General features: G+C 33.0%; 4 protein-coding genes across 21 annotated transcripts; 1 reads left to right on the top strand and 3 right to left on the bottom strand.

The window, feature by feature from the left end:
* The first annotated feature begins 5,316 nt into the window (after positions 1-5,316).
* On the top strand, positions 5,317-7,136 carry LOC123896760 (alkane hydroxylase MAH1-like). Its single transcript, XM_045947128.1, has one exon. The coding sequence runs from the start codon at positions 5,393-5,395 to the stop codon at positions 6,908-6,910; it is 1,518 nt and encodes a 505-aa protein (XP_045803084.1). The 5' UTR covers positions 5,317-5,392; the 3' UTR covers positions 6,911-7,136.
* A 32,322-nt stretch (positions 7,137-39,458) lies between these two features.
* On the bottom strand, positions 39,459-45,992 carry LOC123902527 (protein S-acyltransferase 11-like). 3 transcript variants are annotated; one of them, XM_045952285.1, is made up of 4 exons: positions 45,835-45,986; positions 44,173-44,443; positions 41,875-42,173; positions 39,459-40,367 (listed from the first exon to the last, which is right to left on the bottom strand). In XM_045952285.1, exons 2-4 carry the CDS (start codon positions 44,327-44,329, stop codon positions 39,867-39,869), a joined length of 957 nt encoding a protein of 318 aa, XP_045808241.1. In that variant the 5' UTR covers positions 44,330-44,443; positions 45,835-45,986; the 3' UTR covers positions 39,459-39,866. The 3 variants fall into 3 exon arrangements, with proteins under 3 accessions (XP_045808241.1, XP_045808240.1, XP_045808242.1); XM_045952284.1 differs by having other exon boundaries at positions 39,460-40,367; positions 44,173-44,395; positions 45,835-45,992; XM_045952286.1 differs by having other exon boundaries at positions 39,545-40,367; positions 44,173-44,405.
* A 3,403-nt stretch (positions 45,993-49,395) lies between these two features.
* Positions 49,396-52,895, bottom strand: LOC123892531 (ammonium transporter 2 member 5). The gene is made up of 3 exons (XM_045942343.1): positions 52,326-52,895; positions 50,925-51,210; positions 49,396-50,079 (listed from the first exon to the last, which is right to left on the bottom strand). Exons 1-3 carry the CDS (start codon positions 52,893-52,895, stop codon positions 49,517-49,519), a joined length of 1,419 nt encoding a protein of 472 aa, XP_045798299.1. The 3' UTR covers positions 49,396-49,516.
* Positions 52,896-54,700: 1,805 nt separating this feature from the next.
* LOC123902319 (nucleolin 2-like) lies at positions 54,701-71,136 on the bottom strand. Of its 16 annotated transcripts, none has more exons than XM_045952007.1 (22): positions 70,755-70,926; positions 70,612-70,645; positions 69,967-70,481; positions 69,727-69,885; positions 69,500-69,604; positions 68,131-68,205; positions 67,815-67,906; positions 67,625-67,742; positions 66,925-67,013; positions 66,428-66,512; positions 66,094-66,185; positions 65,895-66,012; positions 65,242-65,330; positions 64,655-64,751; positions 64,402-64,470; positions 64,231-64,322; positions 64,070-64,157; positions 63,353-63,441; positions 56,825-56,912; positions 56,618-56,709; positions 55,581-55,844; positions 54,701-54,970 (listed from the first exon to the last, which is right to left on the bottom strand). In XM_045952007.1, exons 1-21 carry the CDS (start codon positions 70,776-70,778, stop codon positions 55,589-55,591), a joined length of 2,466 nt encoding a protein of 821 aa, XP_045807963.1. In that variant the 5' UTR covers positions 70,779-70,926; the 3' UTR covers positions 54,701-54,970; positions 55,581-55,588. The 16 variants fall into 16 exon arrangements, 7 of the variants coding, with proteins under 7 accessions (XP_045807963.1, XP_045807965.1, XP_045807964.1 ...); XM_045952009.1 differs by having other exon boundaries at positions 69,727-69,795; XM_045952008.1 differs by having other exon boundaries at positions 69,727-69,966; positions 70,048-70,481.
* Between the last annotated feature and the right edge of the window lie 953 nt (positions 71,137-72,089).

The following is a 72,089-nucleotide window of genomic DNA, read 5'->3' as shown; positions in this document are numbered from 1 at the left end:
TGTTCCTCAAATTATTAACAAAAGGTTATTCGAAGAAGGAAAGAAATATTATTTTCTTGAAAGAAAGTGATATAGCAAACGCTCTATTTAACACCATTTTTCGTCCATGTATGCATTGTTTTTATTGGTTAGGGACCAAATTATATACTTCTTAAATGTAATGGACCAAAAGGTTATCATATTTTTGTAACATAGCAATCTGACTTGAATTAGATGTTGAATTCACAAAAGAGTGTAATTGGCTTGTTCAACTTTTCTTCTTGAATAATAAAAAAATTATCTGGACAATATATATGATAAAATAATCATTATTTTTCTTAAAATTAAATAATTACCCTTAAATTCATCATAAAACCTTATTATTTTATACTCTAGTAGCTTAGTTTATTAATTTTTGAATGTTACACACCCAATTCATACCTAATTTTTTATTTTTTTAATGACAAATATATTATACAATATTATATATAAATATAAAAACAAAAGGAAAAAAATGTAAAGACAAAATTCAGTAAAAGAAAGACAAATATATTACATTATTTAACTCAATTAATATGCGAGCCCTTGGATTGATCTGAAGGCTTCATTGATGCGGTTCAACTATTGTGATGTTTTATTCACCATTATAGTATCTCATAACCATTCATCTTATATTGGCAACACATGTGATGTGACTCTACATTCCACTATTCATGCGGTTTCACGCCGTAATAATTTGGGTTGTTGATATGAGATCGGACTGTCTAAATCACTTACATAGAATTATCTGAATGGTCTATTTAGATCGGACGGTTAAGAACCGTAACTGTGTAATACAGTTACATTAGAAAATCCAATTCCGACTATATGTTTAGGTTCACATTCATAATACAAAATTGTTTTAAAACATAGGATGTATTGGATTGAGATTTCAAAGAATTTTACAAAACTTTTTTATGACAAAATAATCTTGTGATATTCAATTAAGACAAATATGATTTTTTTAATGGCAACAAAATTCGCTGGTATTCAATTAAGATTTCTTATGACTTATAAAATATCTCTTGGTATTAAAAAGTCTATCGATTTGAATGGATTCTTTCAAAGAGTTGATTTTGAAAGACTTTATAGTTAAAAATACACATACTGCACTCATCTAACAATTATAAGACAACTCAATGATAGTCTAAATGAAAGACTCATGCAACTGCTATACGTAATTAAATTCACTTTGCAATGTGAAAATTAAGGTGTAGCGGTGTCCATAATTATACTATTTGTGTAGGAATCGATGTTCTAAGAGAAGGACATATCCATAAAATGTAATGTCATCATATAAATGTGTAGGAATCAATGTTCTAAAAGAAAAGGTAATGTCATCATATAAATGTGTAGCAATCGATGTTCTAAGAGAAGGACATATACATGAAAGGTAATGTCATCATATAAATGTTGATGTTGCTTATATAGTTAGTTGGAACATATTTTTCATTCAAAAAAAAGAAAAATGGTTGAAAAAATACAATGGTAAAATTGAAAATTTCATATATAAGATATAGGAGTTTTTTTTTTTACAATGTTGTTAATGAAGATCGAACCTAAAATTTCATGCATACTATTCAATTTTTTCACCGCTAAATCAAATATAGGAGTTGGGAATTTGGTACGAGATATACAAAAAAAAATATATATAAAGCCCTATGAATTTTTAAAAGCTTACCAAAAGATTAAAAATAAAAGATTACTAAAGAAACTGGGCTTATAGAAACGATGTAATCTTTTATAATAGAATATTTTCTATCGATTAATTATATGATGGATAGGGTGAAATTTACATCTTAGAAATGGTTTATTCATAAAAATTTTGGCACCCTCCGTTACTTCTATGAGTGGGGGTTATTGGATTGAGATTTTAAATTATTTTAAGAGACTTTTATGATAAAATAATTTTGTAGCATTCAATCAAGATTTTATAAAGTTTAAATAAATCTTGTAGTATTCAATTAAGACAATTTTGAACGGCAAATTTTATTATTAATAAAAATCTAATTTCTCCACAAGATGAACATAGAACGATTAAAGAGGGGCTACAAAAAAAAATGTTGTATATAAACGGAACACCAATGAAAATACCAAAACAGACACCACCTAAAAAATGTCGACTTCTAATCACATTCTTAAAAAGACACTCCTCAGCTTCAAGATCACCGAAGAATACATCAACCCAACTCATACAGATGCCACTAGACACTAATTTCCGATGTCGAATTAAAAGTGATCCGCCCATCAGTGTCCGAAAAGTAACTCTGTGACGCAAAAGTTGATGAATGAAAGAAATATTAATTCTTGAAATAAATGATATGGCAAAGGCTCTATTTAACACCATATTTGGTCCATGCATGTTTTGTTCCTATCGGTTAGGTAAAATCATTATCATAATATCATATTTTTATAACATAGCAATCTTACTTGAATTAGATGTTGGACTCGCAAAAGAGTGTAATTGGCTTGTTCAACTTTTCTTCTTGAATAATAAGAAATTTATCCGCACAATATATGATAAAATAATTATTATTTTTCTTAACTTTAAATAATTACCCTTAAATTTTCATCATTAGACCTTATTATTCAATACTCTAGTAGCTTAGTTTAGTAATTTGAGAATGTTAAACACCTAATTTATAGATTATTTTTTATTTTTTTTAATGACAACTAGATTATACAGTATTACATATAGGTTTTCGTGTTTGTAGTGTTTTATAGGTTTTCAATGAGCAAATGCAAAATTTTATAATTAGGAAGTAAGCAAGTCATATGTATGATTATAAAGAATGATTTCCTGAATTTTACCCTTACAATTTTGTTTGATTTTCCACAATAACAACAATTTCTATATATGTATTTTTTTTTCCTATTGATAATTGCATTTCTTTTTTTGTGTTATCTTCTACTTAGTAAATTCTAGATTAAGTCGAAACAAAGGATGATGAAGTGGTTTGTCATTTTTTCTTCAAACTATCATGTTACTTTATTGATGCGGTTCTTGTGATGTTTCATTCACCATTAAGATCTTACCTAATAAGAGAGGACGATCGCGTCGGCGTTTGCTCGTGTAAGCCCATGTTGAAACTAAATAGGGTTGTGTACCTGCAGGCACTCCGACGCTCAAGTCAGTAAGGTGGAGTGAAGGTTTTCATATGCTAAATGATACGTACTTTGAGAATGGCAAGGAGTCTTGTATATATAGCCCCCAGTGCTGGGCCAAGGCCCTTGATGCCATTAATGACCATCAGTGTCTGCCGGAAAATGGCTGGAAAGCCTTAATGAGCAGTTAATGCTCATCATTCCGGTGAACGGCCGTTACAACGCGTCGAGCGTTGTGACCGTTGGTTCATGAGAGATTAGACTCGTGGGCTGTTCGCAATTTGGGCTTATGCTCGTTGATCCATGGATTTTCCTCCGCTAATGTGCCCAAGGCCCAGTCCGTAACACATTAGTATATCATAATCATTCCACTATTCATGCAGTTTCCTGTGGTAATAATTTTGCTGTTGATTTGAGATCGAAAGGTCTAAATCAATTACATCTAATTATCTCAATGGTTTATTTAGATCGTACGGTTGAGAAATGTAGCTGTGTGACCAGTTACATTAGAAAATCCAATTCCGACTATGCGTTAAGGTTCACATTCCTAATTCATAATTGTTTTAAAACAGGGGTGTGTATTAGATTGAGATTTCAAAGGATTTTAAGAGATTGTTTTATTTATAAAATAATCTTGTGGTATTCAATCAAGACTCTTATAAAATCTAAATAAATTAATTTTGTGGTATTCAATTAAGACAATTATGATTTTTTTTCTTGACAATGAAATCCACTTGTATTCAATTGAGATTTCTTATGACTTATAAAATGTCTACCTCTTAGTATTAAAAAAGTTTATAAATGGATTTTTTCGAAGAGTCAATTTTATAAGACTTTTAGTCATCCAACAAACTCAGTTAAATCCTTAAGACTTTCTTAACCTTTCAAAGACTTTTTTTGTTGTCGGCAGTTGTTATTTTTTTCCACCAAAACTTGCTATTGTTCGAGGATCAGATCTTGTGTTCAATACTACTGTTTTCTGCTCATCTTTCCAAGTACAGTAGAAACTCTACTATTATGCTACAGTTTTTTTTTTTTGCGTCAGTCTTCATATATACTTGCTTGCTACTGTTCTTTTGTTTTCCTGCCGTCAGTCTTTGTTCCTGCACTGTTCTATACTATTGGTTTCTTCTCATCCCTCTAAGTACTATTATGCTACAGTTTCACCCAGGAATCATATTATTGTTCACATGAATAGTTTTCTTTATGCTAAGAATTTTAGTTTTCTTTAACATATATATACACAAATATGCAACAATCGTAAAAGGCAAATTTTAATCCTTTCAAAGCAAAGGATATGGGTTCTACCCCCATCTTTGACCATTTTTAATAAAATAGATAAATATATAATTAATAATAATAATTTATCCAAAATTTAATTAATTAATTAATTAAAAAATATTAAAATTGGGACAAAACTTACATGTATTTCCATACATGCATTTCTTACTTTTCCACTCACAAAGAGGTGGTTATTTGTGTTTTTTCATTTTGAAAAATAAAATAAAATTATTTTTTAATAAAAAAAACTATCTTTTTGTGAGAGGAAAAGTAAGAAATGCATGTATGAAAATGCATATAAGTTTTCTCCTTAAAATTATTACCGCCGGAGCTCCGTAAAAGAGTCACCACCTCGCCGCCAAACCACCGCCAGCCACCGGAAAATGGCTGGTCGCCGCCGTGACCCACCGGAGATTCGCCGTGGCACCGCCGATCGCAGATGGCGGCAGCCACCACCTTTTCTTTTAATTATTTTATTACTTATTAAACTAATTAATTTTAAACTAATAAATAATTTAGAAAAAAATTTAAAAAATTGAAAATATATAATTAAAAAAATAAATTATGGACATATAAAAAAATATAAAAATGACGATCAGTTTGTAATTATGATTGGTTTCAAACTGGTTATAAACTGAACTGATTTAGAAAAATTAACTAATTTTTATACAAAGTGATTTTATGACCTGAACTGAACCATAAATATGATTCAGTTCAACACAGTTCATGAACCGCAAACGCACTCTTTTTCTTATGATATCATTCTAGACAAAATTGGATTCACATGCACTTGACTCTAGCATGCAGTAGTGTTAAAACTCTAAAAAAATACATATAGTTAAAATAAAATAAAAAGTTAAAATTAATATTTCATTATAAAACAGTATTTCATTAAAATTAATATCTCACACTCATTGTTGTACGATGGAGAGAGTATTTATGCATCCTCTTTTTCTTATGATATCATTCAAGGCAAAAATTGATTCATATGCACTTTACTCTATATACCATGACTTTTAAGTATATTACATTAATTGTAGCCACTCTCTTCATCATTTCCTACTATATATGGAGACGAAACAAAAATGTATTTGTACTAAATTGGCCAATAATTGGTGTGCTACCATCAGTTTTGCATAATCAATCCAATATTCATGATTTTACAACCTTGGGATTGAAACATTATGGAGGAACTTTTCATTTTAAAGGACCTTGGTTCACAAACATTGCCAATTTTATAGTCACAAGTGATCCCATGAACGTGCACCACATCACAAGCAAGAATTTCAGCAACTATGGGAAAGGGTCTGATTTCCATGAGATTTTTGATGTTCTTGGTGTTGGTATTTTCAATTTGGATTCCAATGAATGGAAACAAGAAAGGAAAATGCTTCATTCACTATTCAAAAGGAAAAGCTTTGAGATATCCATTCAACAAAACATTCAAAAGAAGCTAGAGAATTGTCTCATACCATTTCTTGAGCATGCATCCAAAGGTGTGCAAGTATTTGATTTACAAGATATTCTTGAGAGATTCACCTTTGATATTACTTGTACTTTTTTATTTGGATTTGATCCTGATTCCCTTCCTTACAAGTTCGACGAGTTCTCCGATATGGCTTGTATAAAAGCCATTTCTGTGATTGAGGATACTATACTTTCCAGACACTATATTCCAAAATGTATTTGGAAGCTACAAAAGTGGTTACAAATTTGTCAAGAGAAGAAAAACATGGTAGCTCAAAAAAATATTTACCAATTCTTGCACCATTGTATAAGAAGAAACAAAGATGTGGATGAAAGTCATTCTTCCTTGCTAAAAGAGATAATAAAGAAATGCGCCGAAAAGGGGGAAATTGTTGAGAAGTATATTAGAGACACTACATTCAATCTCTTGAGTGCAGGAAACGGAACAATTAGTTCAGGTCTCAGTTGGTTCTTTTGGCTTGTTTCAACTCATCCTATCGTGGAAGCTAAAATTATTCAAGAGATTAAAGATAATTGTTCAAGACAAGATGAGAATTTTATCATTAACTTAAGTGTGGAAGAGGTTGATAAACTAGTATACCTTCATGGAGCTATATGTGAAGCTTTGAGGCTTTATCCTCCTGTACCATTTCAGCACAAGTGTGCACTCAAATCTGATGTTCTACCTAGTGGACACAATGTTGGTCCAAATACAAAGTTAATATATTCATTGTATGCGATGGGAAGGATGGAACAAATATGGGGAAAAGACTGCTTGGAATTTAAGCCGGAGAGATGGATATCAGATAAAGGGCAAATTATACAAGTGCCATCTTATAAGTTCATTGCATTCAATGCAGGTCCAAGAAGTTGTATTGGGAAAGATATTACCTTTGTTCAAATGAGAATGGTTGCAGCTTCTATATTATGGAAGTTTCACATACAAGCAGTGGAAGGTCATTATGTAACTCCAAGGGTTTCTATAGTTCTTCGTATGAAACATGGATTTAAGGTCAAAGTCAATAAAAGATGTATTTGATATAAGAATGAAAGTTCTGTGAATTTAAGATTAATTAGTGTGATGCTTGTTGAGTGTTTCCTTGAATGTATTTATTTATATGTCCTAGTTGAATAACGTTATGGTTGGATTATACTATTTTTCTACTTGTTTTTGTTGTTAGGAAATGGATGCATATTTCCTTAATGGTTGGGTTTCTGAACTTGTGATATGTTATATTTTATCAATTATTAAGTTTTTGTTTATGTGTTAACTATTTTCTGAATCATATTATGTTATTAATGGAGGTATGTTGACTTTAAAAGTGACTGTAAGATAATTGTTCAAGACAAGATGAGAATTTTATCATTAACTTAAGTGTGGAAGAGGTTGATAAACTAGTATACCTTCATGGAGCTATATGTGAAGCTTTGAGGCTTTATCCTCCTGTACCATTTCAGCACAAGTGTGCACTCAAATCTGATGTTCTACCTAGTGGACACAATGTTGGTCCAAATACAAAGTTAATATATTCATTGTATGCAATGGGAAGGATGGAACAAATATGGGGAGAAGATTGCTTGAAATTTAAGAATTTTACATGTACCATCTTACAAATTCATAACATTCAATGCTGGTCCAAGAAGTTGTCTTGGAAAAGATATTAGCTTTGTTCAAATAAAAATGGTTGCAGCTTCTATATTATCAAAGTTTCACATTCAGGTTGTAGAAGGTCATTATGTAACTCCAAGGAATTCTGTTGTTTTTCGAATGGAACATGGCCTTAAGGTCAAAGTCAATAAAAGATGTAATTGATATAAGCATAAGTGTATATTTTTTTATTTTTTATATATTTGATTGAGGGTTGAATTTCGTAATGTCGCAGTGATATTGTAATCTTATTGAAGTTTTGCATAGTTTTTACCAAAATTATGATAATTCACCATCATTTCGTCAAACTCTCATAATACAAACATGCACTTGTAAGCTATGTGAAGTTGAGATCGAAGAGTAATGCATGTTGAGTGTTTTCTTGAACCAATATTTGCATGTGTCTATCTGTCTTAGATTAATATTGGTGTGGTCATATGATATATTTTTTATTATAATTTATTTCCACATATAATTTTGACAAACTGATAATTAATACTAGATTTCCATACTTCTTTGAACTTTGAAAAGAATAGGATCAACCGAGATAAAAGATGAAGAGTGAGAGCATCACCAAGATAAAAAGGTTCAAATTATAAAGAATGGATCAACCGCCAATATGGAACCAGATCCATGTGCCAAAAACCTCCTGACCAAGCAGCAAGCATAAAAGCTCTTCGAGCAAAGCAATCCGAGAACAGTCACCGGGACATAGACTGATAAGAATCTGGTACCATAGTAGAGGCAGTCTTGGCGCCTTGAGATCTGTATATCTTAATAGACTTGGAACATCATAGAATCGAATAGCGCAGGAACACCAACACAACCAGTTATACAAGACGTGTTTGAATCTATATCGTGGGATGAGTCCAATACGTTAGTAATGAAACAACCCTTTAGGGTTAATAGGACCAAACCCTTTCGGGTTAACAACACTGTATACCACCCGATCTCTGAACCAGAACACAAACGAAAACAAACAGTACATTACGAACACAAAACAATATGAAGGCAAACAGTACCAACAAATGAACAACCGGCAACGAGCACGAAGAATACTAAAACAGAACGAAATCACCGTTGGCGAACAAACGAGCCAAAGGAAACCGATGTCGGTAGGAACGAAGAACACAAAGATCCAGGTAACGAAACCCACCAAAATAGATCTGTGTACCCAAAACAACCAGAACCTAACGGAGAAAAAGAAATCTGACGCCGGCGAGGGATGGTGGTGACGCGATGCTGTTGCTCCGACCGCACCACCTGACCGTGTGGCTACATCGTGGTGGAACGGTTTTGGTTGAATGGGGAGGAAGGCGACGAATCTTCTTTTTTTCCTAGAGAGAAGTCAAAGGATGTGTTTTTTAGAGAGATTAGCCAAAATATATAATTAGAAGTACGTAAATATAAATCATGGCACGATAGTGGAAATCTCGTAGTAGATGATTTAACGGATTTTGGAGAAGACTCTAATACCATCTTAAAATTTTATGTTAGACCTAACTCAACTTTACAAAAAATTGAAGCCCTAAGTTTGATCTGTGACCTATCATATGTTTGTTTTTTAACATTTTGAAAGCTTGACATGTCATATTAACTTGTTTAAAAGCCTATTTCACATGAACATATTGAAATAAATAATTATATTTAGTTTTAAATATACCGATGAACTAATAAACCATTGAAATTAAACTTTCTTTTGATATTTAAGATGATATTTTAGAGAATTTGACTATATATAACATCATATTTCAATTTTAGTTTATAATAATACATTTATATATGTGAAAAATTAATGTAAATTAATAAACTTAAACTACTGAAAAATTTAATAGATTTACAACTTAATCAAAGTACAAATTTTAATATATAATAATAATAAATGTAAAAATATTATTCATTTTTACTTAAATAGGCTGACATATAATAGGCCTAAAAGGCTTTTTTTTTAGTGGCCTAGAGTCTGACCTTTTCAGGTAAATAGGCTTATAAAAAAAATTTAATCTACTTTATTTACAAAAATAGGCTGATCTGACCTGAGTCAATATAGTCTAGATCATAGGTCCCTGTAGGCCGACCTGACCAATTCCTAACCCTACTCATACGTATGGAAAAAAATTAGTTAAAAGTAGATAACGTAACTTGTGTGCCCCACAGATCTTGAACAAAAAAAATTATAATGTTGACATTAACTGAACATAAACTAGTTATTGCTTGTTATATCACAATGTTTTACTAATTTATAGAAACTAAAATTAAAACTCAGTTATATTTTTTCGGTGTTTTGTCTATATATGACAGCTTTATTATATAGTTCTTTTTTACTGATTGACAATATATTGGCCGTTTAAAACAAAAAACTCAGTTATATTTTTAGGGACCAAGCATTTATTTAATCCAAAAATTAGTAGAAGAATGAATTGTCTCAATTTTTCTCTCATATTTTCTCAAATGTACAAACCAACGCGGTTGAATTATGTCCATACAGAATCTTCTCATTACTTGTGATACATGCAAACAATGGCATTGTTGATATACAGGAAGAGATGCTGATACACTATAAATAATCATTCAATTGAACAGTGACAATTTCTAAACTCTCATTAATACATGTCACGTGATCATTGTCAAATGCATTTCTCATTATCTTCTGATAGAAATATTTGCCGTGCCTTGATTTGCTTTCATCATTCATATATATACAACAACTGTCTCCTAATATTTCTCCTAATGATTCTCATATAATGATGAGTAATCTTTCATAATAAAGTCTAATAATATACATTTTAAATATAGAGATATGTATCATATAATTCTAATACACCCCCGTAGTCGAAACTGGAGGTAGGCGTATGTTGAGACTATCGCGAAAATCATAAAAAAGTTGCAACGGAAGTCCCTTTGTGAAGATGTCGGCAATTTGATAACGCGACGGAACATGTAGAACTCGTACTTCACCGCGAGCAACTTTTTCACGTACGAAGTGTATATCCATCTCAATGTGTTTAGTGCGTTGATGTTGAACTGGATTGTCTGATAGGTACACTGCACTTACATTGTCACAATATACGAATGTAGCTTTCGTAACAGGACAATGTAGTTCAAGAAGCAAGTTTCTAATCCAACAAGACTCGGACACCACATTAGCAACTCCACGGTATTCAGCCTCCGCACTAGACCGGGATAATGTATGTTGTCTTTTCGCAGACCAAGAGATCAAATTATCACCAAGATACACACAATAGCCAGAAGTAGACCTTCTTGTGTCTGGGCATCCTCCCCAGTCTGCATCAGTGTAAGAGATGAGTTTATTAACGGAAGAGGGATAAAGGTGTAGGCCGAGATTAATAGTTCCCTGAATATAGCGAATAATCCGCTTCAATGCAGACATATGTTGTGTTTTAGGATCATGCATGAATAAACATACTTGTTGAACGGCATATGAAATATCTGGTCTTGTGAATGTTAAGTATTGTAATGCTCCTGCTAGGCTGCGATATTCAGTGGGATTGTGATAAGGGTTGCCGGAAGACCCACTGAGTTTCGCTTTGGTGTCCACTGGTGTAGAGGATGGCTTGCATGAAGACATACCTGCTCGCTCAACAATCTCCTCTGCATATTTCTTTTGAGAGAGAAAAAGTCCTCTTGAATGTCTTGTGACTGAAATTCCCAAAAAATAACTGAGTGGGCCCAAATCTTTCATTGCAAATTCAGAGCCAAGTTTAGACATGATGGAATCGCGCAGAGCATTAGAAGAAGCTGTGAGAATGATATCATCCACATAAAGAAGAATATAAGCGAGATCGTTGCCATGATGATAAATAAATAAAGAATGATCAGAAATACTGTGACAGAAACCCATCTTGGCAACATAGTCGGTGAACCTTTGGTACCAAGCGCGAGGTGCTTGTTTAAGACCATACAGAGATTTCTTTAGCAGGCACACATAATCAGGGTGTTCAGGATGTCGAAAACCAGGAGGTTGATGCATGTACACAGTTTCATCAAGATTTCCATGCAAAAATGCATTTTTGACATCTAGTTGATGAAGACACCAAGATTTAGATATGGCAATGCTCAATACAGTTCGAATTGTAGCCGGCTTGACAACAGGACTAAAGGTTGCACCACAATCCACACCAGTTTGTTGGTTTGCACCGTTACCAACAAGACGAGCTTTATACCGCTCAAATGATCCATCAGATTTCTTCTTATGCCTGAAAATCCACAAACTTCGAATAACATTAGCATTAGACGGCCGAGGAACTAAGTCCCACGTCTTATTTTCAATAAGAGCATCATATTCATCTTTCATGGCCATTTTCCAGTTATGATCTTTTAATGCATCAATAGGATTTGTAGGTAATGGAGATATGGAGGTATGGGCTGATGTATGAAGATCAAATATTTGACGAGGTTTGAAAATTCCATGTTGTGCTCGGGTTGTCATTTGAGGGGAAAGATGTGGGGTTATGGTTGAGGGGGATTGGGTTAATGGGGAAATATGTGAGGTATTGGATTGGTTTAAGGGAGGGGACGTGTTTGGTGGTGTAGAGGTGTGTGTAGGTTGATTTTTGGGAGGAGTTTGGAATTCAGTTTCATTGTTATGAGGTAGTACATGAGTTGTTTGTTGGGTACTGTTGAGAGGAGTTTGTAATGTAGTTTTATTGGTAGGAGGTAGTGCAATTTGTGTAGGGGTAGGTTGGATATATGATGGGAGGAAAGGTGCCGTGTCGTCATCCAAAAAATTATAGCTAAACCTTGAAGGAGCATTTAAATTAGAAAAAGGAAAAGTATTTTCATCAAAAGTTACATGTCTAGAAATAAAAATTTTACGACTCGATAACTCATAACATTTATATCCCCTATGATTGGATGGATATCCCAAGAATACACAAGGTGTTGATCGAGCTTGTAATTTATTTCTAGAAGTAGATGGAATGAGAGGGTAACAAAGACACCCAAAGACTCTAAGATGAGAGTAGGAAGGATCTTTTTGGTAGAGTATTTTTGTAGGTGTTTGAAGAGCAAGCTTTTTGTTGGGTAGGATATTATGGAGGTAGGTGGCCATTTGCAGAGCATGATGCCAAAATGATGGCGGTATAGAGGCGTGGGCTAGAAGTGTTCGAATAATATTGTTAATGGTTCGAATTTTTCTTTCGGCTTTTCCATTTTGAGGGGATGTGTGAGGACAAGAAAATCTAAAATACATTCCATTTAGTTCACAAAATTTATGAAAAAGAGAATTGTCATATTCCTTTCCATTGTCACATTGAAAACATTTTATTTTTCTTTCAAATTGTGTTTGAACATGAGCCTGAAATTTGAGAAAAATAGAATGCATTTGAGATTTATTATGAAGAGGAAAAGTCCACAAAAAATTTGTAAAATCATCAAGAAACAACGTATAATAACGATGTCCACCTGAACTTAGAACAGGTGAAGTCCAAAGATCACTATGCACAATATCAAACGGGAGAAAGGTATTAGATAATGAATCATAAAAAGGTAGCTTTATTTGTTTTCCAAGAGTGCAAGAATGACAAAAAAAATTGTTCCGAAACTTATTACATATAAGAAAATTGTTTCGGTGAAGAGAGCTTAAAACAGGAGCTCCCGGATGTCCTAAACGATTATGCCATAATTCATTGGATAACGCGGCATAGGTGGATGGTGGTGAAGCTGTAGTTTGTTGTCTTGTAGTAATTGGATAAAGGTCACCCAAACTGTTACATCTCATTAACATCATTCCTGTCTGAAAATCCTTCACAGAAAAACCAAATGGATCAAATTCAACAGAAACATCATTATCAATCGTAAATTTTCTTACAGAGACAAGATTTTTTATTAGTTTGGGTGCATGCAAAACATTCTTTAAGGTTAATTGATTATGAGGGTTAGGTAATGATGCATGTCCGGTACCAATAACGGGAATATTATGACCACTACCGACAATAATATTAGTGCTCGTATTTGAATAAGACGTGAGATTACCTCCGTTTGCCGTCATATGAGAGGTGGCTCCAGTGTCCATGTACCATTGATCGTCAGGAGGAGAAATTGATAATGTGTGCATAGCGGCTTGAATGTCAGTCGGAGCATATGAGTATGATGCATTCTGACTTGCAGGATTTGTTGGTGTAGCTGCTACATGAGCCTGTTGAGGTTTTTGACCAAGAATTCCAGGCTGTTTATGAAAATTACCTGCCGTTGGATATGGACACGGTGGAGTGGCACATGGCTGCCACGGACCAACCCATTGTTGATGTGGATGAGGATACGGGTATGATGGCCACTGCTGCTGATATGGGTATGATGGCCACTGCGCTTGACGATGTTGTGTTCGGCCTCCACCTCGACCGCTGCCTCTGCCTCTGCCTCTGCCGCGTCCATCGCGACCCTCGTTTCTGCCGCCGCGAGTGTTGTTGTTATGGTTGTTGTTGCTGCGGCTATTGCGGTTATTGTTATTTCCAGCTGAAGGTGCATCATCGTGGGAGGCAATAAAAGTAGTATTTGCGGCGGAGTTTTTCGCCCTTTGCGCTATTGCGGTTTCCTCCAAAATAATCATTGAACGAGCCTTATGAAAAAGGGGAAGAGAATTTCCATGACGGATTTGAGATCCTACCGCGGCATAAGCATCAGTTAAACCAGAAATAAGTTGGAGAACCAACCTGTCATTTGAGACATCGGCGCCAACATTAGCGAGTTGATCCGAGAGGGACTTAAGATGTTGGCAATATGAAGAAGCATCAGGAAACTGCTCCATGTGAACCCGTGAAAACTCTTGTTCTAGGTAGAGAGCCCTAGAATTTTTGTTGTCATAGAAGATGTCAAATAATTTGTTCCATGCGAGTTCTGCCGTTGAATCACGTTCAATGATGGTGTTGAGAAGATCATCTGAGATTGTGCCATAAATCCACTGTAATACGACAGCATCGAGACGGGACCAAAGGTTGGGATCAGTTACTTTGAGAGAGGGAGTTGTATCAGTGGAGGATGAAGGAATGATATGATCCAGTACTTGAAAAACTCTTGCATGAATTTTGAAGAGTTCTGACCATGTAATGTATTGATCTTTTTCAATACTTAATTTGATCTTGATGAAGTTGGTAATATTAGGGACTGTTAGAGCAGGATGAATTGGAGAGGCATTAGCTGTAACCGATGAGTTTTTAGTAGGAGAAGTGTTTGGACTGGAAGAATTGATAGGTGATTTTTCAGACTCCATGAGCCTCTCCTTTCTATCATGGTATCAGAGCCTCTCCACGATCCGTTGGGCCACCTGTTATCAGGTTTCCGCTATCGGTCCACCTACCGTTTATATCCACGCACCAAGCCCAATAGTGCTGGGCGTGAGGGGGTGTGTTAAGAGTCCCACATCGGTTGAGAGATGGCCTGACTAAGTGTTTATATACTAGAGGCAATCCTCACCTTACAAGCCGGTTTTGTAGGGTTGAGTTAGGCCCAATACTCATTTCTAAGATCTTCCTTTAACATCTGACTCTTTACCCAACTACTCAAACTATAGAATTCATTATTGTATCTTAATTTTCTTCTTGCAGCATGTTGTCCACGTGGCTTTGGATTCTGTCGTTATTAAATACTTCATCTGTTCTAAATTATTAGGAAAAAAATAAAAATCACACTTATTAAAAAAAAAAACATGAAAATTGAATTACTCTCTTCGATCACAAATATAAGCAAAAATGCATTTTTTAGATTCATTGAATAATAAATATATCTAGTCTGTATTATAGTCCAGATACATCTGTTATTCAATGAATCTAAAAAGTATATTTTTGCTTATATTTATGGCCGGATGGAGTATATTTTTATGGGTTTTCCTTGAAATAAGTTGCATGAAAAGATGTAAAAACAATTTTTATTGGTTGTTATTTATTGAGAAAATGGGAGAGATTAAAAAAGTCCATGAAGATAAAAAGTTATTTTAAACAAAGATTAAAAAAAAAAACTTATTATAATCATAAATGTAGCTCAAATGGTAGATACCAGAAACATTATTGAAGTGGCCGAGATTCGAACCTCATATTCCACATTTCGCCAAATTTATTAGTGTAAGAGTCTAAGAAAAAAAAAAGGATTAATTAGTAAAATAGTCCCTTAAAGACATTTTTGGTTTCAGATTGGTCCCTTAAAAAAAAAAAAGGTCTGAATAAGTCCCTTAAAGACATCTCCGTTAATCAGTTTGGTCCCTAAAAAAAATCCGAATTGGACCAAACTGATTAACGGATATATCTTTAAGGTACCTATTCGGACCTTTTTTTTAAGGGATTTATTCAAACCTTTTTTTCTTTAAGGGACCAATATGAAACCAAAAATATCTTTAAGTAATCATTTTACTAATAAGCCTTTAATTTATTATTAGAAAGATATCGTAAAAATAACTTATATACATGGTGCATATAATTAAATCGGGTCACTTGGCAAGGAGGGAGCAATGAACAAGAAGTCAAGAACACATTCCCATTTTTGTCCCTCAAATTGGTAATTACAGTAATAAACAAATAAAAAATAACATTTGTACATTTTAGTAAAAAAAAAAAAAACACCTAAAAAAATGTGAATATACGAATTTTTTTAAGGGTTATGCTAAACAGTGTCTGTAACACGCAAACCCATTATTTAAATAAAATTCTACCTTTAGAAAATCTTTTTCAAAGTACACAACGAAAAATTGAAAGTTATTTATAAACATTGGATTAATTAGTAAAACTGCTTGTTTATACAAATTTTTGAATCAAATAGTGTATTAATTAATAATACAAAACAACCTAGACAAGAAGACTTTATATATAAAATTTTTGTCCCCATGAGCTTAGCTCAATTGGTTGGGACATCAGCATTTTATATGCAGGAGCCAGGGTTCGAACCCTGGACACTCCACTTATCCATCTTTAAAGGTGGAATTTCAAGCCACTAGGCTACCTGACCAAAAAAAAAAAAAAAAACTCTTTTTCCCGTGTCACAATTAGAGCAAAGTTTCGCCGACCACTCGACATAGGTAATCACATAACCTGTGAACCTGGACCCCAGAGGTCCAGCACATAAAAACATAATCAATAAAATACAAGTGCAAGAACGTACTTATAGCACTCAAGGCATCGCTACCAAAAGTCTAACTCATACATAAGCATGCATCATCATCATCATCTTAACTCATTATAAGATTCGCAAGGCATTAACACATTGAAGCAACATTTAGAATCAAGTATCGTTGGGAAAAATAGGCATAGAGAAAATAAAAGAATGTAATCAACAACACAAGAATATGACGTGGAAACTCCAAACCGGAGAAAAAATCACGGCCATTGTCTAAACCGACAACCAGAGAATAAATACTATGTGAAAATTGCTACAACACATAGCCTTCACTTCAACCACCCCATGACCCCAGTACACCCACACTCTCCAAAGTAAATATTTGAACTACATCTCAAATACTCTAAAACAAGAGCATAAGAGAAAAATAAACGACAGAAATATAAACTTAAAGTGTTTACAAGTGCTACTAATTGGTGTGTTGAAACAAGGAACTTGAGGTCTCTTTATATAGCATTGAGCTCCTCCACACTTCACTTTTCTAAGCAATGTGAGACTTCTCAAATATAATTTCCTTGACATTTTTTCCTTCATTAGCAATGTGGAACTTACATTGCAATCAACCCCAACAAGTATACATCTAAACACTTCAATAAATCATAAGCATACATTCTCAAATCTTAATTCAATTTATAAGATTATGATGCATCAACACATAGAAGTATCATTTAGAGTTAATAAACATTTAACACTTCAATTAATCATCAACATACACACAAATAATTCATCAACAATTCCGATTAATGTCACATATCAATTATCACACAATATGCACATAATCCTAATGCATCTAATGCCACAACTCATGTTATGTCACCCTAGACATATCTAATGCATGTGGTACTGATGAAATACAAAAGCAAGTATTTTCGTTATATCGTATCCACAGGGACTAGTGTGATATCAAACGTTGATTTGCAATTTCCATGATTTTAAGTGCGGGTTTTTGTAAGATTTGTTTTGAAAACATAAAAGTGCGATTGGTTAAAAGGATTTTTAAACTTTCGGATAACAAAAAGTTGTCGGAACTAGATTCATTATCTCGTTAGCATGTATCAATCAACCTCACTATATATATTTCATTTACCAATCATTATTATCACATATCACACATCAAACGTATCCGTGTCCGGATTACGCCGTGAAATCTATTATATCTATTAACGTTCGATGTCTCGAATCATTAATCGACATAATAACATTAAGATCTGATATTTGACGTGATTATTAAACTCGACATCTATGTCTAAACATTGAAGTTTAATAAGTGATTATCTTTACTCTTGATTCAAACAATATATGTCTATGCCATTCAAATCTTTTAGAAATAGACGATTAAAACAAGATAACACTTATAATGATTGATAAAGAAAACATATATATTAAGATCGAATTGACTACATGATCACAAAATAACTACATCTAATCCCAACAACAAAGGAATTTAGCTAGACATGATAAAAGTAAACTTACAAGAACAATGATGAAAAGGGATGAAGAACATCTCTTGATTTCTCAAGTACAATGATGAATCCACCTTCAAGAACTCTAAAACTAATGTTACTTATGTTTCTGAACTATTACAAAACTATATATCTAAGAGAATGGCTTCTGAGTGCTATTTATAGATTTTTAGGACAGTGGAGTTCGCTAAGCGAAATGATGTTCGCTGAGCGAACTAGTTACTTAAGCAAGGGGTTTCTTGACACGTAGCAAAAAGCCTGACTCATCATTTGTTCGCTGAAGCTCGCTATCTCTCGCCATCAGATCATCACTCCCTGGTTTTGTTCGCCATCTCTCGCTATCTTTCGCTAAGCGAATGTTGATTTTGTTGTTCAGCTCGCAGAAGCTCGCTGAAGCTCGCCATGGACCCTTGACCCACTGGTTTTGTTCGCCATATCTCGCTATGGATTCGCTGAGCGAAGGCTTTAAAATCTTGCTTTTCTAGCCATTCCTAACAAAATGTCTTGGGATTAATTTCAATGCTATATTTACATCAAAAGAGGTTTTTAATCATGATTTCTTTATGAATGTACTGCTAAGTGCCCACAATTCATGATATATTTTAGGCTTAACTATACATTTGGTCCCTTACGTTTATTTTAGGTTTCAATTTGGTCCCTTACGTTTAAAAAGTATCAATTTGGTCCCTTACGTTTATTTTAGGTTTCAAGTTAGTCCTTTCCGTCAATTTTGTCACATGTGGCAGTCAATTTGCATACGTGGACTGACACGTGGCACTTTGACATGCTGACACGTGTACTGTTCAAACGGTGTTAGTGACAAAACTAACGGAAAGGACTAACTTGAAACCTAAAATAAACGTAAGGGACCAAATTAATACTTTTTAAACGTAAGGGACCAAATTGAAACCTAAAATAAACGTAAGGGACCAAATGTGTAGTTAAACCTATATTTTAACTAAAATTGGGCACTTATCAGGTACCATCTTCTTTATTATAGTATCTCACCTCTAATATCCTTCTTTATCGGATAAATATAATCCGATATACGTTTTTATTGGAATATCTAATATCATACTCAATTCATGAATGCATGTATGTTTTCATGAATTCACTCACACAAATATAATTAGCATTAACCTCTTCCTTTAATAATGCGGAACATTATCCAACATTACTTCTTTATTAACATAACACATACCTTAATATACTTCATTATTAGAATAACATAATTTTAATATTCTTCTTTATTAGGAGAATACGATTCCTAATATTCTACATTCATAAGCTTCATCATAACTTATAGGGAATGCAATTACATCACATTATAATCCCAAAAGGACATCAATTATACATTTAACAATTAATGACATCAAATTCACTTTACATTTAAAGTATAGTAGAAACTCTTTAAATTAATACTCGGTAAATTAATAAACTCTCTAAAATAATAAATTTGTCCGGTCCCGACTTGGGCCAATGTAAAAAAATGAAAAACTCGATAAAATAATAAGATGATAATTTTTCGAGAGATCGCTTTATAATTTTTGGTCCCAAGAAAATCATAAATTAATAATTCAGAGAAACTGGAAAAAAAAATATATTACACTCTATTGAAATATGATTCAATAGTTTAAGAATACATTGAACACATTTGTTCCTCTTGTTTACATTTACTGTACTTCAAAAGTCATTATTCATTTCCAATACATATGAACACAGTAGTTACTAATTTACGTTGAGTCTCAAGGTTCGCTGCAATGTAATTCTAAGAGGCATAGACTAATTTGTCTTTTTGTTTGGTATATACAGTATAATTACTTAAAAACTCTTTAAATTAATAATTATTAATTTATCGATAAATTAATAACTCTCTAAATTAATAAATTTCTCCGGGTCTTGACATTATTAATTTAATGAGTTTCTACTGTAATGCCAAAAATTGAACAAACATTATTAACCCAACCAAATCTAAGAAAACTAACTCCGAAATTGGAATCTACACGAAAAACTGAGCTAAATAGGTCCCGGGTGCATAAACCGTTAAAAAGTCAACGAAGAATGGCTGAAGGGCTGCAATCTGCGCATGATGCGCCAGAACCTGCGCCTGATGCGCCAAAGGCAGCGCTCCCATACCATTTTTGTGCATGAGGCGCCGAAACCTGCGCATGATGCGACTGTCGCAGCCCCCATATGCAGAAAACACGATTTTCGACCCAAAAGTGCTTATTGAGTTCGAAAATGACTTATTTGACTTCAAAAAATCATACCAATCATGGGTTATACATGTTCTAAAACACTTAAGAACAACTTATTAACTTCAATAATCTCTTATTTTCATGGATTTAGACTCAAATTAACAAACCCATTTACAATCAGCAAACAACAACAAGTACACATTTTTCATGAATCAAATGATCTACTGAATATGAATTTTACGAAATTCACTGTTAGATTGAAAGTTTATATCGTATAGATCATCCATAAATTTTTTAAAATTTTTGGAAAATCATTTGATATGTTATTGAGACCCATCAAGATTTACGTTATTTAATAAACCGTTAATCTTGATGTGTCTCAATAACATATCAAATGATTTTCAATTTTTCTAAATTTTTCTATGGATGATCTATATGATATAAACTTTCAATCCAACGGTGGATTTTGTAAAATTCGTATTCGTTATAATGTTATTCATGACTGGTCCACCATAGACCACTTGATCAAGTGGTCCATATTAGAATTTACCAACATATAGATTCACATATCATCATGTAAAGATTCAAGGAAACACATTCCCAAATCCCACAAATAAATCCCCAAATCCAAAAGAAAAGAAAATGAGTGTAGAGAGTTTGGGAATGGAGGAATCGACATCCTCCCATCTCCATAATCACTCAAGAATATGTAATCTAACTCTCTTATCTTAGATCCGACGAAATCTCGAGTCCTCCTCTTTGAATCTCTTAGCTAAGTTTTACCCTAGCTCCCCTCTTCTCTTCCTTCTCTCTATTTTTCCACAAGAATAAGGAAAATGATATGTTTTCTCTCTCTAAAGGGCTTAAGTAGCTCCCCCCATGTGTGTCCAAGGCCCATTGGGCCGCAAGCCCAATTGCTCGGTCCAACTCGCGTTAAAACTCATAAATCCGCGCGTTAACTTAAGTTATCGTTAAATAATTATTCGCCACTAATTTAATTAAAAGTCATCGCAACAATTAATTAAACCCTTAAATAGTGAATAATAAAATCAGGTCGTTACAATGTCTTCGGGACACTTGTTAAGTATACTAAAAAAATAAATAAAAGATAAAATTAATGTTGTTAGGATAACTTTTTATATTTTTATGGCATTGAATACACAAGTTTTAAACAGAATTTTTTTATTAATAACTAATACGGCAGGGGCACTGTTAAAGACTTAGGAGATATCACATTGTTATGCATGACTCTTTAAAATCTTTTCAAATATATACGGCCTCAATGTTGGGAAAACCAAAAGTATCAAATGCAAATGGTATAAATGTATTTTGATTGCCAAAACATATTTTTTCATGTTTGGCCACTTTGTTTGAAGTAGTGATTGACTATTTGCAAGTGTACAATTTCGTCAATTAAGTAATAAAAAGATATCGATCCTCAGGGATTGCGTGATTCTATCAAAGTCATCGTGTCTATGAACATACTAAAATTAACACACATTTTGGGGGTTTGTTTGAGTAGTTTGGTTTGTAAGAAAACGTTTGGAATTCAAATGGTAGACGAGTGAGGTTGGATCATCGGAACTACCTAAGCTATAGTAATCACATGCAATCAATTATATCGTATTGAATCACTCAAGCGTTACAACTAGATCAACAATATGGTGAATCTCAATCTCTTGATAAATTCACCCTATCATTTGTCGATACTTCTCCGATCTCTCGGATGGAAGCTACCGACAACGGAGTAATTGAAAATGCGTTGATCATGTGCTACACTCTATGTTTCAATCTCTCGACCGGAAACACTCAAATGCTTCATGAATTCATGTCGGATTCTAACTCATATTCTCATACATAATTAGAATCTAAAATCATTGCAAAGTTGATCAGAATTTGAATGCATTAAGAAAAGTAATTCATGAAATAACACTATGAAGAGAGATTCAATACAATAATTAAGATTACATCATATTACAAGCTTAGTTCATTCCTAGATCTAACCTCTGTGAGGGATTTAGCTCCTCATGGTCTCTTGAGTAAATCCAAGCTCCAACTTCGTGAGGAAAGCTCCCATGCTGCTGAATCCCTTGAATCTATCCACTGGAATGCAGGATTGGACCTTAATTGTTGCCCAAGATCTCTGAAAAGTAGTGATGAACTCCAAAATTTCGAACCCATTTCCAGAAAATGGCTTTTCAATATATACAGATTGCAACCACGCCGCGCGTCAGATCCATCACATCGCGCGTGGTTGCTTTTTCCTCATCACGCCGCGCGTGTAACTGCCCTACGCCGCGCGTGATTAAGTCAGATGAGAACTTGATCTTCAGCTATGTTATTATGCCGCGCGTGATTGGTTCCACGCCCCCGACGTAGTTCACTTCTCCTCTCACGCCGCGTGTGGCTCTTCCCACGCCGCGCGTGATGTTGACAGAGGCAAACCATCGCTGGTGCAGGTATTACGCCAAGCGTGGACAGGTCCCACACCCCGCGTAGTGTAAATATATGAAATCCTGCATAATTTTTCTGCTTTCTTGTAATCCAAGTCATCTTGCTTCTGAGTTGATTTCTCTTGGTTTATTACTTAAAAACCTCTAAAACAAGTCTAATGCTCCTTAAATAAGCATGGATTATGAGAGTGTGACGATACGTCATCAAGTAGCTTTGAGGGCATTCTAGCAATACCCCCTTAAAATCGAGTGAAATGTTGAATACCCCTGAAATTTCAAAATTCGTCAAATACTCCTTTGATGCATTTTGACTAAATACGTTTCGACTTTTACTTATATTTTAAATTGAAATGAGTATATCTAATTGATGAATTAGTTGTCCAATTTAAGAACTTACTTATCCACATTAATTATTGATGCGGATTACCAACAACAATATTAATAAGGGTGTTGTTAACATGTGCATATAGGACACATGTTAAGGTATCTTAATATAGAAATTTAACATTTAATGATACAAAAATTTAATGCTTAAAAAAGTTAAAATTTAATGCTTTAACATTTAATACTTTCTATTTTTGTTTCTTTACAATGTGTCATTGGTGCACATGTTAATATTCTCCTATTAATAATTATCGCATAGATTTGCTATACTTCTCCCATAAGATACATTAAAGATTTTTGTGGATTCCCTATTCTCATTTTATAAGTCACAATGGTTATGCGTGTTTCCTATTTATTTTTTTTTTATTTTCATCCTCTGGTTCCTAGGGAAAGGGGGCCCTAGTAGTCCAGAGTTTGGGGCGAGTTCTGACATTAAATAGTTTCAGTCCCCTTCCAAATACAGTTGCGAGGAATCGAACCCTGGCATAATGATATCAAAGAGCCTAGAAAGCATCCAACGGTTGGCATCCTTTGTAGACCCTAATTAAGCATGGCAAAAAAAAATCCATACCCCCATGTATTTGCGGACACGAGACGGATAGCTTAATGGATATCAGCGGTCAGCGGATAAAATATATGGATATTTCGATTACCCACATTTAATGGATATGGATGCGGGTTTTAACAAGACATATGTCCGTGGATATCCGTGCCCGTAAATAATTAGTAACATTACTTAAAAATCTCTACATAATAAATATAAACATTATACTTCCTCCGGTCCTTAATATAAGAAGAATATCACTTTTTAGATACATTGAGATATTAATGTATCTAGACAATAATATAGTCTAGATACATCAATATTTCAATGTATCTAAAAAGTGAATTTCTTCTTATATTAAGGACCGGAGGGAGTATTTAGCAAAAATGTACGAATATTATCTATTACTATTTTTAATGTCTTTAACCGAAGCTAAAATCTTTGTCAAAAAAAAAACCTAAAAAACATTATTATTTTCAATAATCAGTTTTATTAAAAAAAAAAAAAAACATCATTCATTGATATCTCTAAATATCTTCGGATACCTGCACGGATTTGGAGCAGATATAGAACATTTATGTGTTGGTAGGCTTTCAACATATCGTACTATCCACCCCAAGGTTATCGATTTACACTAGTGTTTTAAAAACTGGACCGGTCATCGAATCGGTGAGGGCACTGGGTCACTGGTTCATTGATAAGACTATAAAGTTATTAAACCATTTGAATCGGATAACTCAGTCCTTAAAAAAGTATAAAAAATATGAAAATTTGAAAATTTCATAAAACGAATGTCATAAATTCTATAAAACAAGGACATATACCACTAATAATAATAAATAAATTTTTATATAAAGAATGTCATATACAAATAAATTATGTTTATAGGGTTTAAAAGAATAAATAATACTAATTGTATATCTTACCAACAAAAAAAATTGTATGTCAAATATACTTGATTTTTTTATATGGTTAAAAAGAAAAGTAGCATTTTTATAATACTTTGGGCTATTAATTTACCTAGTTTTGTTGACCCAAAAGCCGAAATAAAAGTTATAAACCCTAAAATCGAAATTTCATTACTCTTGTTACACAACCTACTTGCACAGCTCTATCTTCTCTCTTCCTCCATCTGTTACGCTATTTTCTTTCTTTTTTCTCTCTTTTCTTTGATTCTTTTCTCCTCACTATATATTTAGCCAGATCTTTGTTCTTTCTTCTTCTTGTCTCTCTCTCTCTCTCTCTCTCTCTCTCTCTCTCTCATCTTACTGATTTTTTTTTTCTTCTTTCAAACATGCCTAATATTGATTTTGTTAGCTAAGATTAGACCTTTTCGGTGATTGATCTATAGATTCCAGTTCATGGGATGAAATTGTTACTTTCTTCTTGGAATATTCAAATGGGTTAATAATTTTGAGCAAGCATTTGTTTCTTTTCTATTGTTATTAGTTTTGCCCTATCCAATGTTACTTCTTGTTGTGCTTTGGATATCAAGTGAAATTTGTTTCTTCAAAACAATTTCATCCGTTCTGCGTATGTTGTCTACTTCAACAAAAAAGAAATAAAAAGCGTAAAAAAAAAGGAAAAATAAGCTTAAAAGAAATTAAACGTAAAATAAAAAATTTAAAAATCTGCCTGCAAATAAGCCGACCGGTTCAAAAAACTGTCGGTTCGCCAGTTTCTCCGGTTCATTCCGATTTCCACCGGTTGATTAACATGTCCGGTCCAAGAACCAGACCAGACCGATTTACCTTCGATTCCTGATTCAACCGACCGGTCTGGTCCGGTTTTTAAAACACTATTTACACATAGAGAAATTGGAATAAAAGAAAAATTTGATGATATGAATAATGTTTTAATTAAGTGTACAGTGTCGCAACATTAGTGACTTTGACACACCATTGAAATTGAATATAAAATGGGAGGGGAACCAAAACTGCAAAAAGGTTAAATTAGGGGACTAGAACTTAAAAAAAATTATAATAGAAAGACCAACACTTAAGCCAATTTAAATTTTTCATTCTTTCATTTTTTAAGCAAAAGATAAAAGTGCAACAACCATTTCTCATTTAAAAAATATGTCAAAAAATAATTGTCAATTAAAAAAATAAATTTATTTTTGACTAAAAAAATTATATATAGACGTTATGTCTTATATCAAGATATAAATTTCCTTTTTGACTAAGATTCCTTTTTGACTAAGATTATTATACATATGGGTCAGGATCAAATGATATCAATTAGTTTGACACCAAACATTACACCTCTCAATAACATTTTTTTTACCGTAAACCTCTCAATAATGTTTTAACCGGACAAATCCAAAATCATTGGACATGTTATTGAGATACATCAAAATTAACGGTTTGCGTCTTTTTTTATACGTCGTTAATCTTTAGGCGTCGCAATAGCATATCAAATGATTTTGGATTTGTCTGAAATTTTACACAAATAATTTATATGATATAAACTTTCAATCCAACGGTGGATTTTATAAAATTTATATCGGTTAAAACATTATTGAGTCAAAAAATTATTCTATATAAATTTCGTTATGTGTATCCATGATATTTAATATTGTTTAATTTTTTTTTTTTTAATCAATACATTCAATATGAAAAACAATTTAATATTTTAAAAGCAAGCTTTTTATCAAAAAACAAAGCAAACTTGGGACTTGAATTAGCTTATTTTTGAGCTCATGCAATATAAATTGGGTTTTATGCTATTTTATAAGTTTCCACTAGTGAAAATTTTATTTATATAATTTATTTATTTTCATAAGTTGTTTTGTATAAACTCAAAAATAAGTTAATCCAAACGGATCCTTGTTCCTCAGTCTATGATTGTCCTAAACAAACTGAAAATTTTTAATAAAATAATTTCAATGTACATAAAAAATACTTAACAATGTTTAAGATATTAGAAAGAGAAAAAACATTTAAGGACATAAACGAAATCGAAGAAAAATAAAAAGAAAACGGAAATAAAATAAAAAGGAAAAATAAACTACATAGTATTATGAATCACCTCTAAATAGGATATTATTACTATAACAATTGTACGTTCTAATTTTGGGGTGGAGAGAAAATTTTCAATAATCAATGTAAAGTTCATTGAATTAGAGATGTTCAATGAACTTCAAAAAATTAGAGATGTTCACGTTTATCAAATATTAATTTAATTTGACTTGAGATATATGAAACAGATATAAAACCAAAACGTAGTAACTATTTCATGATGATAATAGCATAAATTAATATTATAATAATAATAAAAATAAATTAATTAATTTCGTCAAAAACCAAAAAGTAAATTAATAATAAGTATAATTATAATAACTTTGAAACATGATAATTATAATAATAACTTGTTTTGACTGGATTCAGAATAATAACTTACTTCCTCCGGTCCTTTTTATTTGAGAAAAAAAATTGGTCATTTTTATAAGAAACTTTGACCAATTTTCAAATATTTTAAATGTTTAATTTCACATATGCCCTTATTTATTTATTTATTATGAGAGAGAATATTAAAAATATGTAAGTTAGTTAAATTAAGAGTAATTAAATAAGGGTATACATGGAATACATTTAAATTTATAAGAGTGTTAAATGAAAATAACTATGTAAAATGTGTTTCCTTGGTCTGTGTAATTTTTTCAAAGTGTTCCTTATAAAAAAGATCGGAGTGGGAGTAAAAAATTAAAATAACATATTAGAGCTCCAGAATTCTAATTCCAACTCTAATTTTCTTTCTGATCTCACTTTTTTTTGTTAAGTAGCTTATTGGTTTTGTAATCTCACTTTACCGTATGTTTTCTTGTTTTTTTTAACGGACAAATATATTATTAAATAGATTTCTGCACGAGATGAACAGAGACCGATAAATCCCAAAATAAACACCACCACCTAATCGAAGTCTACTCCAAATTTCATAAAAATTAAACCTCAAAATCAACTCCCTACCACTAACTCCAAATTGACCTCCAAAAAAGTCTTAAACCAACCTCATTTAAGTTCTACCACCGCTTTACTCTTAGTAACTCCAAAACAAACCCTAAATCAGACTTGAGGTCAAAAACCGACTCCCAATCTCGAATAAAAAATTATCGGCCCTCCGGACTCCAAACACAAAAAGCAAGAACGTGTTTTTTCTTCTCAATCCCTCCTCAACTTCTAGGCCACCACACCAACCCCTCACCTGGTATGTCTTCTTGCTATGTGTTATTTTCCTTTCATTTTTATTAGATTCAAATTAAATGTGGTTTTTCATCTCAATCCCTCTTCCTCTTCAGATCATTTCTAATCATTCACTCTCCCATTATTCACTTTATTACAACAATGAAAGAAATTAAATCAGAGTTCTTGAATTTTCAGGATTGATCTGCTGAAAAATGGCTCCTCGGATGATGAGAACTCCAAGAATATCATTGAGGAACAATCATCGTCTTCTAATACAAGAGATTTTCCGTGCTGAAATAACCTCTGATCAGGTGTGCTATATAAATTATATATTTTTATTGTAACCAAAAAAAATTATATATTTTTATTAAATTTAATATCATTTCATAGCAGCTGCTACTACTACTATTACAGTCTTTTGTGAATGTTTAGATCTAATTTGGTTGGTATTGTGATTGTATTTTTTTTCCTTCTCCTTAGGTATTTCTTGTATCTAAGATTGAGATTTGTTTATATATATTGCAGCTGAAAATAAAATTGGTTGAACTTAATTTTCTTTGCTTTGTCTTAGGCTGCTGACATGAATATGAGAAGAACTCGGAGAAGGATCGCAGCCGGTGGAGATTTAGGTATAATATTTCTAGAGTTAGTAAAGTTTATATATATATATATATATATATATATATATATATATATATATATATATATATATATATATATATATATAATTTCACACTAGTATTGAATTTTTGTATGCAAATTATCCTCAATTCCTTTTTGTTAGTTGTTGTTGTTGTTGTTTTTTAAGTCATCGACAAGATTTTACATGTCTAAGGCTTGCAAAAAGAGATTTTTAATCGCTCAATCATGTTGTTGGTGCATTCGGATCATCTGATAATGCTAATCAGACGATCCACATTTTAATTGTGTTTTCAACTCAATTGGCAAGTTAGACCTTCTTTTTTTTTGTTGACAATTTAGATCTTATGATAGGTTATCTTACTATTTGGTATTCATATTTGAGGCATTAGGTTGACCCCTACATTAGTAGTCATGAAATAAACCAGCAACTGCTGATAGTCACTAAGAAATATTACATATTCATCCAATGAGTTTGATGTATTGAATAGTAACTGAATATCTTTTTGCAGATTTTTTTAATTTAGAAGAATGAATTCCAATTCTCTGCAATCAAAAAGTTTGTGGATTTCAGTTGTTAGTTGAAGATTAGACGACTCCTATTAATTATGATATTTGTTTTTAAAAAAATTTATTAGATTAGTATAAAAAATTTCTTAGATATGTAATGAAGATTTTTTAGTATGTGATTGTGTGCTTTAATTCTTATTATAGGCTATTTGAACAAAAAAAAAAAAAACTGTGTTTGCTTGATGTAAGTAAATTATGTGAAGATTTTGTAATGTTCTTTGTACTATAGATACCTCCTCTTACGTCTTACATTTGAAAAATTCAAGGCATTCAATGGAGTAAATTTGTTGACAAGCGATAAAAGATGTAAACTTAATGAGTAAATAGATCAATAAAAACAGTAAGATTTACGCAAAATTCTCATAGATCTTGCGTAATTCTAACTTCTTTTTTTTTATTAAAATTGTCCATTACTAATATAGTCTTTAGTATTATTTTTTTTGACAATATAGTCTTTAGTATTATTATTATTATTTAATATATTTGTATCTACAATTCATCATGATTATTGCAGATGATACAGTTGAGGCAACTGCTTCTGATTTGAAAGGAAAAATGAGTGTCGAGGTAATAAAATTCCCACCTTGATGTCTCATTACTTTATGTTATGGTGTATATATTAGAGTTGATCACAAAATGCACAATTTAATCATGTGAACTTTAAAATGTTTCTATATATTCTTTTAAACAAATTTTAATTGTTAATTTAGATTTATCTCATCAATGAAATATTAAAAAAAATCTCCATTATCTCATTACCATTAAAAACATTCAGCTGTATGTAGTAGTTTTATTGGGGAGCATATATTACAATTGTAATGTAAATTTTGTCAATTAGTCACTACTATCAAAATGAGAGTCGGTCGACCAACTTTTTAGTTTTGCGATCGATTTTTTCTGATTTGGTATTGTACGTATTACTAGGTGGTTAAGGAATGAGTATGTGTCCCTGAATAGAATTATGCAAGATTTTGAGAGCGTCTTTGGGATGGGTGTGGGGCATCGATCGGGTACGGTTAGGTATGGTTATAATGTGGCATGTTGTTGTATAGTCTATCTGGACCTCCCGGAATCATATTATCTTTGCCAGTGGGTCTTCAACAATTGATAACCTTGTGGATAGGGTGAAACTCTCCTCGTGAAAATAGTTTCTAGGTAAAATCCCTAATAGCCCTTGCTCTTCATGTGAACTTTATGGTGCAAACTCTGTTGTGCTGGTCCAATAAGGCGATGTGAGGATGCGGTGCCTCGATGTTTCCGGGTCCTGTTGAGTGGTATCTATTGGGGTTTCCGCTCTTAGTGGGCTTTTCTCCTTCCTCTATTTTGGTGGGGTGGCTGTGTTTTGAGAGGTTTTGGTGGTTTGTTGCTTCATGAAGTCCTTTTTGAGGTTTCTTATATAAATCTTTTTTTATTTTGTTTCACTGTATATGCTAACCTTTTTATCCGTTATATATATTTATCTATTTTCCATTAATGGTGGAGGTTTACTAATGTTTAAATTGATAACCTAACAAATATTTTCTTTTGTAGAGTGAAAACAATTCAGTTGAGCCTAAGAACAAAGCAGCTGAGCCTCCGAAAGAGCGCGTCTTTATTTGCTCAATATGCATGGATCCTTTAGTAGAGGAAATGTCAACAATGTGTGGTCACATTTTCTGCAAGAAGTGCATCACAACTGCAATAGCTTCAAAGAGTACATGCCCTACTTGTAGAAAATATGTTTCTATGAAACAACTAATAAGGGTGCACCTTTCATCATCCACTTGAAGGTACATGCCCTCATTATTATGTAGTTCTAGAAAAATTCATCATTAATATACTCTTAAATGTTGTATATTATTATATTCTAATGTTTTTTCTCTTTTGCCATACTACAGAATTTCCTTTCTTGTTGAGGAGATTTTGTGACTGGAGTTGTACTACTTTGAAGATTGTGGAGTGATTATGTCTCACATGCTTAATTGTTGTCTCATCATTTTTCATATCAAAACATTGAGGTGTTTGGTAGGTTCAATTGGATGCTCATTTCATTTGAGGTAGTCTTTTGTTTTTTACTTATTGCTGAAAAAGTAGTTAAAATATGACTTTTAAATCTTGACAAGATTTAATATTCATGAGTATTCATTTTATGTATGATTTACTATTAGTTTGGATTTAATTTCTTATTGAGTGTTGCTTTTAATGGATCTTGGCGGCATTAATGCATGCACTTTTATCCAAAGATGCATGTTTACACCTTTTCATAATATTTTTTATATTATTTTCAAATAAGTATCATAAGCAGGTTATATTTTCGATCTTTAATTTGGACACACGTGATAAGCGTACTTTGACTCCATGATCCAACTCTTCTTCTTTCAAAACTTGTCACCACTATAGTGCATTCCTTCTTAGGACAATCCTTGAAGTTTATGGTTTTATGACGAATGTAGTATTTATACTTTGATTTAGAATTTTAGATTTATAGGTCAAGATTTATTTTATTTTTCATTTCCTCTGCTCTTGCTTCTTCCTCTTGAGACATTCAAGTCTACACTGTTAGAGAATGTAATTGGGCTTTCTGGATGTATTTGGGCTAAGGGTAGTTTTGTCAATTATGTTTTACTATATATTCATAAGATAACTTATTGTATTGCAACTTGATTTTATCCTAATGTAAAAACCCTAGCCTCCGCTTCTCTTTCTCTATGAATAATCTCTTCTCTTAACATGGTATCAGAGCTTGGTTGATTTCTTTAGGGTGTTGGAAGTTTGATGGCAATTGCTCCTTCATCTATGCAGTAAGTTTCGGTTCCGTTTGTTCTCTCTCAATTTTCTTTTATTTTGGATCGGTGTTGTTCACGTCACTCTCATCCCTATGTGTTTGGTTGGTTTCCTATCCCCTTTGTTACTTGCCTATTTCTAATTATTAGTCAATATTTGGATTTTGTGGGTAGATTTTTTGTCCTCTTGTTGTGTTGGGTTGTTTTAGAATTGGTTTGGTTCTCTTGTTTGTTTGCACTAGTTCTCGACAAAATTAAAGGTGTGTTAACTTTGAAGTTTGGGGCTACTTATTTGATTTCATTTCGGTTATAAGTGTTATTGTAGTGTTTTGGCTCTTGTTTGTTTGCAATGGCTAGTGATAAAGATGATTCTCTTCAATCTATAAGTGTCCAATTGAATGGAGAAAATTATCCTTATTGGAGTTATGTAATGAAAAATTTTCTCATAGGAAAAGATATGTGGAGTTATATTGATGGAACTTATGTTAAGCCAACAGATAAAAAGGATGTTGATAAATATGCAGAAGCTTTGAAAACATGGAATAAAAATAATTCAAAGGTTATTACTTGGATAAACAATTCAGTGTCTCAGTCAATAGGTATGCAATTGGCAAAATTTGATACTGCTCAAGAGGTTTGGGAGCATTTGAAACGTTTGTATGAGCAATCCAATTTTGCAAAACGATATAAGCTTGAGAGTGATATTAGGGAGCTTAAGCAGAATAATATGACAATTCATGAATTCTATTCGGCCATGACTAATTTATGGGATCAGTTAGCTCTTATGGAATCACCTGAATTGAAAGTTGTCAAAGCATACACTGATCATAGAGAAGAACAACGTTTGGTTCAACTTCTGATGGCTCTTCGTGATGATTTCGAGGGACTTCGTGGAAGTATTCTGCATCGCACTCCTCTTCCAAAAGTTGATTCTGTAGTAAGTGAGTTATTGGCAGAAGAAACTAGACTTAAGTCTCATTCAAATTTGCATCCAGGAAAAGGAATTCTCTCAAATCCTCCATCTGTTTTTGCTGCTCCTTTTCACAAAGGTAAACCTCGAGGTAGGGCTGAGATTGGTATTGATGAGTGTGCATTTTGCAAGGAGAAAGGTCATTGGAAGGCACAATGTCCAAAATTGTTGAGGGCAAGTAGAACAAATTTTATGGCTCCATCATCCAATGTTGCTGCTCATTCTCCTGATCAGACTACTTCACAAGCATCTGACCTTATCGAGCAATTCCAAAAGTTTCTTTCCACTCAGCCACATGCTATGTCTGCCTCCTCTGTAAAAGGTTTGACTCTATCTAATTCCTCAGTGACCGAAATTCAGGAGTCTGATTGGGACATGCCGTAGATGGGGGACTTTATGTTTTAGTTGTGCCGAAGAGTTCTGTTCATTGCATTTTGGATTTCTTGTTGGTATGTTGGTTCCTCTCTTTGATTGTCTCTTCTTTAGTCCATCCCCTCTTTGTTGTTGGTTTGATTTTGTAGTTTGGTTGTGTTTGAATTTGTTTGATTTGATTCTGTTTAGTTCCATTTAGATTGGTCTATTTGGTTCTGTTGATTGACTCTCTCTTTGTCAATTCTCCTATTTGATTACTTCTCCCTGTTAATTTCTTTTGTCTGATTGTTTTTCTTCTGTTTGCTTCTCCCTGATGATTCTCGTCTTAATTCTGTCTGATTGCTTCTCTCTGCTGATTTTCTTTCTCTGTGTTGATTTTCTTATGTTTGATTGCTTCTCCCTATTAATTTCTTTTGTTTGATTGCTCCTCTCTATGTTGACATCTTCTGTTTGATTTGGTTCTTCTCTATGCTAATTTGATTATTCTCCCTGATGATTTCTCTTATGTTTGGAAGTTTCTCTCTGATGATTTCTCTTTGGTTTGCTTCCTCCCCTCCGTTTGTTCTTCTATTTCGGTTGCTCTTCTCTCCATTGACTGATTCTTCTGTTTGGTGGTATGATTCTTCTTTCTGATAGTTTGGATTATGTTTGATTTGGTTTGGTTTGTATTGGTACAATTTGGTCCGGCTTAGCTTGGAGTTGTTCGATTGGTTCGGTTTCAGATGCTTTGGATTGGATATTGGATCAATTTGATTTAGTTCCGCTCTCTGATGGTTGTGGTATTAGTTGATTTGGTTAATTTTGGTTTGATTTCTTAAATTTTCGTATTTGTTTCTTGTTTTGACAAACTCTCAATGCTACATGTTAATGCATTGTGAGTTTGAGAGGAGATGTTAGAGAATGTAATTGGGCTTTCTGGATGTATTTGGGCTAAGGGTAGTTTTGTCAATTATGTTTTACTATATATTCATAAGATAACTTATTGTATTGCAACTTGATTTTATCCTAATGTAAAAACCCTAGCCTCCGCTTCTCTTTCTCTATGAATAATCTCTTCTCTTAACATACACCACTATCTTCAATTTTCAAGTCTTTAAACTTGGTAAACTTTTTAGTTCTATTTCCATTGTGGTCTCTCCTTCGTGATCCTTCCCTCAATACTATGTCTCCAAAACACCTGTCCCCCCGGATAAATCACATAGCCAAGAGAAACCATGAACTAGAATAGAATAACTTGCTCCACCCATTATCTATCATCTCAGACTTCTCCACTTATTTTATATATTGTAGTTGATATCAATGTCTCACACTTCAATGCTTCAACACAATTTTATTGAATATTGCTTACGTCTTCAGTTTCCACAACCAAAAATTATTGTCTCTAGAAAATTTCTCAATATATCTCATTTAGTACCTATGGTGCACACTTCGTGAATTCGAACAAATTACACCAAGAACAAAGGTGAGTGGGACAAACTCAATGACAACCAAACTAAACAGCCTAAGCAATAATAATATAGTAACCTAAGTGTAAGCAAACTCAATCAAGACAAAAACAACAAGATAAAGAGAGAAGACGAACAAACCCATAAATTATTTATCCAGTTCGGTCCAAAATTGCTTTGTATATGAGGAAAACAAGAAATTATCTTCAAGAATTCTCACAAGAGCAATCCCTAATTTCTAGAATTTTATCCCAATCTCTCAACCACAAACCTCCCAAAGGGTTTATAATGTGTTTTTCAATCCTAAAATTTAACATAAGAAGCTCTCAAAATACATGATCCAAAGCATGTGCGGAGCCCAAGCCCAGCAAACCTAAGCTAAAATTTTTAATATTTTAAGAGTTAGTTTATGCCAAAATTGAAATTGATAGGGTTTAATTTAGTGCAAAACTAAAATTTTTAAAAGTTAGTTTAAGACAATCCTAAAATTTTTATGAATGATTTCTATCCAGACTCTATAATTTTTCTGGCTCCTCACCTCCGCCACTAATTCAAAGTCAAAACTACAAATCCACTTATGGAACCTAGCACTGCTGAGGTTTTTCCCGAAACCGAAGGTAGACAACAAATTCTTCACTAATTCAGACGTTCAGTCCAATACACATGCCATGATAACTACATTCTGACATGTGGGAGATTAGAATTAATTAAATAATTTAGATATTTTAATTAGAAGTAGAATTTACTTTATATATAGCCTTTGAGACTTTCAATCTTTTCAATGAAGAATTAGTGAATTTATCTTTTATTTCTTAGTTAGTTGATCTCATTCTTTCATAGTTTTAGCTTAATTTTATATAGTTTTTTTTTAAGAAGCTAAATTAACTCACTCAAATTGGCATCAGAGCGAATTGAACCTGAGACTTAAACCCTCCTAAATTTCAAGCCAATACGACCAGGCCAACCCAAGTGAATTCTTAATTTTATATAGTTGCTTAGGATTTTAGCTTTTGGAGCGTAAAATTTTGTGCTTGCATTCCTTGAACATCAAACTCTTCCATGGATTATTCCAACTTTATTTCTCCATTTGATCATCTTCACATAAACACCACTCCCATCTCCATTGTATCTCACATTCCTCCATTTTATTCTACCAACAACCCTCTTATAACTTCATCACCAAGTATGTGTTAATTACTTCTGTATCTTTTAATGTCATATTCCAAAAAATAACTCAAATGTTGCTCAAGTCAGAGATCAAACTTGAATGTCTTCTGGACAACTTTTGGGGTTGGGTTGGTGTTTTCTGGTGGCCTGAAATTTGAGGGGTGCCTTTGTGATTTTGGAATTAGGAAGTGGACCTAGTCTTTTAGGTGGTGTTTGTTTTGGTATTTATTTTTGGCATTCCGCATATATACGGCGCCCTGTTATATAGTTACTTTTATATCGGTCTCTGTTCGTCTTGTGCAGGGACCTGGTTAATAATATATTTGCTGTTAAAAAAACACTTGAATGTACTCTTGTTTGAGAATTTAATTTGAATTTAATCTAAAATCTAAAATTGAGGATGTTACTTTTAATTTAGAAATTTAAATGTTGCACGCAAATTTAAATAATATACCATCAAATTTTAATTTTTAATATTAGATAAATATTGCACAATTTGCTTTCCCTCATTTACATGTGTTAAATATGACTTTTAAAGTTACATTATCACCAAGAACACCACCAACCAATTACATTTATGATACTATCAACAACTTATGAAGTTTAATTTAAAAAGTTAAAATTTTAGTATTAATAAATCATACATAATTCTCTCATTTTCATGTATTAAATATGATTTTTTGAGTCATGTGTACCAATCACAAAAAACAACCACGACCTACATGCATAACACCATAAATATATTAGAATTCATTCTCCTTAATTTTTCATGTAATCATACATGCATTCGTTCATTGATCTCTTATTTATTTTCACATTTTCTTTGGTATTTTTTCTCTTTTCTTTCCTTTCATATTTTTTAAATACATTTGTAAAAATAAAAGACAATTGTGCTGACTTTGCAACTACAAAAAAACAAACATATATATCCTCTAACTATTTGCAATACTATTAAAATAAATTTATGTTCATCCAATATGTATACATATTATATGTACGTGTACATTACTGAAAAATATAGTGCCTCTCCAAATATAGGGCCCTGGACTTCTTCCATCTCAAACCGTGTTCAGAGCCGCCATTATTTACGGATATTTACTATATATGTTTATTTTATCTCTATGTATCGGTTAATTAAGCTATTTGTCTCATGCTTATATGGGTTTTATCCACACAACCGCAACTACCGTGCGTATGAATATTGCGTTATCCCTAAATTATTTATTTTAATCAATTTTATATATGTATAATGAAATAATTTATATACTTATATGTACTCATTTTATGCATTCTAGACACATACTCTTAATTTCTATTTTCACTTCAACAAGTAAAACTTATTCATTTTATATTTTATGCATATATTAATAAATAACTTTCTAAATATTGGATTATAATATTATAATATTTTTCTTTATTATTCTGTCTATCAATGGGGCAGCTAGATTACTTGTGAAACAATTGCCAAGCCTTAAATATATACAATACTCCGATAATATTTAACTAATTAGGAAATATTTATTTTAAACAAAATTTGTAGTATTTAATTATTTTATGAGAAAATTTGCAATATATTATTAACATTCAATTTTAACAAAAATAAAATGATATATCTTTTTTCTTTTAGTACGTAAACTTAAAAATGGAGTTTTTCTTTATTTTTATTTTTTTAAAATTTACTAGATTGATAGTCATGCGGTCTGACCGGTGACCCAGGAAACTAGTACCTTGACCGGGTCAATCACCGATCCAGGTTTTAAAACTATGTTTTATTACCAAAAAAAAAGATTTTACGATAGTAGTGAAAACTCGATGTTTTTTAATTATGTTATTCAAAAACAAAAGGTAAAAAAACAATGAAAAATATTTCCTCATAACTTTTTTTTATATTTAAAAAATATTTATTGGAATAAAAGAAAATTTTGATGAGATGGATAATGTTTTGATCAAATGTATGTGATTTTGACAAATCATTGAAATTGACTATAAAATGGGAAGGTGCCACATCATTAGTGATTTTGACAAATCATTAAAATAAAAGGTTTATTACACTTAATCTTAATTTGATTCTTTTTATATTTTTATATTGAGAACAAATTAGTCATTGATTCGTTATAAGAGATAGACTAATTTGTCCACAATATAATAATATCATGAACCAATTTAAATTTTATTTTTGGAAAGGGAAGACCCGACATATACCTTGCATCACCATCTTCCTCCTCTATAGGTGGTAAAGATGTGAAACCAATTGAAGCAAAAATGCATCTAGTTAGTTGTGGTTGGAGGATAAATCAAGACGACAATGGAGTTTTCTACCTATTTCGACCAAAACTTCAAAAATTATAAGGTTTATGTGTAAACAGACAAACATATAAACTATACAGGAAAATATTTTCTAATTAAATTGAGTTGTACGGGTACCTACCACTTATAATTCTTGGAAAAGGAATTTGGCTACGGTAGATTTATGTCTCGTCATGAGTTCATACAATAAGGTCATATATTATAATAACAAAATGTGTGGGGAAGATGTAAACTAATAACTACCTTAAAAGATGTTGCGGCAATATGCAGCTATGTCAAATTTCGGAAGTTGAATATAGTAAAAAAAAACTTCATTTCAAGTTATTCCAAAACATATCTGATATAAAACAAAGACTTATCTCGTAAGTCACATAAGTTGTGCTAAAAAGAAATAGCATACCTACAAGTGTAATTATACTTTATACTATATAAAATTTATATATGACTTTCAAAACATGAAACTAATCTAAAATGAATTAAAACATTGACCAAAATGATTGTAATTTCCGATAGAAATTGATAAAAAAAAAAAAAGGAATTATTTTCTCCTTTTTCCCTACTTGGCAATTAAAACAATTCATGTAATTATACGAAAATATATATATATTAAATTTATTGGTTCCTTTTTGTTGTTGTTATTGTTGTTTTCTTTTTAAGTGGACAAGATTTTACATGTCTAAAGAGATTATTAGTCACTCAATCATATTGTCGGTGCATCCAGATTGTTTGATAATGTTAATTAGACGATATCCACATTTTGATTGCGGTTTCAACTCAAATGGCAATTTAAATTGCGTGAAAACTGTGTTGTTTTCAACAACAGGAAATATCAATTTGTCACTATCGATCCGGATTTCCTACTGTTACAGCTAGAGCTGTCAAAAATGGGCTAGCTCGAATGGGCCGGCCCGCCAAGCACAATTTTTTTCCAGGCTCGGGTCTTGAAAATCTTAGCCCAAATTATTTCCGGACTTTTTAGTCCGGCCCGATAAAGCCCGATTAAAATATGGGCTAGCCCGAATGGGCCACGAGCTGTCCTTTTTTTTCTTTAAGGGACCAATGTGAAACAAAAAATGTCTTTAAGGACCATTTTACTAATTAAGCATATTAATATGTACGAAACTAAAAATAAGTACCTTAAAAAAATGAGAAAAATATAATTGGAGATGCTTGGTTTTGAACTAATAGCATATAGTCAGGATATATGCACAATCTCAGACATAAATAATTTCAATATAAATATCATATTGCATTCACCAATCACCACTTAGATGCCTGACTTTCAGTACCCTTCAAGTGTATGATAGTGGTTCATAACATAATGCATATGGAACACTAAAATCAAACTTAACAACAATGTAGTCAAGGTTATTAGAATTGGGATTATTAAGCAAATATATAACAAGGTATCTATATAATATATATCATGTAGTTACCACAGAGGAATGAGTGAAATTTTTACTCTTTTCTAATATATCATAGATCCGCATAATCACATCTAATGGTATTTCTCCCCCTCTCTCTCTCTCTCTCTACCTAAAACAAACAAACCTAAAAGTCTCATAAGAGGCTAATCTATCAGCAGACATAATGCACTAGACTTCTATCTCCTCTTGTAAACAAGTACATTTATGCTTAACAAGTATATATTTTTTGCAGTGGTATTTTCTTAAAATTTCTGGATTATACCTATATAAAGATACAAATATTTTGATACAATTGTGAAAAAAAGTAAGACATCATTGACTACAAAACATAACAGTTTCCTCTTATGTGTCGTGCCTCTTCCGAGTAACATGGAAAATTGACAAAAATCTTGATACAGAATATTGAAGACCGAAAAATCTAACAAGATTTTGACAATCTTTCTTTTCTTCTTCTTCTTCTTCTTCTTCTTCATTATCTTCCTGTGAACTTAAGTTACTCAAATAAGTTTTCCCTTCATATATCAAAGAGAGCTGCTGCCATAAAAGAACACTCAATCCTATCTGCAATGAAAAACTCGCGATAAACAGATACAAAAGAAGAAGTCCTCTAGACGATAGAAACAGTGCAGATCTCAGGAAGGCGATAAAAATTTCATTCATAATTCTCCATGCTACGTCTCGGCCAGTAATCCCCTTTAAGCGTCCGAGGGTGTGTGACAATGGTGGCCACATATGCCAGCTAGAATACACAGCCATTATAGAGACATAGTTTGTGCTCAAAACTGCAGAAATGATGAAGCAAATGAAGCTGTAGTGATTAGCTGCACCAACACAGTTCCCAATCTGCCAAAGAATTACAAAAGCTATGAACAAACTAACATTTAGACAGGGCACATTAGAAACTATAGTCTATCAGTATAGCTACCAACAAAAGTATCCATTTTAACACAGTTCATATCGGAGTCATCAAGTTCAAGTCACAATCCACCAAGAATGCTTATAAAAATAAAATGAAAAAATCCGCCAAAAATATTTTTCTTTCCTCATATCCAAAGGACATCCATTATCATGTGTTATACGTTTGTAACAGAGAAGACAAGGTATAATAAGGTTTTATCGAAGCAATAAATACATTAAATTCCACAATAGTTTTATCAAAAACAAAAGATTACCTGAAATTAATTCATTATCCAATGTTAACTTTTACATTAGCTAAAGTATTGATCTTTTTTTAAGTTACACTTGACTAATCTTAAAAAATGTGTATTCTACTAAAAGTGTGGGCCCCGACCTCGGTGAAACAAACTCCAATGCACTAGAGTTATTTGCATTGACTGCAGCTATTGCACACCACATGTTTCTTGCCCCATAAGATCACAAAGCATTGAAAATTCAATTTTAGAAGAAAATACCATAAAGATTTTCTAGATAAAGCCCTGCAAAACATGGGAGTGCAGCTAACTGCTGCATCCAAAATATACTTCCAACCAACCAAATTGTCCTTGTTATCTCCGTCCCCTTATAAAGTCAATTTTTCATAAGCTTCTCTATTCTGTCACTACTAAACCAGTAGAGGGGAAAACTATAACGTCTGGAAAAGAATAATAAAGACTTCAAAAAAGAAAGAAACGCATTCCCAACCATTCAATTCAACATCATAATAATGGAATGTTTGAGCCCCTTAAGGACCATAACCTACCTCATTAACTATATAGCAAAACAAAAGTTAAACTAGGAATGCTCCTGAAAATCTTCTACAGTAGCAGCTAACAAATAACTTCATTTTGTTTTGTTTAGCATATAAAATATGGTTATCCCTACCAAATGAGCTAAGCTGGGACTTCTTATTAACCAAAGAAATACGACTTTGCGCTATAGTTAGATCAGCACCAATAAAGAATCCCCAAGGAGTGCCGAGAATTCTTGTTATACTCTCTTTCCAATCAATTCTTTTTTCTAGATTCATCAAATATTGAATCAATCGAATGTATTTCTAATATCTGTTCCACTTTTGGAAGATCTTGTGTTATATCACCGGATCTCAATTTTTCATATAGGAATGTAACTAAATTATCTCCTTGATAAAGGATCTCCCCATAATGGCCATGAATGGTTGCTTCTGGAGTCGCCAAATAGGGGTTAGCCGATCTTATTATTACAGAATCCATTTGAACAGTTAGAACTTGAAAGGTATAGTTTTATTATTGAAAAATAAGGCACAAAAATCAAAACTTTGATCATGAGATTACAAGGAAACAACAGATTTGTGATGCATTTTAAGTACAGTAAAGTATGCTATGCGTCTATACAAGTCAAAATTCAAGTGGAGATTGCAAAAATGAGAACTTACAAATGGGCAGTGATGATCCATATCCAGTATACATTTTCCACATGAACGACAATGATGTGCTCTAGGTGACTTTGGCTTCAAGCAATAGTGACAGAATCTATAATTGTCAAGGTCACCTTTCCCTACCGTCGGGTAGCTTCCCCATAATATATTTGGGGGTGTTCCAGCACACCTAAATGCTGCAAGGCTAAAAAAGGAAATTGTAGCTATGGACAATATTGTTGTAATGATTGAGTGAAAAATTCCCCAAAGAAGACTGACAGAGAAGACTACAGGGTAGATTGCCCACACCCCACCAACTGCACAAACAAATAAATAAAATGCATGAGAAAAATATAGAATAATCCAGTTCTTCATTTTTGGAATGTATATCACAAAAATAAATCTAATAAAGAACCTTGATAACAGGGACACTGAATCACAAACTAATATTTTAAAATTTGACATAAAAAAAGTAGAAAATGCAAGCACCAATCAGCCAAAGATATGACTTAATGAGTGATGAGCATTTGAAATTAAAAACATTTGATTCATGCCCTCTATACATTCATAGCCAGTGTAGACTTTATCGGTGCTAAATCCATAAAGTAATGACCATGCACGTGTTTTGAATCGCCCATCAAAGTCACAAAACAAAAGTCCCTCAATTTTATTAAGCCGCAAGAATGGAGACCTGAAAGATGTCAAGATACTAAGAGTGCACGGTAAAGTGATGCACTATATGATGTCCAAATTAAATTGACAGAAAATAGAATGTTTTAAAACGGAGTTATCAAAAGAAAAGAGACCTGACACAATGTGCTCAACTGCTCATTGTAACTGAAGATGACTTTGGTTGCAATGTATTAAGGTTAATAGCCAGTGTTTTTTAAGGGTTCTTTTGGGATTTCAAAACTCCCAAAAGACAATGGCATTAGGTAGCAGTAGAGCTATGGAAATAAGCTTTGGAAACGTAAGGTTTTTGTCTATGTAAAAGTAAAACACATATTATGAAGTGTAGGTCTGGCTGAAAGCATATAACTCTAGCTAAGAGGTGAAAATTGGAGACCATACCGTACAACAAGTCTCATTGTTTAAATGATGGGGAAATAGAGGGAGATACAAACCATAGGATATCAGGGCGGATGAAAATAAATACTTTGAGCACCCAGGTTTAAAGGCAAATTTATCACAAGACAAAAGTTTTCAATGGTGTACGAGACAGAAAGCAATATAAAGAGTAAACAAGAAACCCTAGTAAGGAGGACAGATCATAATAATGAGAGGTAGAGGGAGAGCAATGATGACCAAAATAAGGAACATTAAGAAGGATTTAAATTTTAAACTTAAATGAGTTGTAATTAGACATAACTTACTATCGAACATTATGCCATTGTTTGATGCATGTAGCTAAACCTCACTCCTCACCTAGTGTGGTGTTCTTATACCAGCTTTCCCTTCAGGCCGAATCAAAGACTGACCTAGATACGGAATGGAACATGGTCAAAATACCTGACTGCGAAGAAGTCTAGGCAAAGGAAATGTGAACTTAAACTGTAACATAAATAGACAGCTAGGACAATTTCATGACTTGGCAGCCTTCCTGCCGGACTCTGGCTATTCTTATCGCATAGAGACAGTACTGAGTCCAAGTTCCCTAGTATAAGACTCAGTCTGGCCTCTTATGTTGTATTTATACTCATAGCAGATAATGATTATCACAACAGTGATATTTGTATTGGAAAGATGAAGAAAAAGGCAAAAGTAACTTGATGACAGAATGTTAGCTCTTCTACTACAAGTTTTTGCTATTGGATCTTATATGGGATGAAGTGATCCTCGTGCCTAATGCCTACTTTAAGTACTCATCCAATTTTCATTGTTACGGGATTTCTTTAGTAGCAGTGTTAAAAGACTGGTTACATTAGTTTAGCTGATGCCTCTTACTTATTTGCTCTTGCCTTTCTGAATTATGTTACTTGTGTTTTTTTTTTCAATTTGCATAGGTCTTACTCATAAGTCATAACCTTCTGATTGAAAGCATTACATATATTTATAAGGGAAATCACCTAAACTTCTATTTCCAAAGCATTATTTAGCAACTGAAGTATTTCACCCCATGAAGTCAAAATTTCAATGAATAAATTCAACCTCAGATACCAGACAGACATTAAATAAAAATGAAGTGTCAAGAAGATGGAAAAATTGAAACAGGGGAAAACTTGAAAATGGGACTAAACCTAGAGGAAAATAAAAGCAAGTCTGGTCAAGAACGATGCCAATGAATAAAAGCAGGAATAGAAGGAACAAGAGACTTACGTATTACAAAGAACATAAATACCATGACAACAGAAAGAAAGCATCGGTCACGCAGTACTCTCCACCCAAAGCACTTTTCATCATGTTTCTTTTTGTTATGATCTGTAATGGCCCCGCACCAACCACATTTGAAAACAGATGCACACGATGGAAGCATAACGCGAAGTCCACAACCCCAGCAGGTTGTCTCATAATTATCAGTAGCCTCATTTCCATATTGCTCCTATATGTGACTTACATGAGCAACCAAGGAAGCTACAAAATTTTCAAACTGTCGAAAAAAAAGGCAAGCAATAACAGCCATGAAGTAATGACTGAGACTAAGGGGAAAAAAAACATTACAAAGATGAAGTATAGAAGAAAAAAAACTAACATGCATTACTCTTTTTCCCTAGGTTTAATGAACTATACAATGGTGACACAAATTTCTATAATTTCAGATATTTTCTTCACATTTATATCAAATTATAGTGTACTCTTCATTTAAGCGATTGATTACAAGTGTGACATAGTATTTTAAATCAAAGGGTTAAATTTGTCTCTCATCTCCCCCCATCCATATAATTTTAGGAAACTTCTAAGAATCAACATGAAAGTAGTATGGGAATAGTAATTGCCAATCAGGTGGAAAATTATCGTGTAACACGCCATTGTCTTTTAGGCTACAAAACACTGACACAGACACTGCCAAACACAAAACTCCCAATGGAACATCGACATCGTCACACCCATAATAATTTGAGGAAAAAAATTATGTGTCAGTGTTGTGACAAATTCCGGACACCGAATTCATCTTCAATCTAATGTGTCGAAGCATGCTACAAAGCTTTTTGGTTTGAAAGGTAAACAACATTCATATTTTTACTACACGGAATTTATTTATTTCAAATTATGAAAAACCAACAAACACTGGCATGTCAGTTCATCCTTTCTAGGTAAATAATCATTTTTTTTTCCAAAAAGCTCTTCCTATTAAAGATGCCAAAGAAAAACGTATCTTTCCACCAACAGCATGTGACACAAATGGTAGATACTTGAGTCCCTTAACCATTTGGTTCAGGGTTCAATCCCTTACCGGTGCGCATGAAAAAACATTTGTTAGAAGAAATCAACCCCTTAAATGGATATCAGTTACCTCAAGGTATTAGTCTCTGCAGTTGTGCATAGCCGTAGAGATACCTTGGTTTACCAAACAAAAAACAAAAAAAAAACATATCTTTCCACCAAATGAAGAAGCTTACAATAGTTTTCCCCTATACAAATTAATTTCATAACTAAGGATCCTTTAAATTCTAGCATCTTCATTCTCAATTACTACTTTTTATTATTATTTTAATAGAACTAGTTTAATAGAAGCCAACCTTATATCTCACAATTCAGAATAAAAAATTTGCAACAAACTATTGGATATTACCATGATGAAACAAATAACGATTAACGGTTGAATCTTTGAAAAGAAAGCATTATTCAATAATTATATACATTTTTCCTAACTGAAACATAGATTTTCCCCTAATAAATAAACGAATAAATGGAACCACAAATTGATGAGAAAAACAATAATGATCGAGGAAAATAATAAGAGAATCTAAGGCCTAAAAAATTGAAAGATGAATGAAAAAAATTATGAGAAAAGAAAAGTGATTGATAGATAGAACAAACCTCGGGCGAAGAAGAAGAAGAAGCCATGAAATTCAAACTTGTAAGAGAATAAGCTGGGTTTATAAATTTGTTCGTCTCTTTTTCATGTTTTATTTATTTTCTTTGTTTTTCATTTTTTTTTTTTTGACAATCATTTTTTTTTTTTCCTTTCTTTTAGAAACTGGAAAATACCATTAAATTTAACAATATTCATGCACGACTGTTTTTTTTTTTTTTTTGTTCGTTATGCACGACTGTTATTTAGTTGAATAAAGACTATTTTTATCTTTTTGTCTATTTATATTTATTTATTTATTTTGAATTATTTTATATATTAATACGTGTGAGTTGGAGGCTTATGTGAGTTGGTCCGTTACAAAATAAAATTTACTTTTCTCTAAAGTAGAAATCATTCTATAAATAGGATATTATACTATTCATCCTCGTATCGGCAATTTAAAAAAATACCCATACTTTGAATACTTAAGTATTCATACGGTTATTTGTTACCCGTATTTTTATCAAAAATAAATTGATTATTTAGAAGATATTGTATTATAATAACAGAAATTTGTTTTTGAACATTTAAAGATGAGAGTATATATATATATATATATATATATATATATATATATATATATATATATATATATATATATATATATATATATATGGGGTTTTCTAACTTTGACCCTAGTTAGGTCTAAGTTAGCAAGGTGCACCTTTTGAGTTGGACAAAAATACCCATTTTTTTTTTTTTTGAAACAATAGAGCAACTGGGGCATGTATGTAATTTGCATCATAAAAATACCCTTTTTTTTTTTTGAAACAATAGAACAACTATTACATTTTTTAAATTTCTTCCAAATTTCGACCTCATTTTACGTGCGAATCGAACGCCGATTTCAAAAACTAATACCGGAAACCTTTGTAAAATTGAAAAACGATCAAAATTCATATAAGGAACGTCGAGTTTCGTTGAGTATTGAGGGAGATCGAACCGGGTCAAAAACCGGGTCGCACGACCCGTTTCTGCATAAAACGGGTGGGAGGGACGATGAACAGTGCGCGTCGCCCACGCCCACTCTCACCGGCGGCGCGTGGGGGCGCGTGCGGCCTCATGGTGGCTCTATTTTTTTTATTTTTTCATAATAAAATAGTAGATAATATTCTGGAAATTTTGATATATTGTATGAAATTTTTGGAGACCCGAAACTATTTTTAGTTAATTAAATGAGTAAAAAGGTAATTAAAAATATTATAATTCCATAAAACATTTCCAAAATTTTATGTAAAGTACTATGAATTATTTAGAACCCTCTTGTGTACCTCACTCTCCCTAGTTCAAGTCATGAAATTATTTTCACAAATTCCGCTGATTATTTAAAACCATTTAACAAATAATAATAATAATTTCATAGATTTGTACTCTGAAACCAATTGTTTTTTTATTTGTTTCTAATAAAATATTAGATAATATTCTGGAACTTTTGGTATATTTTATGAAATTTTTTGAGACCTGAAACTATTTTTCGTTAAATAAATGAGATAAAACGGTAATTAAAAACTATTGTTTGCTTCTGAAACCATTTAGCTGGAAGAATGGTTTCAGAGAGTTATACTGTGAAACCATTCTAGCAGTAAAATGGTTTCAGAAGCAAACAATTAAAAATCAACTCCCCTGAAACCATTCTATCAGTGAAATGGTTTCAAAGTACAACGCTCTGAAACCATTGTACCAGCTAAATGGTTTCAGAATGGTTTCAGAAGCAAACAATTAAGAAATTACTCACTGAAACCATTCTACTAGTAAAATGGTTTCAGAGAGTTATACTGTGAAACCATTCTATCAGCTAAATGGTTTCACAGTATTATATAAAGATAATTAAAGGTAGTGAAAAATTGAGTTTTTTTTTTTGTGTCCAAATCAAACGAACCAAGTCTCTATTTGTAGACAAAAAAAAATTATGAATTTTGGTATAAAAATAAAAAAATAAAAAATTAATTTACAACGAAATAATTGAGTTTAAAGTATTAAATGAAAAAAAAACACGCCAACCACCCAGCAGTTGACACGTGTCCTGCTTTTTTAAAATGAAATTTTCTCTCTCCAGGCGCAGATCTAGTGTGGTGCACGCGCTGGCTTATCATGGAGATGGATGATCTGGACTGTCTGATTGATCCGACAGCCATGATGAGATCATCTCTTGGCCGTCTGATGGAAATCAACGGTCTGTAACGGTGGTCCTGCGGTAGGCGCGCGACACTGGCAACAAGTTACGACGTTATACATTTTTGTATAACAAAACTCAATCTTTGAAAAATTACATTCATAGACCCAGTCAACACAACATTCTTATGCATGCTCTTTTGAACCCTTTTCAAAAGGTTTACAGTCTCCGGTGCTAGAAAGCTAAAAGTGTCGAATGGAAACGGTATAAAAAGTGTTGATTAGCATATTTTCTCATGTTTGTCCATTTTGCTTGAAGCAGCTTTGAGGGTTGGCTGTCCCACAGTAAAATCTATGACCTCCAGTCCAAGAATTGGATAAACTCCAATTAAATCTACACAAGCATGTTTGCCACCTACCCATCCAAACACCAGAACATCTGTTGGACGAAGTATCGTTCTCGCTTCTTGTGGGTCGGTCAAGAAGTTCATTGGTGCATCTTTCTTCACAGAAACTTCTGCACGCCTAATAGAATTAAAAAAAATAAAGATTTAAATGTTGACTTATGAAAATGGTTAACAAAAATTACAAAATTACTATTAATCATGTTAAAGTTCATATTTAGTGTTTGCATTATAGTTTATATAGTGTTGTATTTTTTAAAATTGATATACATATAATCAACAATAAATTGGTCCAAGTGCGGTGCAGTGGAAAATTTAGCATTGGAAACTTCGTACTTATGTAACCAAAAATATAATATAAATAAAAAATATATATAACTATATAGTATGCGTGTATAGAGCGAGTGGATATATATCAAGGGATAAGGATTATGTGACTTTTGAGAGGGAAAGTCATGGTGACTTTAGCGTATTTTGTAGTGTTTTATGAGAGAAATGTGAAAGAGAAATGATAGTTAAGATGAGAGATATTAATATTAGAGAGATGGAGACAAAGTCACCATGATTTTCCCTCCTTAAAGTCACACTATCCCTTCATGAGTACCGAGTACTAAGTACTCGTATCCGCACCCATATTTATTGTAGATATTTTTGCAGATACTCATTAATACTCCTCCGTGACATTTTATAAGTAAATTTCACCTTTTTAGATTAATTGAATAATTAATGTATCTGATGAACTATAATAAAGTTCAGATACATTAGCTATCCAATAAATCTAAAAATGTGAAATTTGCTTATAAAATGTCACGGAGGGATTACTGAGTATAACTATCATCTCACTCCATGGAACAAAACCAAAGCATTTACATAACTACATTTTCTTGTCTCTTTGTTACATAAGCGATGTGGGATTTGAATAGGTTTTATTGAGAAAATAACTTGATTATAAACAAGTGTCTAACAAAATAAACTACAAAAAAACCACATAGTAAATAACTGATCTTATTCATTTGTTCTGAAAAATTAACATGGGAATCGTAGGATTCAATCAACAATTAAACTTTGAGCCTTTTATTTTCTTAAAGCAATACCAAATTCATCACAATAACACATATAACATAAAGTTTTACATCATCTCAATCTGGCTACCGCGCTTGTTCTTCGTCGTCACGGCAACTTCAACATCTTCATACAAAGAACTTCCATATTTTGAACTTGAATTTTCAAGTTTATCACCTTGACCCCAAATTGCATAAGCTTCTTCACCATGAGCAGCTTCGTCGCCGATTTCCATATCCTCTTCGGACATTCTCAATGGAACGAAAAGACGAATGAAGAGACATATCAAACTTGTACTTACAACATTAACAAAGATAACAAACAAAATTCCAATTAATTGGATTCCAATTTGTCTGAATCCAAGACTAGCCTTTTTCATATGTAATCCATAAAATAGACCAACATATTTATTATAAGCACCATAGAATAATGCATTTAAGTTTGGCTCAGCAAAGAGACCAGTGAGAATTCCACCAAGACTTCCTGCAATTGCATGAGTGTGTAACACTGCCATTGTGTCATCTACCTTTTGAAGTAACTTTGATCTCTTGTGGATTACCATCATAGTGAACCATGGAATTGAGCCAGAGCAGACTCCCATTATAAGGGCTGCCCATCCTTGTACAACTCCTAAATAAGATAAAATATACGTATTAGGGTCTGGTCAGCTCAACATATGTGCTCGTCTAGATCCATATTATATGCGGTCAAAACTGATCTAGATTTATAGTATAATTTTATTATCTAAACTGTTTTATATCCAAACCATTTGATTTCTGTCTGATATTGATTAGACGGCCAGATCTTTTCTAATTGCATGTAGTTTTGACTGCAATAATTTGTTTGCATGCGATCCAAATTCGTGCTGGTCTTGTTAATGGTCAAAATTTTATAAGTACTATACTAGTAAATAAATGTGATGCTTGTGTTACTCCTTATGCTAAATTGCTAATCAATAATTTATGCTTCTGCTTCTGCATTTGAATAAAATGTGTATTTTACCTAAAAAAATTATATAAAGTATTGAAATTTCTTGGTTACCCCTCTACAATTGTACATTTAGCATTTGATGGCTACTGTTTAGTTATGCAATGTTATTTAGTTAAAATTAAAATATAAGACAAAAATCAATTGTTGTTGTCATTTATTTAAGATAAATGAAAGGGAAAAAATTTTAAATTAGGTATACTCCGCACACAATTGCAGATGCTAAGTTTTTGAGCTCGGAATGACCATAATGGCGGTAAAACTCAACGTTGCTGAATTTGAATTTTGGATCTCTGATTAAGCTGAAAGAGACCTGAATCATCTTATTCAAGCGTTCTTAGTGAAAAAATATTACCTTCTATTATATAAAGTTACTAAATAACCCTCATATATATATATATATATATATATATATATATATATATATATATATATTGGAATTATTAAAGGGAGAAAATAGTTTGAAGAATGAATTAAATATTACAAACCTGCAGCAGGGGTAATGCAAACCAAACCAGTAATCATGCCTTGAACAGCACCAATAACAGAAGGCTTTCTGAAAAAGATGACATCAAGTAAAACCCAAGTAAGCAAGCTAGTAGCAGTACAAGCATGTGTGTTCAAGACAGCCAAGGAAGCATCTATGCCAACTGAGTACGGATCTCCTCCATTGAATCCTGTCCATCCCATCCATAGAAGCCCTGCTCCGGCGAGCATGAGAAGGAGGTTGTTTGGTGGAAACCTTTCCCTGTCTTTGTTTAGACGCGGTCCAACCTGATAAAATAATCATGTATATGTATTCGTTACACCGGTGAGTAAAGAAAGAAGTGCAACACGAGAACTTTTCAATATTTCATTTATCATACACACACTTAACTGTAATTTTCTGATGGTATCTAAATCAACTAGTGTTTGTGTCGGTATGATCTCACCCTCCTCACCTAGATAGGTGTTTTTGATTTTACATACATAAGTTGAAAACATTGAAATAAATACCCCGAATTATCAAGGGGTAGTATAAGTCTCACCAACTAATAAACAAATTCACACTTAATGTCAAGCTCGGTTAATTTAATGAACCAAGCCCAAGTCTTATAGACTCGATATTAACGATTATAGTCTTAGTTGTTTATATTATAGTTTTATTATTATTATAGAATTATGAAAAACTTGATGTAGACTTTATATTTTAAAATTAATTTTGAATTTTCTAATTGTAGTAAAGATAACAAAAATGTGCATAATTTCAAAAAATAATTAACATATAAATGAGCTTAACAAGTCAAACTCAATCTTTACTAATTTTAACAAGTCAAGTTCAAGGTTTTACTTAAACTTGTTTCAATAAATTAGTCAAACCATTTATATTTTTCACAATTCAAATTAAATTTAAAAAATATTCGACTCGACTCGTTTACATCTCAACCTATAATTCTAGACTTAAAATTGTGGTTCTTCAAAGGTAGTAAAAAAGGTAAATGGCAAGTTAAAAAATCATAACAAATAGGAGTGGTAAGTAGGTAGAGAAGTACGATTTTCACCATCAGTAAAACTAAGAAACTAATTACTATAATTGGCAAACTCAATCTTAACTAGTTTTAACAAGTCAAGTTCAAGCTTTTACTTAGACTCGTTTAATAAATGAGTCAAACCATTTATATAAGCTTCAAGTTAAGAAAGTAAAAGTAGGAGCATCCGGAGATATAAGGATGATTTGGTGGCTGGAATGAATGAGTTAGAAAATAGAGTGATAAAAAGATCAGAAGTTCAATTCTCATTCTCAATAAAACTAATTATACTAATTACTATCATCGGCCATTTCAAATTTCAAAGAAAAAAAAAAAGAAAATAACAAATATGAGCATATAAAAAAAAATCACTAAGCTTACCCAATATGCAGCAGTGAAACCAGCAACACCAGAAGACAAATGAATAACATAACCACCAGAATAATCAATAATCCCCAACTTAGTCAAAAAGCCATTAGGACTCCAAATACTAAAAGCAGTAAAAGTATATGAAAAAGTGAGCCATAAAGGCACAAACAACATCCAAGCATAGAAATTCATTCTCCCCAACACAGCACCAGCTATCAAAATCAAAGTAATAGCAGCAAAAACACCTTGAAAATAAATCATAGTAGCATTAGGAAAATTTCCTGAAAATGCTTTTTTGAAAAGATAAACTTCATCAAGTGCAAGTGCTGGTTTTCCCCAAAATGGTAAAAGTTGATCACCAAATGATAATCTATAAGCCCAAATAACCCAACAAAGAAATACACAAGCAAATGCATAGAGTGACATGAATGCTGAATTCACTGCCCATTTTTTTTTAACCGCTCCGCCGTATAATATTATTAGTCCCGGAACACTTTGGAGACCGACAAATGTGGCCGCGACTAGTTGCCATGCATTGTCGGATTTGTTTAAATAGTCAGGATCGGTCGGTAATCCAGACATTTTTTCTTAGTGATTAATTTGTAATAGAGAGATTAATTTGGTAATATGATGATTGATGAAAGTTCATATATATATTTGATGGACAATGTTTTGATTCTCACGACTAGCTGTATATGTATTAGTTTTTAATGTTCATTGTGACATTTTCTTAGGCTATGTCGCTCATAATATTTATAAATTATTTAATTGAATAAAATTTTTGGTCAATTGAATTGAATAAAATTTATAAGCGGGTATTACAAGATTATTTTTTAACAGAATCATAAATTTTCATTTGTCTAATTTGTAGCTGTTCACCAATCACAACAATGCTAATTATAATTATATTATGTTTACTTCTTTTTTTTATATTAACTCTCTGATTATTAGGGAAAAGAAACTCAATAATCCAAAGTTCGGTCGCGATGTAAGTATAGTCTGACCAAATATTATTTTTATCAAAAGTTGAATTTTTTTTTCTTTTTTTGGTTTTCACCACCAGTATCCGGCCCAAGGGACTGCCTGATCTCATTCGAGGATCAGTTCTGTCATCGAGTGGTTTCAGCCCCTTCCCAATCGCAGACGCGGGGATCGAACTATGGTCCTCCCTACTAAGTTCCGTGTCAATCACCATTGAACCAACTAACGATTGGTATCAAAAATTGAATTTAGATTTTTCTGAATAATCCGTCTTAGAGGGAGCTCATTTGAGGTTATATTAGTTTGCTATCATCATACATCATACATACAACTATTATTCGTATGCTATTTGTCTCCTATGGTTATTTCATAATCATTTTGGGTATGCTGAAAACGGTTTATATTGTTGCTTTTCTTAAAATGTCTCATTCTGATATTTTGTCTTATTCTGATATTCTTACATTATGCATATATGAAATCAACATTGCATGTGGTGCCCATATATCCACTATTGTTACAGCTCTCTTAACTTGTTTTGAAGAACTAATTTTTAATTGGTTTAAAAAAACTTTTGATCTCCTACCTGACAAAAAAAAAATTTGATCTCTTTTTATTTCAATTAGGGTTTTAAATACTTTTCATTTTTAATTGGTTTAAAGATACTTCTGATAAAAAAAATTATATATTACTTACAACTATGTTATTATAACATAAAATTATTATCAATGTTATTATAACATAAAATTATTATCAATAATAACAAATTTTTTATTTCTTTTTAAAAAACAAATGTGATTTTTTAATAAAATTATTATAAAAAACCAAATTTTTTATTTTTATTAAAAAAAGTGATTTTTTAATTTTATAATACGGGTCAATCTGTTTAATCCGTGGACTAACACAACACAAACTCTAACCAACATATTGTAGACAGGCCAACCCAGACCGTTTAATATGTGGGTTTATGCAGGCGGGCGCACACCCAACTCTAGTTATGTTGATAATCCATTATCCAGTGTAACATCAGATGTGTTCCCATCCCAGGCATACGTTGTCTAAAGATTCTTCATATAAGGCTTGTCTAACCGGCCAGTAGTTATGTTCAAAATAAACTTCAAATAAACACACATTAAGTATCATAAAAGTGTTTCTTTGAAACAACTTGCGTTAAATTTATGCAATTAAGTATCAATTAATTTTTACTTTGCATTAAATTTCATAAGCTTTATTCACTTTAATTTATATGAACTTTAAATTCAACAGTTGAACTAATCAATTTTACATGACATAAATGAACACAGAAGGGACATAACAGTGACCGTCGACGAGAACGACATGATAAAACCTAGAATTAAGTAACAGGATAATCCCCAACACCATCAAATTCATTATAGCATACCATATAGTTATTCAACAATAAAATTCACACTCACATTCAATATAAAGTTATCTTATTGTTGATAAGCCAAAAATAAACCAATGTATGCACTCCTCTCTCTAACACAAAATTGCCGATGGCTCCATCAGCCATAAAAGTAAACTAAATTACACTATTGTACAAACAATATATTTTACTATTTTATACTATCAAGTACCAACAAAGTACTTGCAAGATAGTATAAACCTAAATACTTTGGTATCTTCTGCAACACTCGTCTTCAGCGAAAGTCGTCTTCCTAAATAATCAAAAATTGAATCATCAGAGAAACAAAAGAGAGATGATACTACCTCGAGAAGTAAATTCTAAATAGCTTATTATGATTCTTCCGGCAGATGACTAAATCATACAAGAAAACACTCCTTTTTATACAACATGTGCTTAGTTTAAGGTTGCGAAAGAAAAAAGAATTGAAGATAATATAATACCACACTATGATTTGTTGACAAAACAGTAGAAGAATGTGAAAAGTAATTAAGCATGGTAAACCATATTAGCATGTAAGTCAGGATGTATGGCACCACACAAAACCAAAAAATCAATCTAGCAGAAGTAATGTATTTCAATAACATGAAGGTCCCGTGAGGTAAAAACAAATCCAAACTAACCAACACTTGCTTAAAAAACATGTTAAATATTCTTGAAATAACTATGGTTTTTTAGTTCTCTCATTTAACTTGTTCATAAACACCTACTTATAAGAATTACTTTTAAGTGAAAAAAATATAAACTTAATTTTTATTGAGAAGGTCCTGTGAGGTAAAAGCAAATCCAAACTAACCCTTAATCTAGATATGTACAATATATCTGACAAGAAACTAAATAACTCAATGTAGAAAAATTAATACCTGCGTCGTCACCAGTGCTCGGTATTGGCTGTCCAGTGCCTCCCAGCGCCATGACTTCTGCCCCAACCTGCTCTCTCGCCATGGTCTCCTCCATCCCTACCGCCAACGTGATAGCCACCTCTGCCACCACCTATACCATAATTATCACGTCTTATCCTTGGCTTTGCTTTTTCAACTGACAACCAATAATTTCCAATCGCAGTTTGATCAAGTTTTAGTGCTTTATTATAGCCATCAGTATCCTTGAAGTCCAAATGAGCAAACCTGCAAATTTTGCAATGAGAGATTGGAATGCAATAGACACTAATTCTTGCATACAATATATTTTAGGTGTTTCCTGCAACCACTTATCAATCATCACTTACACAGGATTATATAGATATATTGTATATTATCCATCTGGATACATTTTCTCTAGATAACTTACAAATTTTGACCTACCACGGACCAAGCAACGACGGGCCTCATGCATAGCATTGAGCCAATTTTATCTTTGAAAAGCCATGAACAGAATAGTTGTGTTAAATAGGTGAATTTATGCGGTTGGAGGATGACATTAGGAAAAAGTGATACCTTACAGGCAGTCGGTCTCTTCACTCTAACGAATATGTAAATAATATCCTTAGTGTAACTAGTAATCTAAATTAGTTCTAGTGAGCTATGGTTGATTATTCACCATATTTGCATGAAAAAGTTGCAGCTATTGTGTTAAATATAACCTCTAGGGAAACCTTGACATATACAAAAGGGAAAATGTTAATGATAAAAAGAGAACACTAAACAAAATGGCATTATAAAGCAGAAATCATTCCTCAGCTTATATGATGAGCTGATACAACCAGAAAATATTTGGTATAAACAATATAAAATCATTTTCAAAAACAAGAAAATAATGTAACTAAGCAGGTGTTGCAAATAAATGAAAGTGTAATCCGGTTAGAAGATAAAAAGAAAATGGCACTGAAAAAGTGAAGTATGAGTTAAGATATCTAAATATTCAATAGTACATCACAAATTCCATCAGAACAATGCCATACCCCTTAACAGTACCAGAATCAGGAAATTTTGGTAATGAGATCCTTGTAATCTCTCCGCAAGAACAGAAATGCTTATACAGGCTAGCTTTTATCTGAAAGGCCAAAGTAGGCAATATTTACAGACCAATAACATGGAATGGAGAGAGATCAAGGCAATCTATTGCAGGAACAGATGCAACCAAATGAGGGAAAAAAAAAACTAATTACCTTCTCTTCTGCAACGGATGTATCAAATCCAATCACAAATACAGTTAGAGACTGAAAACTTTCGGCCTTCTGGAATGAGATGCTCGAGCTGTTTAAATTGTAACACGAGAACAAAGCTTTAAAATGTTAAACAAGCATTATTCTTAAGATTGGCTAATATTGTATTTATTAAGAGAGAGAGAGAGAGAGAGAGAGAGAGAGAGAGAGGACAATGCATATATAGGAGTGTACGCGGGAGGGTTGGGTTCGGCCGATTTTAGCCAAACCCATCACCCGACCCGATCAAAGTTAGTTGAGTTGAATGTAAAACTGGTATTTTTTTATGTTAAACCCTAACCAACCCAACCCGGTGGTGAGAGGGTTCGGGTGAGTCAACTGGTCATTACATATAAGTTTTTTAAACAATTCTCAAAAACTATATAGTTATGACATTTTATTTCATGAGAATTTAAAATTTAGACACTTGAAATTACATGAAATACTTTTGTGAAAACTGAATATATAATTATATTTCAAGTTATGAATAATTTACAATCACTAATGTGTTTATATAGGCTATTCTAACCTAATGGGCTTATGGGCCAAATACAAATTACTAATAGAAGATTACTCCTAATAATAGAATATTTACTATTTATTTACAACACTCCCCCTCAAGCTGGTGAATGAATATTTATCATTCCCAACTTGGAAACAATTCTTTCAAAGTTATTGCCGTTCAGCCCCGTAGTTAGAAGATCTGCAAGGTTGCCTTGGGAAGAGACATATGGAGTGCAAATTAGACCACTATCTAATTTTTCTTTGATGAAGTGTCGGTCAACTTCAATATGTTTGGTCCTATCATGTTGCACTGGATTATGAGCTATGCTAATAGCAGATTTATTATCACAATAGAGTTTCATTGGTTCATCACTCTTTATCCTCAAGTCTTCCAAGATGCTTTTCAGCCATAGTAATTCACATATACCTTGTGCCATTGCCCTGAACTCTGCTTCAGCACTAGATCTGGATACCACACTTTGTTTTTTACTCTTCCAAGTCACAAGATTTCCACCTAAAAAAGTGCAATATCCTGTAGTTGATCTCCTATCCACAATTGACCCTGCATAGTCAGCATCAGTATATGCTTCAAGTCCCACACTTCCATTTCGTTCGAACAAAATTCCTCTACCTGGAGTTCCTTTCAAATATTGAACAATTCGGAGTGCAGCTTGTAGATGAATCTCCTTTGGTTGGTGCATGAATTGGCTGACCAAGCTTACAGCAAAAGCAACATCAGGTCTAGTATGTGATAAATATATTAGTTTGCCGACCAATCTTTGATACCTTTCCTTATTAACCGCAACATCTTCTTCTGCATTCCCCAACTTTATATTTGGATCAATTGGTGTACATGCAGGCTTGCATGCTGTCTTGCCAGTCTCTTGCAAAAGGTCGGTAATGTATTTTTGTTGGGATATGAAAATTCCTTTCTTAGAGTGAGCCACTTCTATTCCCAAAAAATACTTCAATTTTCCCAAGGTCTTAATCTCAAATTCCTTGGCTAAGTGTTGACTTAACATTTGCTGCTCCTCTTCATTATCGCCTGTTACGATAATGTCGTCCACATACACCAATAACACTGTGACTCCCCCTGACTTAGAGTGTTTAACAAATAAAGTATGGTCTCCTTGACTTTGTTTGAAGCCCAAACCAACCATAACTTTGGTGAATCTTCCAAACCAAGCTCGTGGTGATTGCTTTAGTCCATATAAAGCCTTTTTTAACTTACACACGGTGTTGGCAGCAATATCTTCACGATATCCAGGGGGTACATCCATGTAGATCTCTTCTTCAAGTTCTCCATGAAGGAAAGCATTTTTTACATCAAATTGCTGCAAGTTCCAATTGTAATTAGCTGCTAAAGATAATATCACCCTAACAGTGTTCATTTTTGCAACTGGAGCAAATGTCTCAGAGTAATCTATTCCATAAGTCTGAGTGAACCCTTTGGCTACCAATCTTGCCTTGTACCTCTCAATAGATCCATCAGCCTTGTATTTTACAGTGTATACCCATTTGCACCCTACAGGTTTCTTTCCATTTGGTAGAGAGACCAATTCCCAAGTATTGTTCTTATCAAGTGCTTCCATTTCCAAATCCATGGCTTGTTTCCATTTCCTGTCAGACAATGCCTCAGACAAGGAAGTAGGTATTGTGGTAGTGTTTAGACTTGTGAGGAAGGCTTTATGGGTAGTTGATAATTGTTCAAAGCATAAGTAATTGGATAGAGGGTAAAGTGGCTTGTTGGTGCAGGTTCTAGTATTTTTCCTATGGGCAATTGGGAGATGTAAATCTTTAGAGTCTACTGGTGTTATTTCTCTGGATTTTGGGTTTTTATGTTTTATCAGAATGGATTCTGGTTCCCTTTGTATGGTTGAGCTAGATTCTGGTTCCTGGGTATGAGAAAATTCTGAAATTGAATCACTAGAGTTTGAAGGGTCAAGGAAAGTTACCTCATGTAATGTTGGATCGGACTCATGGATATGAGTAGATTCAGGAATGGTCTTTTTTCTTGTGTATACTAAATTCTTCCCATATCTCACATCAACACCAACATTTTCATCTTTCTCAGAATCAATTTCAGTCTCAGCATTGTCAACTTTAGTTTCAATATTTTCAAGATCAATTTCAGTCTCAACATTGTCACCTCTAGTTTCAGCCTCAACTTCTGGCCCGAAATTAAGGTCAGGGAGTATAAGAGACTCATCTTCCTTACTTGTGCTCTCCCCCTGAAGATGAGTTTGAATGAAGTAACTTTCATGTTCATGGAAGGTGACATCTCGGGAGACAAAGAATTTATGAGACGGTGGATGATAACATTTGTAACCCTTTTGGGTGGAAGAATACCCTATAAAGACACACTTTAAGGCTCTAGGATCAAGTTTCCCTCTACCATCACTATGGATATGGACGAACGACTTACACCCAAATATTCTAGGAATGAGATTACAAGAGGTGGACACATCAGGATAAAATGAGGATAGAACCTCCATAGGAGTTTTAGAGGCAAGGACACTAGAAGGTAAACGATTTATGAGATACGATGCGGTTAAAACCGCCTCTCCCCAATACTTCTTGGGAACCTTATTTTGGAATAATATAGCACGTGTTTGATCTAACAAATGCCTGTTTTTTCTCTCAGCAATCCCATTTTGTTGGGGTGTTTTGACACAAGAGGACTCATGAATAATACCCTCTTTTTGACAAAAGGAATTAAGTCCTTGATTGAAGTAATCTTTGGCATTATCGGACCTGACCCTCTTAATACTCACTCCAAACTGGTTTTTTACCAATGAGAAAAAATGTAGAAACACAGAGGTAACCTCGGACTTTTGTCTTAGTAAGTAGACCCATGTAACCCGAGTGCAATCATCGATGAAGGTTACAAACCATCGAGCACCCGATATATTTGGAACATTAGAAGGACCCCACACATCAGTATGAATTAAATAAAATGGAGAAGTACTCACTCTGTTACTAACCGGGAAAGAGGCACGTTTGTGTTTAGCAAGTTCACACACCTCACAACAAAGACTCTCAACATCTAAATTTTTAAAAAAGGAAGGAAATATTTGTTTCATGACTCTAAATGAAGGATGACCAAGGCGACGGTGGTATAGAAAGACTTTCTCCCTGTTGGTCTTAATTGATTCCGAAAAAAGTGAGTTGTTGTTGTTGAGTGGATTTGGGGGGAGATTTTGGTTATCCAAGTAATAAAGACCATTCAATTCTTTCGCATTTCCAATTGTCCTCCCCGAATGCTTATCTTGAAAAACACAAGCATTGTCATAAAAAATAGCATTACATGATAGGTTTTTGGTGAGTTTTTGTATGAAAATTAGGCTAGTAGACAATTTGGGAATGTGAAGGACATTTCGTAGGATTATAGATGGACTTATTTGGATATCTCCTTGACCTGCTACAGTTAAAAGGGTACCATCTGCTGTGGATATTTTCTTGTTACTGAGACAAGGTGAATAAGTGGAAAATTGTGTGGGTAAGGGTGTCATGTGGTCAGTGGCTCCAGAATCCAGTATCCAATATTGGTTATAGGGTTTATCCGAAGCATTAAATCCAACAGAAAATTGAGACTTACCAAGAGAAAGTGGAAACGGAAACATACCTGAATATGCCAGAGAAGTTGTAACCGTTGTTGGTGTCTCCAATTCACTAAGAAAAGATTTCAACCTCTTTATTTCATCTTGGTTGAGTGGAACAAATCCTTTTTTTGACATATTGACCGATGTCATGTGATTGTCTTAATAAGGAGAACAAAATAGCAAAAAATCCAAGTTTTTTTTTTTTGAATGAACAGTGACGCACAGTACTGCTATGAACAGTACGCGTGTGAACAGTGCCGTGGATGAACAGTACCACGTGAACAGTGATTTCGCAACTGTTTGCTGAAACTGCAATAAAGGCAGTAGTAACAAATCCTAATCCTGCAATGAAGGCAGTTAGGGTTTATGACCGCAATGAAGGCGGCTAGGGTTTATGCGGAAGCAAGGCCCTCAAAGAACGAGAGCTCTGATGCCATGTGAAAACTGAATATATAATTATATTTCAAGTTATGAATAATTTACAATCACTAATGTGTTTATATAGGCTATTCTAACCTAATAGGCTCATGGGCCAAATACAAATTACTAATAGAAGATTACTCCTAATAATAGAATATTTACTATTTATTTACAACAACTTTAAATATAAATCTGTTACCCGAACCAAACCACTTCGAGTTTGAACGGGTTGGTTTGGATTGGACCCAAACTTGAACGGGGTTCGGAAAACCCACTCCTATGCATATATATGACACTAAACCCACTTAGTCCCTATTAGCAAATGGAATCAATTAAAAAGGGATAGTATCTAAATAAATACTACTATATCCCAACACTACCCCTCAAGGTGGAGAATATACACCATATGCATCCAACTTGTCACATAGTAAGTAATCTGAGGATCCGGTAGAGATTTATGAAATATGTTGGAAAGTTGACCCTCAGAATTGGCAAAGTAAGTTCTAATGACTCAGAGAGAATCATTTCTCTAATGAATTGACAATCAACTTCTATATGCTTTGTCCTCCCGTGAAAAATTGGATTGAAGGAGAGGTTCAAGGCTCATCGGTGATAACGCACAAGTTCCATAGGACCTACCTCACAAATTGTAGGTCTTGCAATAAATGTTTCCACCACAAAAGTTCACATGTGGCATGAGCTATAGCCCGATAATCAACTTTTGCACTCAATCAGTTTGCTCTTTGCTATTCCATGAAATCTTATTTCCACCCTTGATTATGCAGCAACCAGAAGTAGACCTAGCACACACATCTTCTACCCAATTGGAATCCATATACCCAACATGTCAGTGTGACCCCTATCAATGAAAACAAGGCCCTTTCAAGGTGACTTTTGATATACTGAAGAATTCGAACAATTGCATTCCAATTATTATAACAAGGAGTTAAGGAACTGGCTTACTTCACTAACTGGAAAAATGTCTGGTCTGGTCATGATAAGATAAGATAAGATAATTTAATTTTCCCGTTAGTCATCAGTATCTACCTGGATCAAGATAGGGCTCCCTTTGATCAGGAAGGAGCTTTACATTAGTATTCATAGGAGTGTCAACTGGTTTACAATCTATATGACATGTCTCCTCTTAAATATTATGAGCAAACTTCCTCTGAGAAATAACAACACCCGACTTCGGTTGAGCTACTTTAAGCCCAAAAAAGTAACGTAGAGACCCAAGTCCTTAGCCTGAAAGTTTTAAACAAGTGTTGTTTCAATGTCTTGATACCCTCATAATCATCAATTGTAATCACAATGTCATCAACATAAACCACTAGGAACATTTACTGGGCAATGAGTATTTAAGAAAAATAGACTGATCTGACTCACAACAGAGCATCCCAAAGTGTTAAGGAACTCTAATGACATACTTGAGGTGATCGTAAGACCCAAAGACTTGTGTAATTTGCATACAAGACTATGCTCCCTGAGCAACAAGTCCAGGAAGTTTCACCATGTAAATCCCCTTCAAGTGACTGTGCAAGAAGACGTTCTTGATATCCAACTAATATAACAGTCAATGTTTCATGGAAACCATCATTATAAAACTGGCCTTATCTCTTTTCAATGTGGGACATGTGTCTTTTCCAATACACCTCACACCTAGCACTATTTGGCTTGGTGTGTGAATAATATGGTTGGAGGCCCCGTATATAAGACACATGTCCAAAAGGAGAAAATACACAGTTTAATTGAATAATATTGTATTCCTTGTATAAAAGACAGGAGAAAATACACACACACACACACTCACGTGCGGCTTAACCTACTCAAGTTCTAACATTAGGGAATGGAATCAATTAAAAAGGAGATAGTATATATACAATACTAAAATATCTCAACAATTATAAAAACTCTTTTTAAAACTTGTCCAAAAGCAAAGTAAACAAAAAGTGTATAAAACAGTTACCCTCTATTTGGGAAACATTCACCCTCTTCTGAAGCTTTACCAACTTTGATGGGACGGTTCATTAATCTTGTGTTATCCAACTCAAGAGCCTATAATGAGAAAAGCAAATTGATTATTAGCTTAATTTGTCTTTGCACGGATAAATGAATTCAGCGTTATAATAAAGAGCATGCATGGGTGATAAAAAGTATATAAGAGAACCTAGACATATCAAATGTCAACCTTCTGTCACATAAAAATTAACCGCTATTCAAAATCATGGGGTTGAATGAGAAAAGGCTTGCTTGCCATTGTATTATGCACATATATGGAGGATATCCTTAGGATAAATATTTGAGGTAGGTGTACAATACATGTTTTACAGAACTGATACGGAGGAATATCCCCTTTTCCTTTGCATAGTTATGCACTACCAATTTAAATATAATATATATATATATATATATATATATATATATATATATATATATATATATATATATACACTTGAACAAAACAATGTTATGATATCGTACCTTTAGCTACACCAATAATAACAAAGCAGCAACCACAGTTAAAATACTAGGAATGAGATGGACATTACAATAAAATCAACATATTCAAATTTTGCTCGCACTATATAGGAAAAGTATAGCTTCCAAAGGTACAACTAACTGTGGCATGCTAGTAGCAGTTCTAAAATGATCTGTACAAACTACACAACGTCAAAAGGCTTGCCTTTTCTGCAGCTTCTGCGGTTGCAAACTCAACATCCACATGGAGTCGGACATCAACAACTTCTCCGCAATCTTTGAAAATATTTTCACTGAAAACATTTGAAATTAGAAAATTAAAACAGATAATAACCAACAACAACCAGAAAGAAAATTAATACATACATTTCAGCCCGTTCCACATCGAATGACAAATTTCTAACACATATTGTTTTTGATCCATCATTTTTCTCTTTTCCGGTAGATGGGGTTTCAGGCTGCAAAATTCAAGGAATAACCATTATATCACTGGTTTGATATTTTACATTGCAATGAAGAGAGGATATTGATCATTACAACTTTACTCTCAGCAGAGGCAGCATCAAACATCTCTATATCTTTAACCTCCTCCTTTGCACAAGTCAACTATATTCCAATAAAAAAGTTAACTTGTCAGCAGCATTGATAAGTAGATAATATACAGATAAAAAACAGATAAAACCATGTGAATATGCAAGAGAGAGAGAGAGAGAGAGAGAGAGAGAGAGAGATTCGCCCATTCGTATGCAGAAAATGATGCAACAAACTAATATGGAAGAGAAAAAATTACTTTGTCTTCCGCAAGGGATGTATCAAAACACTTCACAGGTACAGTTTGAGACTGAATTTTTTCATCCTTAAGGAATGAGCTGCTCCACGACCAGCTGCTTAAATTATTAAGGAAAGAGAAATAGGAAGATGTTGATCAATAGAAGATAATAAAGGCTCTTCTGATTATGCTTGAAAAAACGCCTTAAAAATCAAAAGATGTGTACAAAAGATTTTACAATTAACTCTTTCAAAATAAAATACAAATATCTCAAAAAGCAGTTTTAGTGTTTATAAAAAACAATAATAATTATATATATATATATATATATATATATATATATATATATATATATATATATATATATATATATATATATATATATATATATATATATATATATATATGAGAAATCTTATTTGTACAACATTTTGGACAACTCTCTCTCTCATACTCACATTATATTTTTACTCTCTCTCATACTCTCTCACTTTATTGTTTTTTGTGCTAGATGAAGAAGGAACAAAAAGTTGTCCAAACAAGTTGTAGCAAAATAGTTGTACAAATAACACAGACTACGCACAAAAAAAGAGGAAATAAATCCTTACCTTCTATTAGGGGAATATTTACCCCTTTCCAGAGCTAAACCAACAAACATAAGACGATTAAAAAATACTTTCTTATTCAACGCAACAGCCTACAAGTAGAAACGCAAATCAATTCTTAGTTCAACAAGTCTTTGAGTAGAAGAATCCAACAAGTGTAAGCATAGATGATGTAAGAGGCATAGCAACCACACACACACACATATATATATAGATAGAGATAGAGAGAGAGAGAGAGGGAGAGAGAGAGAGAGAGATATGAAACCTATATATGTCAATATTTGTCTACCCCATCACTTAAGAACTAAGGGCAGACAAACCATGCGGTTTCAATAGAAAGTTTGTTCAAAAGGTTATGCGTTAAAATCAAATCAGGCCTAAAAACACCCCTCGAGGAATGATTGACTTATCATATTCTTTGAATACCTCAAAAATGTGGTGCCGTCGACTTAAGGTCGGAACAGGAACCAAATGAAATCAGTAAATTCCATCGAAAATTCTAGGAAAGAAAAAAGTATTGGAATAAAATGAAACTGCTAAAAAAAAAAATTTTGTTAGGGAAACTGCTAAAATTTTACCCCAAGTATATATGAAAAGTATATGGCATTATTGCTTTTTGGCAGTTCAAAAATGACTTGCGCGGTCACAAGTTTTACCTTTTGTGCTGCTTCTGCTGTGGCAAACTGAACATGTCCATAGCCTTTAAAATTCCCTTCACGATCTGTATGGAGACGAACATCAACAATTTCTCCACAATCTTTGAAAAGATTTTCCCTGAACAATATTAAAATGAGAATACTGACACATAAAATAATTCATTAGCACCAGCACAAAAAAAAAATATTAAATACAGACATATCAGCTCGTTCCACGGAGTATGACAAGTTTCTGACATATATGGTCTTTGATGCACTGTTTGTTTCATTTGGTGTAGCTGGGCTTTTAGGCTGCAAAATTCCAGAAAATAACACAACTGATTAGCAAATTGAAATTGCAGGAAGAAAGGATATTGGTCATTTCATACTCTTGTTTCTAAGGAAGCAGCATCAAACATATCCATACAAATACATAATACAATATTTACTGATAAAAACACTAATTTAACATTGAAAATATGAAACAAGGAGATCTTCATGCAATCTTGTGCAGGAATATATGCAACAAATAAATACGATCAAGAAAAAATCACCTTGTTTTCTACAAGGGATGCGTCAAAACCCTTTACAGTGTGAGATTGAAGATTTCCACCCTTATGGAATGAGCTGCTCGAGTTGCTAAAATCATTAACAAGGAAATCAGAAATGTGGCATAAGGCAGGATATTTAAACGAATCATATAACATGTTTGGGGCTAGTTTGCTTATGATTTTCAAAATTTCCATTTTAATTTCAAACCAAATGCACTGTATCCAAGGAAGGATCAGACCTGCACAGCCCTATTGTAGGGAGTTTTCCCATACATTTGTAATGGTCTAATAGATAGATTTCACGAAAAGCATGTTTCATAATTAAAATAACATGTTCCTAAATTTTAAAACAAATATTTAAATTTATTGGTTAAAAAAAGTAGGAAAATTATCTTCTTAAAAGGAGTTTTTAGTGCTTAAACAGCTAGATCATTATAAAATGATTGTTTAACTCAAATTTAATCAACAACCATATGGCATATGCAATTCAAATGAATTACCTTTTATAGGGGGGATAATCACTCTTTTCTACAGCTATACCAACTTTGATGTGGCGATTCAACAATTCTGTATTATCCAATTTAAGGGCCTGTGATTATTTAAAAAAAAAAAAAGTGACTCTTAACTCAATAAGTCTTTGCATATAGAGCAAGGGTACAGAAAATATACCCATAGATTATGCAAGAACCATATCAACACAAGCAATATGTGAAGTATAAAAGAAAATCTAGGGATATCGATGTCAACACCCCACAAAAACTAAATGTTATGCAAAGACTAAGAGAACACTTGGTGGTTATTGTATTATGGACAAATATAGAGGATAGCGCAGTGATAAATGGCCAAGCATAACAAGAAGTATAAAAGTTGCAACCAGTGAACCTGTTAAAATAAAGTATTGGTGCATATAAAAAAGTTACCATGAAGTTATACGACAATACTTGTTGATTGGACGAGTCCGCTATAGTACCACATTATTAAAATTAAAATGCATTACATTACTTAGTAATACAAATAAGAATAATATTTACTAGACGTGCAACAATGTCTTTTAATAAGATCAAATTATTCAAATTTTACCCTAAGCGTATAGGAAAAAGTATATGGCATTGTTGCTTCGAAAGGTAAAAATATCTTTGAATTGTTTTTTGCTGTAAAATGATTTGCACAGCCACAGACTACAAAAGGGCAAACACTTACTTTTCGTGCTGCTTCTGCTGTTCCAAACTCAACATGTCCAAAGCCTCTAAACCTCCCTTCGGGATCTAGGCTGAATCGAACATCAACAACTTCACCACAATCTTTGAAAATATCTTCCCTGAATAATTTTGAAATTACAAAATAATCCAAAACATAATCGACAAGAAGTTGTGTGAAAAATAATACATACATATCAGTCCGTTCCACACTATATGACAGGTTTCTAACAAATATTGTCTTCGATTCAGCATATTTTCCGTTTAGCGTGACTGGGGTTTCATGCTGCAAAAAATACAGCAAATAAACAGCATAACTAATATGGTGATTTATATTGCAGGAAGAAAAAATTGGTTGATTACAACTTTCGTTTCAATGGAGGTAGCATCAAACATTTCTACATCCTTAACTTCTTCCATATCTTGTATGCCTCAATAACCATTTAAAAAAAAAAAAAAAAAAAACGAACTTTTCAGCAGCCATGGGAAAAAGTATTATGAAATGCTTACCCTTTCCTGAGGTGTTTTGGAAACTTTTTCCTCTATTTCTTCCTCGGTGTACTCTGGACTCTCTAAATCTTCAGGCTGCAATGAAAAGAAAGGCATGAAGATAGTAAAATACTGCTAAAAAACAATTATTTGCACAATGTTCAAAATACAATGATCAATTAGCAGGTAAATGCTGGTTAAGTTGAGTGGATATTCTATACACCAAAACTTCCATCTTTATCTTTTGTGCCTCTTCATCTCTTAGTTCAGAGCCATCACCCATACAAACACAAAACACCAACTTTGCCTACTCTCAGCATATAATGGATCAGTTTTGTATGCATGCATTAACTACTGTTGAATTTCCAGATTACTATCCATGGCAAATCAATACGCCAAACCGTCTACCGGCATGAATTATTATGATGGAACTCTAGATCTCAAATAATGAAAATAAGATTGAAATGGAGAAATATGTAATTGTATTGATTGAAACAGATGAACAATTACACAGTTTATGAAAATGGAAAATGAAAATAACAAAGGTAACAAACTAGTAGAGAGAGTCTACTAGCCCCAAAGCACCAAGTGCCCCAAAGCACTAAGTGCCCCAAATCACTAAAAGTGATCCCATTAATTCTAACCGAAATAATAGCTAAGTTATTCCTTGTGCATAACACTCCTTATATAGTGGAGTAAGTCCTCATGCTCTCCATGCACTCATGCCACCTCATCACACCTTAGTCTTGGGCCAAAGTCAAGGCCTACTTTCACATTCAAGTCTCTATCATATTATGCATAAGGAATAAACTTATGCATGGTGCATAAACAAATCTCCACCGTCAAATTGAATCTAACAAATCTCCAAACGCACAATTTCCCAACCCCAAATCAACAACAGCAACTCCTGAACGTCATCAGATTGCTTCGTAGTTAGTTTTAAACTAAAATCATGCCAAAACCATTTTTGATGTGGAATGGTTTCACATTATATGTACTTAATCATGCCAAAACCATTTTTCCTATGGAATGGTTTCAGAGGGTTGTAATCCAAAACCATTTTGCTGTAGAATGGTTTTGTGTGTTATTTATGCATGGTGCATAAGGAATTCGCTTATGCACCATAACCGCTCCCATAAAACACCCCCTACCCCACACACACACACACACAACCACCACCACCATGATGCAATGCCCCACCTACAACTGAATGAGTCTTTTAGTTCAAGCATAACAGAGCCCCCAAAAAATTAAAATAAATATTCTATTTTCTTCTAACTGAATTATGCATAGAAAATCATTGTTTTTTAAGCATTAATCAATGTTTCTTTATACATATATTAGAGCACAAGAATTAACCACCAAAAGTAGTCAATAACTCAATACTTACATTATCCTCACCAAAGCTTCTGGGAGAGTCAGCATCTGTGCTACCATCATCCACCGGTTCCAAAGCAATGAAACCAGTACCAGATTCATTTTCAGCTTCAAGTTTCTAAACACAAGGCAAACAAAAAAATCATAACCAGAATCAATAAAACAGTAGTACAAATATCCATCTAAAAATTATAAATGCATAAATTGAGAAGCTAAATACTCATCATCTAAAAAACATACATTATCATGTTCAGAATAATCTGGATTAATTTCTTCCTCATTCTCTTGGTTTACAACAACCTCGACAACCTCGTTTTTCTTCTGCTTCTTTGTAATCACATCCTCTTGATCTGGATTAATTTCTTCCTCATTATCTTGCTTTACAACAACCTCGACAACCTCGTCTCTCTTCTGCTTCTTAGTAATCACGTCCTCTTGATCTGGATTAATTTCTTCCTCATTCTCTTGCTTTGTAACAACCTCGTCTCTCTTCTGCTTCTTAGTAATCACATCCTCTTGATCTGGATTAATTTCTTCCTCATTCTCTTGCTTTGCAACAACCTCGACAACCTCATCTCTCTTCTGCTTCTTAGTAATCACATCCTCTTGATCTGGATTAATTTCTTCCTCATTCTCTTGGTTTACAACAACCTCGACAACCTCGTCTCTCTTCTGCTTCTTAGTAATCACATCCTCTTGATCTGGATTGATTTCTTCCTCATTCTCTTGCTTTACAACAACCTCGACAACCTCGTCTCTCTTCTGCTTCTTAGTAATCACATCCTCTTGATCTGGATTAATTTCTTCCTCATTCTCTTGCTTTACAACAACCTCGACAACCTCGTCTCTCTTCTGCTTCTTTGTAATCACATCCTCTTGATCTGGATTAATTTCTTCCTCATTCTCTTGCTTTACAACAACCTCGACAACCTCGTCTCTCTTCTGCTTCTTAGTAATCACATCCTCTTGATCTTCATCCTCACACTCCCTTTTGCCTATATAAATTTATTTTATTTTAAAATTAAACAAAATCAGTACATAAACTAAACCCTTGTGCAAAAAATCAAAAACCTAAAACCAAATTGACAAATGAAAGCAAATAAATTAGGGAAAAATTAAAATTACAAATTTTTGGTGGTGGAATTGCATTATCACAGACCTACAAAAAAAAGGGGGAAACGAGGTTAGATTAATTATACCAAGTGAAAACAAAATCAAAGAATTGACAATGAAAATTGAAATTGGTTAAAGGATAATTGAAAACACACTTCGGATTCAGATTCATTGGCCATATTTGAGGTGAATCGAAGGAAAGAATTGGGATTGATCTAGCCGTTAGGGTTAGGGATTTCTTCTAGTTACGAGCAACTCGCGCCAATGCTATACGGTGCGTTTTTCTTCTCCAGTTCACTAATTTTGCAACTTGTCAAATTGGATATTCATACAAAGATTTTAAAAGAACTAATAGTAACTACTGTAATTAAATTAATTTTTTATAGTTAATAATAATTAAAGTTTAGGTGAATTAAATTCGGAGATTCGTTTGTTTTTAGCTTTCTTACAAAAAAAAATTCGGAGATTCGACGATGGATCTTTATTTATAGTGTAACTTTGTGTTCTCTTTGACAACTTGTTAAATAGATTTGGATCTCTAACTTTGAGTTCTCTCCATTAACTTTAAGGTTGAAATATTAGAGAGAATGAAGAAATATGGAGGGAAAATATAAGAGAACACAAACACCCGTCTGAATGCACGGGTCATTTTTTTTTCTTGAAGAAGCTAAACTAGCCCACCCAAATTGATGCTAGAGAGAATCGAAACTCAGACCTCAAGAGGAGCACACTCTCAGGTCCCAAGCCAATACCAATGCACCAACCCAAGTGGGTTTTTATGCACGGGTCATTTACTTTTATTCGATATTTAAATTTATCTACTATATAAGAAAAGAAAGTACCTATGAAATTCCTAATTTGCCCCTTTTTCATTTTTTGACACATAATCAATTCAGGGTTATTTGTGTCTTTATCAAAAAATATTAGTAGAAAAATGCTAAAAAATTTCTTAGTAGGAATCGAACCCTTAACCTTTTAGTTACAATTCTTATTAGAATTACCACTAAGCCATATGAATTAATTTGTTATATTTTTGGAACCAATATATAATCAACATGAGTTAAGTTAAAAGAAGAAAGGGGAAGTGTTTATTTATTTTTTCTTTTTTATAATAAGAGAGTAAAATTCATGTACAAATAAAAGGAGAGATTCAATGAAATTCTTTACAACAAATGTATGGTTTTTTTTTTTACAATATAGAGGTACATGGTGTTGTTTCCATTTATTTATGATATTTTATTTGAGTTCAACCCTTTCTTTAGTGTAATTTTATCATTTATTGTTTATGTTTCGTTATTTTAGATTCACTCAACTTGATTTATGGACTTCAATCCAATATTTAATTAAGTTAATTTTCAATTTGTAGTTCAACTCAATAAATTTAATTAATTTAATACAAGAATATGGTGGGAGAAAAACTGAAAAACTCCCGTAAAAAAATGGTGAGACAAAAATAATAAAAATTGTCAGTTACCTCAAGAGGATTATTC

This window comes from Trifolium pratense, linkage group LG1, assembly GCF_020283565.1.
Source record: "Trifolium pratense cultivar HEN17-A07 linkage group LG1, ARS_RC_1.1, whole genome shotgun sequence".
In the NCBI taxonomy this organism is placed as follows: Eukaryota; Viridiplantae; Streptophyta; class Magnoliopsida; order Fabales; family Fabaceae; genus Trifolium; species Trifolium pratense.
The sequence above is the reverse complement of the archived record's forward strand: the minus strand, read 5'-3'. Positions and strand labels throughout refer to the sequence as shown.

Excerpts from the sequence above, each read along its gene's own strand:
- LOC123896760 (XM_045947128.1), top strand. The coding sequence starts at position 5,393 with ATGCACTTTACTCTATATACCATGACTTTTAAGTATATTACATTAATT.
- LOC123902527 (XM_045952284.1), bottom strand. The coding sequence starts at position 45,861 with ATGGCTTCTTCTTCTTCTTCGCCCGAG. Across the intron at positions 42,174-44,172 it reads ATTTATGTTCTTTGTAATAC|TTGGTGGGGTGTGGGCAATC; the intron begins GTAAGTCTCTTG and ends TTGTTTGTGCAG. Across the intron at positions 40,368-41,874 it reads TGGATCATCACTGCCCATTT|ATTGGGAACTGTGTTGGTGC; the intron begins GTAAGTTCTCAT and ends ATTCTTTGGCAG.
- LOC123892531 (XM_045942343.1), bottom strand. The coding sequence starts at position 52,895 with ATGTCTGGATTACCGACCGATCCTGACTATTTAAACAAATCCGACAAT. Across the intron at positions 51,211-52,325 it reads GTTTCACTGCTGCATATTGG|GTTGGACCGCGTCTAAACAA; the intron begins GTAAGCTTAGTG and ends TTATTTTATCAG. Across the intron at positions 50,080-50,924 it reads TTGCATTACCCCTGCTGCAG|GAGTTGTACAAGGATGGGCA; the intron begins GTTTGTAATATT and ends TATCTTATTTAG.
- LOC123902319 (XM_045952003.1), bottom strand. The coding sequence starts at position 70,778 with ATGGCCAATGAATCTGAATCCGAA. Across the intron at positions 67,743-67,814 it reads AGTGTGGAACGGACTGATAT|GGAAGATATTTTCAAAGATT; the intron begins GTATGTATTATT and ends AAAATTATTCAG. Across the intron at positions 64,158-64,230 it reads GATGTGGAACGGGCTGAAAT|TGAAAATATTTTCAAAGATT; the intron begins GTATGTATTAAT and ends AAATGTTTTCAG.